The following is a 72,089-nucleotide window of genomic DNA, read 5'->3' as shown; positions in this document are numbered from 1 at the left end:
CGCCGACTGGCTGTCAAAACGAAGCTCGAACTGCGCCATCAGCGCCGGGGTGTCGCAAACCACGTGGTTCCAGCGGCGACACGTGAGTCGAACCCGCTCCAGCTGGACGGGGCTGAGGTAGGAGAAGATTTCCGCGATCAGTTCCGCCGGAAGCTGTTCCCACGGGGACGGTGAAGGTTGCTGCTGCATGATGGTGGAGATGTTGACACTTGGAGCGCTCACTTGAAACTGTTTGGCGGCATAATGCGATCGAACGTTAGGCTATCGCGTCAACAACTGGAAGTTTTGAGCGTAAACAAACGAGCGATAATCGCTGATTAGTCTGAGAGTGACTCACGAATGATCTTCGACAACAGAAGAAGTAGGACTGGAGATAATAGGTCTATTCCCGTACTTGCAGAATTGCAGAATTTCTGCAGCTTCTGCAGAATTCTGCTGCCAGCATAAGTCACTTTTTTGCAGCACGTTCCCGTACTTTTCAGCTCGCTCTCTTCATCTCTCACTGTTGCAGAAGTTCTGCAAGGAGAGAAGCGGCAAAACTTTTGCCTGGGTAGCGCGTTCCAGTACTTTTTCTGCAATATTGTACACAGTTGAGTGGATTTACTCAAATTGGGTATTAAAGTTTTTTAATTATTTCAAAATATTTAAAAAATGGTTGCCAAAAAAGTAATTGTAACAAGTTTGCCTCTAGAAAAGGAAAATTATTTCTTTATGCAGCACAACATTTTATTTAAAAAAAATCAAGGATGTATTATTTATTAAGTAACTAGAAATTAATTATGTTTAGGTAGAAATTATACATTAGAAACAACTCAAAACTTTTACATTAGGTAAACAATTTTACAAATGAGAGTGGCAGGTACGTTTAATAAATATAATTTAAAAAAAGACAAACAAAGGTTTAATATAGAATGGACCAAAAATACATGTTTTAATAGCAGAATGTTTGAAAGATTATTCAGGATAACATAAATAAATTATGACTGGATGTCACATGAGAGAACAACGGTGACGCAGCGAAATTGGCAAATTAAAAAAAAAAATTATCACAAACTCAATTTTAAAACACATAAAAAACATAAATTAAGAAATCTGGAAATTAAGAAATCCATAATCAACAATATAAAAAACTAATATTTTCAAATTGAGAAACTTTTAAAAACATAAATCAGATATTTAAGAATTTTAAAAATGCAAATAATTCAGAAAAATAAAAAATCACAAATTCAAAGTTTATAAATTCAAATAATTAAAACTAAATATTTCAAAATGATTAAAATTTCAAAAAATCCTAATTTTTAAAATTTTAAAAAGGTCGAAAAAAATCGAAGTAAAAAACAAAAGATTGAATATTTATGAGTGCAGAACATCAAAAATTCAAAAGCTATAGATAAATTAAAAAAAAAAGAAATTTAAGAAATTATAACTTCAAAAATAAGTAATATTAAAAAATTATGTCAATCAAAAATTTTAAAATAAAAATATAAATAAAATAGAAACAGTCAACATTTCCAATCTATAAATCGTCTAAATTTGTGTTTCTAACCTAAAATATGACTCCAAAAAATGTGTATTTTTTATGATTCAAGATGGCGAAGAAATTAAGAATTGAATAATTAAAGAATTTAGGAATTTAAGAATTTAAGAATTAAAAAAATTTAAAAAATGGAGAATTTTAGAGTTTCAGAGTGTCAGAATTTAAATTTCGACATTTTGGTTAATTTGGTTCATATACAAATTGGTAGCACCGTTAAAGGTATAATTTATGATTTGCCAATTAAATTTACCTATGTTTTTAACACACATATTGAGTATCTTCAAAATCAATTTATGATAAAAAAAATCCCAAATAAATAAAAGAAATGTGTCTTTAAAAAGTTTTTAAAAACTATTTGTTTCTAAAGTACATTTTTTGTTGGGGTACTAGCCGTGCTGTAACACTATGGCTTAAGTTTTATCAGGTAAAAATATTAACGCTATAAAAATCGCTTTATCATTTACATGAATGAACTAAGCCTGAAATCGTTAGCATAAAAAAAATCCAAAATCATTTATTCTTACAAAAAATAATAAAATGCTTGATTTCACCCATTTTGCAAATTTTACGTAAGCCATCACACCAAATTGCAGTAACTTTTCAACAAGAAAGAGAAGAGAGAGCTTGCAAAAAAGTACGGGAATGGTTTTGCTGCAACTTCTACCTTTCTCATTGCAGAAGTTCTGCCTGAGAGAAAAGTTACTTTTGTTGCAGAAAAGTACGGGAACGCTTTGCTGCCGTTTTTGTGCAGAATTGCAGAATTCTGCAGTACGGGAAAAGACCTAATGTTACGGCTACTTCTGCTTTCTGGTAGGTAGAACATTATCAAACTCTACGAACAATACTGATAATTTACTAGGGGGTGACACTGATTATAAAACAGCTCATTTACCTGAAAGAAAAAAGTCATGCTTGTGCTTGAACAGCCTCCTATTTTGTAGATGTAAACAAAGTGGGATCATTCAAAAATCAGGTTACGCATGCTCTCATTTAATTTTTTATGTGCGAATTCATAAATTACATTCAAAATGGTCATTTCCCAGCAAGCGTGTATGTTTGACATTTGATAAGTGCTGCCAGATTTTCACACTTTAAGGTAGGATTGTTGCCAGTACAATTTATTTAAATCCTAAGAAAATAAAAATAAAAAAATCAAATTCACTTCTACGAGTTTATCCTAAATTATTCCACCCAGCAATTAAATATTTATTAATCGCTTTCCAGCCCGATTAATCACCGTCCCCCGCCGGGGGACCGATTTCCATTGCCAATGAGCCATTAAACCAGCACGGCAAACAACCTTAAAAATTCACCACAATGTCCTCGTTGTAGAAATTAAAAGAAAAGAAAACCCCACTCAAAATCGCCCGAAAGTGTCGAATCAATATGCAAATAAACGACACCCTCTTGAGAAATTTTCTCGTTTTTTTGTTTCTTGTTTTATCGCTCTTTCCCTGACTCCTTAATTCTGATTTCTTATCGCGGTGCGGTTTTGGCTTCCTTTTTTCCGGGATTAATTGTAATTGAGTGTCACCGAGGGATTTTCCAGGGAAATGCACCAACAAAAAAAAAGTGTCATCCCCTTGAAATTTTGTCATTTCTCGAGGAGGACAATTGACAGTGTTTAATAATGAAAATATTCATAGGAATTTCACCCTCGCTGTGGAGAGCTGTACTTCATAAATCAAAGCAAACTGAATTCATCAGAGCAGGCCTTGCGATTTGCGGTTGAATTTTTCATTTTTTTTGCGGACAATGTCACCGAGGCTACTTGGATCCGTCCGTTATCTGGATCTGTCACTTTTGGGCAATGATTTATGAGCGAGGCTTTCAGAGGCTCCCTTCTTTGGTTGTGAAATTGAATTGTTGATACTGACCAAGGTGGTTGCGAGAAGGTGGGAAGATGTCAAACCTAATAGAAAGTCACTGAACAGGGCAATTTCTGACAAAAAGGTGGGAATCTGCTACACGATGACTTGAACACAGCCTTCTCTAACAGATGGAAATCTGTCAAACTACCACTCGGTTACTTAAACGAGAACATTTGTAACAAGAATATTGAGAAGGTGGGAATCTATCAAACTGCTAAAGAGAAGGTGGGAACGAAGGTGGGAATCTGTTTAATTTTCAATGAGAAGAAGGGAATCTGTCAAACTGAAATTCGGTGACTAAAACTCAGTAATTTCTAAAACAAAACATTTTTAGTAGTTTTGAACAGCTGAAATCTGATTCAACGTAGTATTCCTACCTGTTTTCTATCATCTTGACATTGGAAAATTGAATTCCACGCACCGTGGCCAATGCGGACACGCGTGTGTCCGGAAAATCAGGAAAAGTCACCTTCCCTTTACAGAAAAATGCGAAACACATAAAACCTAATGTGGACCCCGGCCATCACCAAACAAAAAGTTACACCCCGCAACACAAGAACCATTTATAAGCTCCGTCGGCCACTGATAAGATCTACCCTTCCTAGACCCCTCGGAAAGTAGGCAACCCTCGTTGGAATGTTTCCCTTTCTTGCAAGAAATAAATTCAACAAAACTGTGAACCAGCAATCACAAAACCGCGCACATGAAAAACGCTCAAAAGAAATCATATTTATTTGACTTTTTATCTGGTTTTTATTTATATTTATACTCTTGACAGTTTTTTGCTCACCGCAGGGGGGCGCCACCCCAAGTCGAAGCCGGTTGAAACTGTCACACATGTGGCAACACGGCCAACTTTGATCGCTCGTCTTATCTCGAAACTCTTTAGCCTGCTGAGGCGCGGGGATTTATTTATCTTTCATTAGGAAACTTTTTGTTTTCCGCCGCCCGACTTTGTGACGTGTGGGATGAAAAGTTTTTCCTTGAAGTTGGTCCTCTTCACCGAAAACCGCAAGTCCCTTCTTCGGTGTCCATTAAGGGGGCAGTCCATCATGTATTATTAAATTAAGACAATCGGCCCGAAAACTTGCAGCAGACTGTCAACAATCCTTTCTGCAAGAAGGATTGATCGCCGGGTGACAGCCGCTCCACTTGGCATCTTCAAAGTCTTATAAATATTGACTCGTCTGATGAAATCGGCTCAAATTTTAACTCGACGTTCGCCCCTCGTGAGCAAACAGGAAAACTGCAAAATTAAACCCGCAAACAAACCCCATCTCCGGATGCGTGCTTTTCCTCCAAGAAAAGCGCACCTTAAGAGCAAACCCGCACATGGTCAAGCCAATTATCCGCAACAAGACACTTGACCACGGTCTCCTTCATCACACAACAGAGCTGTCAGAAAAGTTGCCGAAAAGATTAACTCGCCACTTATCTTGCGTTCGGACCTAACCTCAAAGAAAACGATGCCGGTTGACAGGAAGATGCAAAGATGCCGGCTTCCGGGGGGCGTAAATTGACTCGGCAGCAAGGACATGTGAGGGAGGTTCGGCGGTGAATAAAGTGAGCGAAAGAGTTTATAAGAAGCTTAGACCTGTGTGGGCTGGTTGGGTTTTAAGGTTAGGGTTTTTGTTGTTGTGATGTGGTCAAAGACGGGACGGAATTTCAGGGGGGAGAATTTCCATATTCTAGCGCGTCATGGCCTGCTGGTTATGCAGAGAAGGCGTTTTGCGTACGAAAATTGACTGGTGATGAAGGGTGAGTTGAAAGTTGTTCTTTTGAGATTTTTGTTTACAGATTGGGATGGTTTGCTAGTTGCCTACATTTTTGACGTTTGACAACCGCCTTGTGAGTTCCTACTGAATTGAGATGACTTTTTGCAAGTGAAAAAAATATAATTTAACCCAATAATCATGAACTTCTCGTCACAGTGTCCTGATGCAAACAATGATCGAGCTCGAGCTGTCACAGCCCTGCGAAATATGTTGGCTGAAGATATCGAGCGGTCAGTAAAAAAACAGCTAAAAGTCGACTGACAAAAAAACTTTTGCTAGAAAGAGATAGGAAACCTGATGCAAACAAACGTCCAGCTGTAATGTAAACATACGTTGAATGTTTTGGTAAATTTCTGAGCATGAGCATGAGCATGAGCATGGTTGACTGCCAATGAGCTGCTACTCCGTTATTGACGGATCAGCTGAAGTTACACAATGAACCAACAGATGATTAGTGGGAGCTAATCATCCTCACTGTATAACCCCTGAAGATCTCTGCTTCAAGTCAATACCGGCGCCCCCCCAAGGAGATGCAGTTCAACAAAGGTAGGAATGTTAGTCCGATAGTTGAAGTTGCAGACTCATCAGACACAGAGTTTGTCGCTCTATACCTGTTGACACCGCATGAGACCGTTGAATCCACAGCATCTCCTTCAAGCATCACGGGAAGTGGGGGAATTGTGTTAGTAGGGGAAGGAAAGGGAAGGTCAGGATTCATCTTGGTAGATGATATGACCAGAAAGTGAAACATAATCGTTGCCTTCCGAGCTACGACGCTATAAGAAGGACTTTTCACATCTTACCGCCGGCGTGCCATCCGAGCAACGATGCTATGGGAAGGACTTTCAAAATTAAATGTTATTGTATTTATCGATTTATTCGGCGACGTACAATTTTAAATATATCAGGGAAACATAATCGTTGCCTTCTGAGCTACGACGCTATGAGAAGGACTTATCAATTCCTCAATCGCGATTTTTCACATCTACCGCCGTCGTGCCATCCGAGCAACGATGCTATGGGAAGGACTTTCAAAATTAAATGTTATTGTATTTATCGATTTATTCGGCGACGTGCAATTTTAAATAGATCAGGGAAACATAATCGTTGCCTTCCGAGCTACGACGCTATGAGAAGGACTTATCAATTCCTCAATCGCGATTTTTCACTTCTACCGCCGTCGTGCCATCCGAGCAACGATGCTATGGGAAGGGCTTCCAAAACTAAATGAAAGTGAATATACACACGACGACGTGAATCCCTTTTTCAATGAAATCCAGAAATCTCCACCACTTTCTCGCGGATTCTCGCGCGCGACGTCACACACCGATCCCCCCGACGAACACCACACGACTAATGGCCCAACTTCCAAGGCCTTGACCCGAACTTCTTTTCAATGATTCCAGAATCTTCCACCACTTTCTCGCGGATTCTCGCGCGCGACGTCACACACCGATCCCCCCGACGAACACCACACGACTGATGGCCCAACTTCCAAGGCCTCGACGCGAACTTCTTTTCAATGATTCCAGAATCTTCCACCACTTTCTCGCAGATTCTCGCGCGCGACGTCACACACCGATCCCCCCGACGAACACCACACGACTGATGGCCCAACTTCCAAGGCCACGACGCGAACTTCTTTTCAATGATTCCAGAATCTTCCACCACTTTCTCGCGGATTCTCGCGCGCGACGTCACACACCGATCCCCCCGACGAACACCACACGACTAATGGCCCAACTTCCAAGGCCTCGACGCGAACTACTTTTCAATGATTCCAGAATCTTCCACCACTTTCTCGCAGATTCTCGCGCGCGACGTCACACACCGATCCCCCCGACGAACACCACACGACTAATGGCCCAACTTCCAAGGCCTCGACGCGAACTTCTTTTCAATGGTTCCAGAATCTTCCACCACTTTCTCGCGGATTCTCGCGCGCGACGTCACACACCGATCCCCCCGACGAACACCACACGACTAATGGCCCAACTTCCAAGGCCTTGACGCGAACTTCTTTTCAATGGTTCCAGAATCTTCCACCACTTTCTCGCGGATTCTCGCGCGCGACGTCACACACCGATCCCCCCGACGAACACCACACGACTAATGGCCCAACTTCCAAGGCCTCGACGCGAACTTCTTTTCAATGGTTCCAGAATCTTCCACCACTTTCTCGCGGATTCTCGCGCGCGACGTCACACACCGATCCCCCCGACGAACACCACACGACTAATGGCCCAACTTCCAAGGCCTTGACGCGAACTTCTTTTCAATGGTTCCAGAATCTTCCACCACTTTCTCGCGGATTCTCGCGCGCGACGTCACACACCGATCCCCCCGACGAACACCACACGACTCATGAATGTTTTGGTAAATTTCTGACTAGAAAGTCTTACATTCGAAAAATCTGTCATTTTTCAAGGAATTGTCTGATCAATTTGGTGTCTGCGGCAAAGTTGTAGGCATTGATGAGGAATATTCAGAAAATAAAATTGCACGGTGAAAAGAAATTTCCGTTTTTTTAAATTCATTTTTTTTGGTAATAATTCAATTTGCCAAGAACCTGTTTTTTTAATTCTTCTAATTCTTCTTTTTTCACATCAGTTTTTAATGAAAATTCTAATTTGCAATCGAAAATAGATTAGGGCACGGTTTTTCAGATTACCCATTTTAAGCCTTATAAGCGGTCGTGTTTGAATGATGCTGGATAATCTGGAGTGTTGCTTGAAATTCACTAATACCAAGTACACCAACGAGTAGAGCAACTTTTTGTGAACATTTCTGTTTATTTTCACTTTTACTAAAAGTTATTCTATTCCTTTTACAAGCATTAAAAAAAAAATATTTCCCAAATGTATTCTAATCAGACGAGAATGCATTGGGCCACGCCCATTTTCCTATTTTCAGCTTAGTTCTTTTTTTCTTCCAGCGTTCTTTTGGGTCTGCTTAGTGCTGCCAAAATTGATGAAATTTTAAGCGAACACTCACGAAAAGTAGCATTTATAGAGAAAGAGTTTCCTGGCATCACTGGCTGCGCTGCTGGTGGTGTTGGTGGCCACCCTTTGTTCTTTATTTGCCTTCGCTTCTCGCTCGGTTTTCTTCAGCCTTCGATTGGAATGGGTCGTCAAAAGTCAAACGTCAAAAGACTTGGCGCGTTTGTTTTTTTGATGGCGCTTGCTAATTATTTACATGTTTCGGGATTATTTTTTAAGTGAGTGACTAACTAATGTTCAAAAGAACATGTTGCCGGTAGTTGGAAGCAATTTCATATCTTAAGCGCTTTGAAAACGTTAGCGCAAGTGAAAAGATATTGATGGCGACTTTCGTTAAGCAGTTAATCCGTCGGTTAATCTCTCATTCGCGTGTGGATGTGTGTACCAACATAATGATGAGAAATGGTCTTGCAAAATAGAAATTATGATCAAAAGTGCATTAAATTTGATCTTTATGGCCAGTAAATGGCATAAATTTGCGTGCTTACTTGAGGCAGTGCTGTTACTGGTAAGTTTGCTTAGAAAGGGTATATTTCCCCTGAGCAATTCTCTGAGTTTTCGGTCATACGATTTTTTTTGTATTTTTTAATCCGGCTGAAACTTTTTTGGTGCCTTCGGTATGCCCAAAGAAGCCAATTTGCATCATTAGTTTGTCCATATAATTTTCCATACAAATTTGGCAGCTGTCCATACAAAAATGATATGTGAAAATTCAAAAATCTGTATCTTTTGAAGGAATTTTTTGATCGAGTTGGTGTCTTCGACAAAGTTGTAGGTATGGATATGGACCACACTGAAAAAAAATGATACATGGTAAAAAAAAAATTTGGTGATTTTTTATTTAACTTTTTGTCACTAAAACTTGATTTGCAAAAAAAAACACAATTTTTATTTTTTTTTATTTTTTGATATGTTTTAGAGGACATAAAATGCCAACTTTTCAGAAATTTCCAGAATGGGCAAAATATCTTTGACCGAGTTATGATTTTTTGAATCAATACTGATTTTTTCAAAAAATCGAAATATCGGTCGCAAAAATTTTTCAACTTCATTTTTCGATGTAAAATCGAATTTGCAATCAAAAAGTACTTTAGTGAATTTTTGATAAAGTGCACCGTTTTCAAGTTATAGCCATTTTTAGGTAACTTTTTTGAAAATTGTCGCAGTTTTTCATTTTTTAAAATTAGTGCCCATGTTTGCCCACCTTTGAAAAAAATATTTTTGAAAAGCTGAGAAAATTCTCTATATTTTGCTTTATTGAACTTTGTTGATGCGACCCATAGTTGCTGAGATATTGCTATGCAAAGGCTAAAAAACAGGAAAATTGATGTTTTCTAAGTCTCACCCAAACAACCCACCATTTTCTAATGTCGATATCTCAGCAACTTTAGGTCCGATTAACAATGTTAAAACATAAAACATTCGTGAAATTTTCCGATCTTTTCGAAAAAAATATTTTCAAAAATTTAAAATCAAGACTAACATTTTAAACTGGCCAAACATTCAATATTACGCCCATTTGAAATGTTAGTCTTGATTTTAAATTCTTGAAAATATTTTTTTCGAAAAGATTGGAAAATTTCACGAATGTTTCATGTTTTAACATTGTAAATCGGACCTATAGTTGCTGAGATATCGACATTAGAAGATGGTGGGTTGTTTGGGTGAGACTTAAAAAACATAATTTTTCCTGTTTTTAAACCTTTGCATGGCAATATCTCAGCAACTAAGGGTCGTATCAACAAAGTTCAAAAAGCAAAATATAGAGAATTTTCTCAGCTTTTCAAAAATATTTTTTTCGAAAGTGGGCAAACATGTGCACTAATTTTAAAAAATGAAAAACTGCGACTATTTTCAAAAAAGTTACCTAAAAATGGCTATAACTTGAAAACGGTGCACTTTATCAAAATTTCACTAAAGTACTTTTTGATTGCAAATTCGAATTTACATCGAAAAATGAAGTTGAAAAATTTTTGCGACCGATATTTCGATTTTTTTAAAAATAATCAGTATTGATTCAAAAATTCATAACGCGGTCAAAGATTTTTTGCCCATTCTGGAAATTTCTGAAAAGTTGGCATTTTATGTCCTCTAAAACATATCAAAAAAAAAAAATAAAAATAGTGTTTTTTTGCAAATCAAGTTTTAGTGACAAAAAGTTAAATAAAAAATCACCAAAATTTTTTTTACCGTGTAGCATTTTTTTTTTTCAGTGTAGTCTATATCCATACCTACAACTTTGCCGAAGACACCAACTCGATCAAAAAATTCCTTCAAAAGATACAGATTTTTGAATTTTCACATATCATTTTTGTATGAACAGCTGCCAAATTTGTATGGAAAATTATATGGACAAACTAATGATGCAAATTGGCTTCTTTGGGCATAGCGAAGGCACCAAAAATGTTTCAGCCGGATTAAAAAATACAAAAATTAAAATTAAAGAAAAAAGACCGATTCCGTAGAGAACTGCTCCCCTATATCTAGTTAAATTTTAACTTGAAAATTCTAGTTTTTTTTTAAAGTATTGTCCATGAAAGTCCATTCCTAAAAATATTTTATGCGAAAAATTTAGAAAATTTACAATAAAATTACCTAAAAGACATTGTAGATTGGATTTCTGGTTGCTGAAATACAGCGAATAAAAGAAAAAATTAAACATTTGTGACATTTTATGATCTTTTCGAAAAAATATTTTGAAAAATTTGAAATCAAGACTATCATTTCTAATGGGCGTAATATTGAATGTTTGGCCCCACTCAAAATCACTCAGTTTTTGTCAAACCTACTCAGAAACGAGTAAATGGAACATCTGTCAGATTTGATTGAAATTCACTGAGAATTCAAAATTTCATTTAAAACAATCCAAATTTACAAAAATGATTTATTATGTGTGGCAACATTGCCCATTATCGGTTTCCCGCACGGGTGTAATGGAAATGGTTGCACATGGCTGAAGTTGGAAATTTTGCAACTTATCTTAATTTCTGCTAAACTTCATAATTTAAACAACAATCTAAAGCAAACCGGTTTAAAAACTAAAGATAAACTAAAGGCATGATGATTTGTTGCGTAATCTTGCTTAGAATCGCGATGAAAATGTTTTAAATTGAAAAAAAAATATATTTTTTTCTTTTCTAGAATTTAACTAAATTTTGTTTATTGTGTATTGCGCAATTCTCACTAACTTGGACTTCGCACTAATTTATTGCTATCGATCGCACTATTGCGAATTGTCAAGCTGGCTTGGAATATTTTGATTTCCTCAAAAAATTATCAAAGCGAGCCGATGTTACTCACCTGTCAGTCGCAATTTTAAAGTGCGAATGTCCAGTTTGGTGGAAACTGCGACTAAAAATGTAAATAAGCAACTGCTGGTTGCCTAGTTTTTGGAAATTTTGTTGTCAAAAGTGCGAGAGAAAAGTGCGGGCCAAATCCAAGTTACAGTGCAAGGATCAATATTATGACTTTAAAATTAGTACACAAAGATTAAAGGAAATAAAAAAAAGGATTTTTTGGTTCGTCCACAAACAATCTCATGTTGGTAAACAAACGACGCCATATTGCCAATGTTGTTTGCTAGCTTCGGGGGGATGGCAACCCTATTCCGACCAAAGCAAACCAGGGATGCCACATTTGAAGATTTTCGAGCACAGGCTCAATGCTCAAACGTATTGTTTTGCCATGTTATTCGATGATTTTTAATTAAATGAATTACTCACGAAAAAGATAACAAGTTTTTGCTTCTTTTGGCAAAAACAGATTTGTAAAATATTATTTTGCCATCAAGTTAAACTCATTTGCGTTTTTGTGATGTGCCCGAAAATCTTCAAAATCTGGCATGCCTGAAGCAAACTGACAACAGTCGACATTAGCACGGTTGTCAAATGAGAGCCCACAACAAAAGCACTAGCTGTCAAATGGTAGCCCATAACAAATCATTGTTTGGGTTTTTGATTTTAAAATTTCCCGCAATTCAAACGATAAATACCTGAAAAAACAGGTGAATTGTGTTGCTGATGCCAAATTCTATCATATCCTTGGAGATTCCATCCCAATATTGGCTGAAAATTCATATCGAAAAAAGTGATTTTTCTGTTTACTTTTTTTTGCTTTTTTCTTTTGGTCGATCAAAGTAGCGCCCGTACACTCTGAATCGGCATTACACATTTTTCAGTTTGGTTTTACACATTTGCATGGGACTTTTGAGTTTAACCAGGATAACACACTTCGTGTTACCAAAGTAATATGAATAATACTGATTTTGAGTGTTTGTTATCTGAACTTCCAAGATGGCGGCTTCTTCGCTACCCCCTGGCTAGCTTATATCAGGCCATCACCGGGGTCCTGATCAGCTGTCAATCATACACGTTTAATTGAAACTAGTAACATTTAGTTAATAAAATTTACCAAATTTGTTATAAACTTCTTTTCATACAAAATTTGTTATAGTACTCTCATCCAATTAAAAAGACAGAATCTAATTACAGGCAAATCACAACCTCTACAACAGAAAATCCCCGCCTTCTTCGTTCAACACACAAATCTCTTCCAAACTCAAACTCAAATGCGCACAAAAAAAAGTCACCAAATCCCGGAGACAACGTGCCTTTCATTTTTAAAACAATTTAAATATTTATCTTCTTCCGGGTTTTTACACTGCTTCCATCCGGGCCGAATCTTTCGCCCGAATTCCGGAGCAGGGGCGTATAAAAACTCACAACCAGCTCGACATCGTTGAGTTTAAAATTTATTTCGCTAATCTGCAGTTTTTCCCTTCGCACGACTAGTTTTGGAAAATGCGCTGGAGATGGCGCTGCTGCTGCCAGCGGCAGCAAAAAATGCCATTATTATCCTCTGCCCTTCGTGCAGTTTGAGATTTTATTGCTTTCGTCTTGTTATTTTAATTCGATACCCCCTTACCTTTTGCCGGAAAACGGGAAAGATTTTCGCGCATTTGTCGTTACGACAGTTGTAACAAGTCAATTAAACCAGTTCGACCTTTTTTCTGTGCGCCGGATGAGGATTTTCCCCCCTTTTCGAGAGAAAGAAAAAGCCGAGTCTATTATCGGTGCTCCTTAAAAGAGCGAACCTTGGTGGAGGGTGGGAACGCGCTTGTCATTTGGTTGCGTTTTGTCTTTTGGATGTTTTAATTTCTGGAACAAAGTCTCACGTAACTTTCTGCGCGATTTTAACGAATGAAAAAATCACGTGGAATGAGACGCGAAATCTGGCGACAATCCAAGGTGGCTTCGGGCGCGTTTGACAGCCAAGCAGCAAGGTCGGTAAACAAAGGGTGGGAAATGTAATTACTAATAAAAACCTTGGAAAAAGGGCAGGTGGTGTGGGACTCTTCGTTTGTCGTGGCCGGGATGTTATCTGGCAATCTGGTTAATTTTTATTTCGAGGATTGCTGGTGGGACAGGGGAGGGGACGCTCGAGGGTATTGTTTTAATGGTTTTGGGAGGATGACTGTTTGGGCGGGTGAGGTGGTTAAAACAAGATAACAAGCTAATTTTCGTACCCGTTTTGCATTCAAATCGGGTTGTTTTAAGTTTAATTGCCGCTTTTTTGTTCATGCAGAATGGAGAGAGTTTTAAAATGGTGTTTCAAAAGTTGTTAAATCGAGTACTTTTAGCTCGCAGTGTAACTGTCAAAACAATACACGTCTAGAGAGAACTTTTGACTTTTCTATAAAAATTAAATTCTTTTTTGCAATTCCACTTGAATTTCACGTGGTCAAGAGAACTTCAAACTGAGGTTCTCAATTTCCAGCTTTCCGCCCTTCCCATGGGAGCAATTTATTTGGCCCCGACAAGAATTCCCGGCACCGCAAAAGTTTCCACCGCTCACCAAAAAAAAGGTCAATCGTATGGGAAAAATTCCGACATTCTCCAGAGTGTAGGAGGTGGGCGTGCCTTTTTGCTCTGCTTATTTATGGCAGAAGTGAGAAAGGGGTAATTTATGTATTCAAAATTGTTCTCTAATCGGAGTTGAGTCGTAATTTAATCTGGGAAACAAACTTTCCATTAACCTCCCACGGGGGAGGAAATGTGGGTCGAACAGGTAGATTTCCCTCTATATTTAGTAATGGAAATATTTCAAAAGGAAAACTGAGGATTTACAATAATTGTTAGATTTCCCCTTATTTGAGTTGCTTTCACACGAAACATTTCAGCCAAACTTTTTCGTTGCGAATGAATGAATAAAGAAAGCTTTCAAAACAACTTGATAACTTGTATGCAACATTCTGTTCAACTTGAAATACTTGAACACAACTAATGAGGCAAATTGAGCATTTTTTGTAAATTTGGTAGTTTTTGTATTTTTTTGTAATTTTTTTATTTTTTGTAATTTAGTAATTTTTGTAATTCTTGTATTTTTTTTATTTTTTTACAATTTTGACAATTTTGACAATTTTTGTAATTTTTGTAATTTTTGTAACTTTTGTAATTTTTGTAATTTTTGTAATTTTTGTAATTTTTGTAATTTTTGTAATTTTTGTAATTTTTGTAATTTTTGTAATTTTTGTAATTTTTGTAATTTTTGTAATTTTTGTAATTTTTGTAATTTTTGTAATTTTTTGTATTTTTTTTAAATTTTTGTAATTTTTGTAATTTTTTTATAATTTTTTTAATTTTTATAATTTTTATAATTTTTATAATTTTTATAATTTTTATAATTTTTATAATTTTTATAATTTTTGTAATTTTTGTAATTTTTGTAATTTTTGTAATTTTTGTAATTTTTGTAATTTTTGTAATTTTTGTAATTTTTGTAATTTTTGTAATTTTTGTAATTTTTGTAATTTTTGTAATTTTTGTAATTTTTGTAATTTTTGTAATTTTTGTAATTTTTGTAATTTTTGTAATTTTTGTAATTTTTGTAATTTTTGTAATTTTTGTAATTTTTGTAATTTTTGTAATTTTTGTAATTTTTGTAATTTTTGTAATTTTTGTAATTTTTGTAATTTTTGTAATTTTTGTAATTTTTGTAATTTTTGTAATTTTTGTAATTTTTGTAATTTTTGTAATTTGTGCAATTTTTGTATTTTTTGTAAATTTTGTAATTTTTGTAATTTTTGTAATTTTTGTAATTTTTGTAATTTTTGTAATTTTTGTAATTTTTGTAATTTTTGTAATTTTTGTAATTTTTGTAATTTTTGTAATTTTTTGTAATTTTTGTAATTTTTGTAATTTTTGTATTTTTTGTAATTTTTGTAATTTTTGTAATTTTTTAAATTTTGTAATTTTTATAATTTTTGTAATTTTAATATTTTTTGCAGTTTTTATAATTTTTGTATTTTTTATAATTTTTGTAACTTTTGTTATTTTTGTATTTTTTGTAGTTTTTGTATTTTTTTAGAATTTTAGATTTTAAGATCAATAGAACATTATAGTGTAAGGATTTTAGAATTTAAATGTTATAGAATTTCAAATTTCAAGATTTAGAACTTTAGAGCTTTAATTTAGAATTTTGAAAATGTTAATCTGATGAAAACTAAGTTTGCTATTGATAAATTCATTAAAAAAAGCTTTTTTTCTTTTTATGCTTTCACAAAGTTTTTAACCAAGCAACAACACGTTTGATCTCTGTGAAATGGTTCTTTATAATGTTCCTGTAAATTTGACTTCATATTTTTTTTTCTATTGAAAAATTGATTATTTTTGTTTTTTTTATTTACAATTGGTTTTAAATTCTTCAAGTACCATCTATTTACAATTTTGTTGAGTTCCTCAAACTCAGCTAAATCTAACCATATTCTAGTCATTCACGCCGAGAACCGTCGGAAACCTTCTCTTCAGCACACTCAATCCACTCCTCGTGATCCGCATACAGTCCCGCACCACCAGCTGCTCCAGCTTCGCGCAGCTCTTCACGACGTGCTCCACCGAGGCATCCGTCAAACAAACGCACCGATCCATCGTAAGTCTCCTCAGCGCCCGCACCGATCCGCCCACAATCCGCACCATCTCATCGTCCACGCGGTCCGTCAGGTGCACCTCCTCCAGCTGGCCACACTGCCCCAGCAGTGCCGCCAGCATCCGGTGACTCATGTCCCCACCGGCCAGGTAGGACAGCTTCAGGCTCCTCAACCCGGCGAAGCATCCGGCCGTGGGACCTCCGATGTTGTTCTTCACCACGATTCCCACCAGCTCCAGGTGACGCAGGGTGGGAAGTTGCTCGAGCGGACCGAACACCTCGGACCAGTTGTCGAAGGTGCAGTACTCGAGGATGATGGCGCGGATCGTCGGGCATTTGCGCAGGTAGGGTTTCAGGCCGTTCTGGGCGAGGCGAACGTCGTGCAGGTGGAGTTGGGTGAGGTGCGGGCTTTGGAGCGTTCCGAAGGTCATGAAGAGTTTGGAGTTGCCGTTGATTTTGAGGTGTTTGAGTCGGGGCATCGTGTTGACGAAGGATGGTAGGACGGTTCCGTCGTCGGTGATGCGGACAGTGATGCGGGACAGCTTGGGCAGGCTGGTTCCGATGAGGCAGAGGGTCTAGAAGGTGAAAGAGGTTAATATCGGGGGTTTCAAGATTGAATAATTACGAACTTACGGCATTCGTCGTCCCAAAGCGTTCGATTCCCAGATCTTCAATAGACCATTGAGCTTGACAAAAGCTTACAAGTGGAAGCTCCTCCAACCTGGATATGCACCGGAAGCTGATCCGCTTCAACTGAAGCTGCTCAATCTCAGTGACGTATCTCAACAGGTCAGCCGTAAGATAGACGTCAACATCCTCCACCGTATGCTGAACCGCCTGCAGGAACTGGGCCACGTTCCGATCATCATCCCCTCGCTGCAAATTCGCCAGAATCCGGAACCGCTTCAACCGAGGACAAAGCGGACCAAACAGCGTTACGTTCTTCGCACTAAGCAGCGTAAGTTCCTCCAACTTGGTCAACTTAACGCCATCGGAAGCATCCCCCACCGCAGTCGCAAAGCAAAACTTCGTCCTCAGCTCCAAACTCTTCAAGTTCGGCGTAAACTTCAGCATCCCCAGCAGAATCGGCAGCGACAGCTTGCAATTGTTCAGACTCAGCGACGTCAGTCGCTCGCCCAACGACCTCCACCAGAACCCAACCCCGACAATCTCCACCTTCTCCAGCGCCACCCTCGCAGCACTCCCCATAACGTGACCCGGCTCGTAGTGCTCGTCCACGAGCGTATCCGGCGGAAGCTTCACCACAAACTTCCCCGCCAGCCGGGGACACCCGTCCACGACGTCCCGCCAGCGGCGACAGGTCGCGCGGACCCGTGCCAACTGGCGGCCGCCCAGGTGCTGGAAGATCTGCTCCCAAAGTTCCGTCGGCAGGTGCAGCTCGCGCTGCTGGGCGGTCATGGCAAGCAGCGGCACGAGCAGCGTGGACAGATTGCGCAGCGTTTCGTCGATGGAATCGATCCGCCGGGTCAGGGACTGGAGCGTTTTCTGCGTGAGGGACCCGAGGAAGCATTCGTCGCAGAGGGCGTGAAACGGCTTGCCGCAGGGGCCGCGGCAGATTAGCTGGACCGATTCCATGGTGTGGGTGTGCTGTGGGTTGTTTACTTTGTTATTCTTCGATAGCTCAGTTGGTAGAACGAGTGTTGTTCATTCGATAAGCATTTATCACACCTTTTTGGAGCACTTTTCACGAAACTGAACGGTCTGGTACTGCAGCGGCAATGTTTGTAAACAAAAACAAAGCAACCGCTGACATGCCGGTTCGCTCTCACTGCACTGCGTGGTGAGTGAAGTCGCTCACGCACTCACTCTCTGCGAGTGAGAGAGTGAGCGTGTAAACATGCTGTTTTCTACACGGTAAAGTGAAACTTGTGATTTTTGTTATAGTTTATCAAAAAATCGCTCATCAACCATTAGATAATTAAAGTGTCTCGCAGTTTACTGTCTACTCGGATGCAGGCAAGTTGGAATTTTTGTGTTCTCTGAAAGATCGTGAGTGTTAGTCATCATTTATCAGATGCGGAATAAATTTTGGTGGTTTTTACTACATTTTCATGAGGTTTTAGTTTGATTGAAAGTTTTAAATTATCATTCAGGCATAATAATGGAACAAACCATCAACGATTTACCTCCAGAGATTTTGGAAACAATCTTCGAGTATCTTCCAGCTGCTCAGTTGTTAAGAATTCGTCTAGTTTGTCGCCACTGGCGAGATGTTGTAATCAGTGACTCAAAACTCATGGGAAAACTCATTTTAAAATTTCCCCAAAACATCACCATCACTAAAAAGTACACGCCAAAACATCTACCAGCTGCAGCCACGAAAGTCTGCTTTGAGAGTGTAAAAATCGTTGGAATACCAACTTGGTGGTCATCATTCGCCTTAAATCTGACCCACCTAAAAATACAATTTTCTGAAACTTCACTACCAACGTTGCTGGAAATGCTGCGATCAACTCCAAACCTGAAACGACTCAAACTGTTCTGCGTGAAACTGACCAAACTCGCGGACGAGCCGCCAAACTTCACGCTGAATAAGCTGGAGAAACTGTACCTGAATTCCATCTGTGAAACAAAAATTTTGCGCCTATTTGGACCAATGTGTCCAAATTTGAAGGACTTTTACCTCTTCATGCGAGCGGAAAATCCCAACCATGACGCACGGTGTGTGATTCAGTTTGTGCAAACTGTTGAAAAAACGCTGGAAAGCCTCGAGCTGTACACCACGAAAAACTTTCTCGCGGAATTGTCTACCTTCAAGGAGCTGAAGTTAAAGCGGTTGGTCTACAACTGGGTTGAGGAACCGGAAGAGGAGCTGGTGCAATTTTGCCGTACTCAACCTTTGATCGAGAAGCTTGTGACGGCGCAAAGTTGCTTGTCTAATTCGGTAAGTTGACAGGTGCTTACCTTTAATTTGGCAACCTTGATTTCAAGGTAAACAATAACCAAGGTGAACACTTACAAATGTCATATTTTGCAGGCTCTCACTGAAATCGGGCGCTCTCTCCCCAACTTGAAGCATCTTTCATCAAGGTTCAAACCGGATTGTTCAAAACATGCCACATTTATCAACGCCATGCCCAACCTGGAGCATCTAAGCCTAATCAACAACTACTCTGAGGTCAATTTCGGCGGTTGCCAGAGTCCCAACCTCAAACATTTATACCTGGGCTACATGCGACCAACCCGGAACAGTCTTCAACAATACTTAAAAGCGTGTCCCAACCTGAACAGTTTGGAGATGGACAGATGCACCTTCACCAGTTGGGACGAAATTTTCATCCCCGCCGGAAGTCTAAAATTCCTTCAAACCTTAGAGCTAGGCACTCTGGACCTGGCAAACGTAACCGACGCCACCTTCGGAAAGATGACCAACCTGCGCCGGTTGCGCCTGATCGGGTTTAAAATGGCGAACCCCGTGATGGCAGCGCTGTTCCGGGCGTGTGACCAGCTCCGGCTGGAGGAACTGAACGGATGGAAGCTGGACGAAGAGGAGGCGCTGAAGTTTGCGATGCAGGAGGACCGGGAGTGGCGGACGATGACGCTGGGGGTTCCGAGAGTTTGTGGAGTCGAGGAGAGTGTGGGAGATTGTGGGACGGTCTCGCAGGAAGCTCGTGGGACAAGTCGAGAGGAAGGGGGATGGGGTGTTTTTGGTAGGGTGAGGGGATTTTTTGAAAAAATGTTTTATAATTAGGAAATAGTTGGTGTAATTTTAAATATACAAGGGTTTGAATTAAGAAATAGAAAATATCATAAAAGTATCTTATGCTTAATGTGTAAAAATTACTGATATTTTAGGGGTTTCTTCGATAGCTCAGTTGGTAGAGTGGTTTATGCATTTATGAGACATTTTTAGAACACTTTCACGTTCACGATTGTTTGGGAGTGAAATTGCAATGTTTGTAAACATAAGCAAGCATCTGATGACATTTCGATACACTCTCACTGCATTTCTAGGTAAGTGCTCACGTTGGTCACTCACGTGCTCACCAGCCTTGGGTGAGAGCCGGTGAAGATAAGAAAGGATAACATGCTGATACACGAAAAATTGAAATGGGGTGAAATCTAACAAAGTTATTGCCGGTGTTTTGGCGGGAGATTTGAACACATTTTACAATGTCGTGGCAAGGTTTTAACATAGTTATTACAGAGCGGATTCGTTAACTCGATTGGAAATTGGAACGCCTGACAGCTGTCAAAAGCACGAAAAAACATGATCAGAAATCGAACAAATGACCCCAAAGAACGAGCTGTGAAACAAGATACTTTCTGTAAAGGAAAGGTTATTAAATATTTGTCAAAATTGATTAAAAAATCAAATTTAAACCTTTTATGGTCGTTAAAACTATCATTGTGATAATAAAAATAAGCTGTAGAGTGAAATAAAATCGGACTCGATTTTAGAACCTAATTTTCAGCATAATTTTTCGCTCAATTTTTATTCTAAAATCTCTTGTTAAAAGGGACGGTCTAATTTTTAATACATTCATGCTATTACAATGATCTAACCTTTTGTACATCTTCTGAGACTATTTTCAATTATGGCTAATATTTATAAATATTTATTTAGTATTATTTTATTTTCTAACTTTAAAAATCAAACTCGAATTCTGCGATCTCATTTTAGTCAAATTTGAATTGTTGATTGTCTTGAAAATTACAAAATGCATTTTCTCAATTTTTCATTACCGTTATTTTGGCCGCCATCTTGGATTTAAAAATTATAAATCACTTCCCGAGCAGGTGGCAATAACTCAAAAGAAAATAAACTTAATTACCTTTATTTCAAACAGGCTTAGAAGTACCGTGAAATTGTCGAAAAATTCGATTTAAGCCGTGAAAATTATAAAGCTATTTTTGATTGATTTTTTATTAAAGATTTTTTTATACACCTATAAAATTAGTAGGGTAAGTGAATTTTCAAGATTTCACGGACTGCGTGAAATTCGTGAAATTTTAAGATTTCCATGAAATCCTATATCATTTATCAATTTTCTCAAATCAATTCTTTAAAATAACAGCAAAATAATTTTTTAAGTAAATTTTATTTGTTTTCAATTTAAAAGCGTGATATGAACCATTTGAAGAATTGTTAGCAAAACATACATTAACATGAAATTGATGCGACATTTACTGAGAAGTGAATGCTGCGAATATTTCAATGATGTTAACAAAAATCTGTTAAAAAATATATATATTTTCGAGTTTTTTTTTAAATTGTGTCTTTTTCAACCAAACTTGTTAAAATTGACTGATCAAGTATATTGTGATTTTTTTTTTGAAGATTGTCAGATTTGTTTTATTGTTTTGATTTATTTTAAGAAATCAATTTAAAGCAAACATTCATTTAAAAGCAACATTCAGTGAAAATAGTCGTCTTTTCCTTTTTCTTCGGTCAATGATATAACGGGAGAAGCAAAAAAAAAGATTGAAAAATCGAGTTCCATCAGAGCAAAGAAAAATATTGAGAAAATACTCTAAATAATAGTTAATCAATGTTTCTTAGGAAAGAAACTGAATTTAGCAATATTTTCATTCTCCGAAATAACAATTTATTTTTTATTTGATTTGAAATTTGAAAGATAATATTCTCATAAGAAATCAAAACATATAAAGCTTAGTTTATTCAAGACTGAATAAATAGTATATTTTATCATTAAAATCCCCTTTCAAGAACATTTCAGATGGTTTCCGTGAAAGTTAAAAAACATATTTTTTTCGTTTTCTGTTCTGATTTTCAATGTAATTTTGAAGATTTCGTTACAAATAAAATTATTTTTGCCTATCGATTTTAAGTTAAGTTTTCGGTAAGTGAGATAAAAATAGTTTTACTGGGCAAAATGTCGCAAAAAAAAGTTATTTCAATTGTTAGATTGTTTTGTTAAATATGACTAAGATATAAAATTCAATAAAATGTAAGAAGCTATAATAGTAGCAAATCAACGAAAACTATTTTGATATATTAGTCGAACATTTAAAAAAAGCAGCTCAGTAAATTTCAAAGTTTTATTTTTTGCTAAGATTGAATAGTTAATTGAAAAATGTTATATAAAAAGCATAAAAAGTAGTTTCTGTAAGTTAACATAAGATTTTCAGATTTTTTTCAATATTTTTCAAGTTTTGCGAAATGTCCGTGAAATTTGGTGTTTTGAAATTAGGGTCCCCGTGAAATTTGCAATTTTTGAGTGTGAAAAATCACTAAGCTTAAATATTAGTTACAAAATCGATTTGATATTCAACGTTTGGAAACTCTGGCATATTAATTTACCATCTTATAGCTTAAAGATGGCATTATTGCGTAGATTTAATTTAGATTTTTTTCTGATTTTTTCTCAATGCAGTCCAGACTCGATTGACCAAAGTTTCGATAATCCGAAGTTAGAATATCCAAAGGTTTGCATAAGTCTTCGGATAATCGAATCAGGAACAAAAAAAATGTTTTCGTTTCTTTTTCATTTTTTTTTGTTTTTGACATCAAATTCGACCCATGTTTGTTATGTTTGAATAATTGATTGCCTATTAAATAACAAAATTCATTTTCTACAATATTTTGTCCCCGCCATATTGGCCGCCATCTTGGATTAAAAAAATCGTAATCACTTTAGAATCGTTAAGGGGTCATACCGAAGCTCAACAATAAAAAAAGAAGACGAGTCTGAACTGTGTCTACAATTTGTCGAATCTACCGAATTGATCAGAAATCCCGTTAACAAGGATATCCTAGAGAAAGTACTCTCAAATTTTCAGCCGTGCACACCGGACCTGTTTGACGACTTTTCCCCACAATTATAAGCCAATTTACTGCTTGATAAAATATCACCAAAGATACCGTGATTTTGTGGAGAAATCCTAAGTATTCTCACAATTCAGAAGCGCATATTTAAATTCCGAGAACGACAGCTCGAGCATTGTTTTTGTTCATTTACTGCAATCCCAAAACCGCAAACCTTATTCTTTACAAAACGCAAATATTGACACTTCCACAACACAAAGTTCGGGTTTTTCCTGGAAGGTCCACCGCACCTGCCTTTTGCAACGCAACATCCAAAAATTGTCCCTCGTTTAAAATCCTACAGGAAGTTATCTTCCTCCTCTTCCTCATATGACATAAAATCTTGCAGCCTGCATCATCTTTAGGAAATCTCATCCTAGAAAAAATTACTCAAATTTCACCCGAATAACAATCGAGCCCTCGTGCCCAGGCCGCTATTTTCGGGTGCGTCCTCCTTTTTCCCCGTTGATCCTTCCTAAATTTCAAAAACACACATGTGGTGCGCAACGAATAGAAACAAGCAACACGTGCGCGTTGAAATGCATCCTCCTTGGCAGTTGGTTCCTGATCTTTCCAGAGGTTTCTTCCTTGCACTCGTCTTGCTTTTCTTCTAAACTCCCGATCCAGATGCTGCCCGCGAGCGAGAGTTGAGAAATGGTGCGCATCACAAACTGCAACTGATGCATTCGCTTTGGAGTTGAGAGGGGGAAAAAGGAAGATTTTCACATATTGGCACTGTGAAAATTAAAATTATTGTTAAAATAAAAAAAAATCATAATGTTACCTCTTCGTTGATTCTTCTTGAACCAAGGCAATTCAATGTCAACAATCATAAAGGTAGCGTAACTGTCAAATGCAAACGAAGCTACACTCTGACAAGAAACTACCCTATTTGAGCTTAAATCGATTGAACTCAATTTTTCACTGTGCTTTTAAAAACAACCCGTCGCACGTGTGCGTGCAGATTTAATCTCCTCCTTTTTTCTCCAACTCCCAAAATAGAGCTGCTCGTGTTTGCCTTTTTCTGACGCGTTTTTCAACCCGTGCACGAGTTTTAGGAGCAGCAATCCATCATACTCTTCGTCAACAGTAACGTCATGATTCGAAATCCGGACACTTAGTACCATATTATTTTTGTTATAGCTGGCAAAAAATCATGTAATGAGTTGGAAATGTAGAAATATCATCAGGATTTAGTATAAACAGTCAGTTTTAAGAGAATGCATGCAAAATATGTCTTTTCTAACAATTTTTCATCAGAATTTGAAAATTAAAATTACTTGTTGTGCTTCGAATCCCGGACACTGTTAAAAGCTGATTCGAAATCCGGACACTTTTGCTTCGAATTCCGGACACTAGATTTTATTTATGAATCTCACAAATTTGGACTGAAATGTTAGTGAATGGCATTCTTTAGGTCACAAATAAGCTATTAACATCAAAACAATCGATAGTTTATATAAAAATTTGCTAGAATTTAAGGAAATCAAAAACATAAATTTCTGCTTTGCCTTCCCGGTGCTTCGGACGCCTATGAAATATTTCCGTTGAAATGTTTCGCATTTTTGGTAAACTTATAATTTTATTTTATTTTATTGTTTTGGCATTAACTACAGCGTTTAAACAAACTTTAAATGAAAGTTGATGTTAGAATTCATCAAATAACACAGTTTTGACATTCATAATGCGAACTTATATCCAAATAATTGATAAAACAAGTTGAAGTGTCCGGGTTTCGAAGCGTCCGGGAATTCGAATCATGACGTTACATAAAAGTATAGTATAGATACAGTTTAGGCAGTATCGCTACTAGCGCGTAGGCCAAATTAGTACAAATTTAACCCGAGATGGACGGTTGCCTCAAGAGAGCTAGTAAAAACGTTGCATCTGCCGTTTGTTTACGTGGCAGCTGCGCGTAATGGGTTGAGATGTAGTAGGCCGTGAACTTTTCGGGAGGTGTCATCAACTTGTGGTTTGATATTTTTTGAGAAGTTTTCATGCACTTTTTTATTTTATTTTAATTTTTTTAATGAATAATATCCTTTATTTTGTCTTGACATAACCTTAAAATTTAAAAAAAAAACAATTTTTATAAACAGTGTTGCACAGACAATTGAGCGCTCCAATAAAACTGTCAATATGACATAAATAATGATAAAAACATTCACTGAGTAAGCAATTCGTAACAGCTTTTAGATGTTTCTTGATGATAATCAAACACCTTCTCAAATTTCTGGGCTAATAAAAAAAATGGAGATATTATAATTCAAAAGAATTTCACTCCCGTTTGAGACGTGATCGTGAGAAGTCAAGTTTGCTGTAAATACGATCGTAATAAAAGTTTTTGTAGTAAAGTGAATTTCCAAGTGTTTTAATCACACCCCGACGAAAGACGGTAAGAACAATCCATACAGTCCACCTGCAGAATCGAAGTCGGGGAATTTGGCCTCAACAGTAACAGTTTTTGGAAACCTTCAAATTTTGAAAATACTGTCGATTTCTGTAAAATATTGTTTCTAGGTGCTGAATAAATACACTACAATTTTGATTGAATTGGGTACTCACCCAAAGCTAAAGAACGAGGGGATAGTCCTCACGAAAAGAAACGTGAGGAAAGTGATATATTTCGAGAGTATAGTCCTCTCGCGTGTTCATTCGTTCATTGGAACAGTTCATCCTATGAGTGGCTTATATGGACAAACGACCGCCACTTAGTCACCGAACCATGGTGGCCCATACGGCAAAGGCACGGTTCAATATGTCGAAGGTCTTGGGTTCGAGTCTCGGTATCGGTACTTTTTTTTTTGATAGATGAACTTTTTTGGAAAATGAACCATGAGTAAAGTACTCTCGGTAATTTCGGTATTTATCCTCTCCGTCCGCACACAGTACCATTTTACTACCGAATCGTGCTCTTTATCCTCTCGTATGCCGATGCCCAGTTCTGGGTGTAAAGCTCTATGTCAATTTTTTTGTACAACGAAAAAAAAACACGATTAAAAGCCATTCCTGATCAATTTTTTTTTTCATTTTAATGCAAAAAAAATTAACAGGACAACATTTCTTCGATGGATTAACTATGGTCTCCTTGGAAAGAGCTGTCTAGTAGAAGGGCCTTGGAGTTAATTTTTAAAAATTGAATTAAAAATCTATTTTAAATCCTTTGTGGCGTTCAAAGAGTCATTGTACTCAGAAAAATAAGGTTTATCGTTGTGAACAATAATAACATAAATTTAAGCTTAATTTTAGGTCTCAATTAACAGCCTGGACCCGATGCCTGATTTTTCTGTTACATTCTTATTGGAATTCCATATAAACTGTAACGGGAATCGCAGGCACCGGGTCCTGACTATTAAGTTATTCTGTCATCAAATTCGACTTAGAAAACAGGATTCCATTTCATTTTCCATTTTCAGATCGGGATAAAACCTTTTGCGGGGCTTTCCTATGACCAAAGACGACATTTTGCGTCATTGGTTCGTCCATGCAATTTTGTCAGCTGTCCGTAAAAAAAAGTATAACTATGCAAATATTAGATTTTTTTCTCGGGAATCGATTTTCTGATCGATTTAGTGTCTTCAGCAAAGTTGTAAAGAACAATTTAAAAAAAAATAGGTAAATCTAAAATAATTTTTTTTAACAAAAAGTTAAATTTCCAAAACCGTTTTTTTATTTGATCAAGGTATTTTCGGGGTGTTTTAGGGTATAACCGGTACAACCGAAAATTTGTTCAGAAAAACTAAGAAAATTGCATTTGAGTTATATGCAATTCTTTGCAATGCTATATCTCGGCCTTTATTGGTCCGATATTCAAAGTCCAAACATTAAAACTATAGAGAATTTTCTCAGCTATTTAAGAAACTTTTGAAAAAATAAATAAAACACTTTTTATAAAAAAAATTACACCAAAATGACAGTTCATTGATGAGATATCAAGATTCATTTTAAATTGTATCATAAATCTGTTAAAGAAAAAACATAAATTAATTTTATTAAAATTATAACACGAATCTGGTTTTGGTTTTGGGACTTTTACCAATACTTGCATTTTTTAACAGCTGTCAAAATAAAAAGAACTGTTGAAAGTTTAAGATTTATCAAAATATATAAAACTATTACTTTATGAAATTAGCCGATTTCCATCTTGACATATAAAAAAAAGAAATTAAAAAAAATAAGTTTATAAGATAAGAGATATTGCCATTTGATAAATAAAGAAAAATAGGCTGACAATTAGATTTTTTTTATTTTTGTCAAAATATTTTTATTATTAAGGACTTTTTTAGTGTCCAAGTATAAAAAAAACTAATTTTTAATAATTTTTGGCATAACTAAAAAACAACGCTTTAATTAAAAAAAGTTTTTTCTTATTTTTCTTTCTTGCGTGCTTTTAACTCCTCATGTAATGATGAAATATTCACCGTTTTTGGCAGGTGATCAATTCTCGGAGCTTTCGGTTATTCGATTTTTTTTTATATTTTTTAATCCGGCTGAAACTATTTTGGTGCCTTCGGTATGCCCAAAGAAGCCATTTTGCATCATTATATTGTCCATATAATTTTCCATACAAATTTGGCAGCTGTCCATACAAAAATGATATATGAAAATTCAAAAATCTGTATCTTTTGAAGGATTTTTTTTATCGATTTGGTGTCTTCGGCAAAGTTGTAGGTATGAATAAGGACTACATTAAAAAAAATGATTAACGGTAAAATTTTGTTTGGTGATTTTTAATTTTACTTTTTGTCACTAAAACTTGATTTGCCAAAAAAAACCTTTTTTTTTATTTTCTGATATGACATAAAATGCCAACTTTTCAGATAGTGGACCCCTTTGCTATAGTGGACCCTCTGAAGGGTTTTTGATGAAAAATTCAATAAAATCACAATTTCAAGCGTCTAATTGTCTACAAATCTTTTATTTGGCATGTTCAGCATCATTAAAACCAATGTTGACTGATATTCAACTGTCCTTTTCACCAAAATAAGTGTTTTGAGTTCGACATCTGAAATCAGCCATGGCCACTAGCATTTTCACAACAAAACTGCATTTATATTTTATGATTGAATTATCTATCCAATCATTTTTTGACTGATTAACTTCAGCAAGTCGAAATAATGTAAGTTTAAGAAACTTTACTAAAATAAAGCGAAGAACTGCTCATTTTCGAGCAAAAATTAGGGGGGTCCAATATAGGACAACGAAATCCAAACTTTTCCAAAAGTGGACCCCTGTTAATTAAACCTTCAAAAATGAAGAAAACTGTGTATTCAAGCAAAAGTTTCTCTTAAACATACAATAAATGCTTGTTGTTATCAACCTAAACGCATATATTTTTCAATTATGATGATAAATATAGCTGTTTCATGTTAAAAGTACCAAAAATGCCGAAGCCGTAAAAAATTATAATTAATCAAAACTATAGTCAATTATACTTAACTTAAGCATCATAGTTGCAGTTTGAAATGATATTTTATAATAATAAATCAAGAACAAAACATTTTTTTTAAATAAACTTGCGTGGTTTTATCAGCAACTGTAAACAAATCTATTGTTTAGTTTTGGTCAACCATTTATGTAATTAATATGAAAAAATGTGCATCAAAATTACTTTTTTCAAATTATTTTATGTTTACAGTGGGGTTTGAAACGTTTTCTCTGATCTTTTTCGGAAATAAATGTGTTTAAATGTCTGTTTGGTTTTGTTGTTGTTTGAAGCCAAATTTGTTAACAAAACATATTTGTTTATGATAAAAAGTGAGCAGAATCCATCTTTTATTCATTATATCTATCATTAGACCTTTAGATTATTGATTAGATATTGGTTTAAAAATAACAGTTTGCCTATAGTGGACCCGGGTCCATAATCGGATTATGGACCCGGGTCCACTATAGGAAAAGGGGGTCCATAAAAGGAAAAGCACTTTTTTCCAATGGCTATTTTTCTGCTCAAAAACAAATAAACTGATGAAACAAATAGTCAAAATTGTTCAAAAGACTTCAGTTTTCAATGTTTTGTACAAAGGGTTATGAAAAAGTGCTTAAAATATTGAAAATTTGTGAAAAATGTGCTTCGGCTCTACTAGGGGGTCCACTAATGGTTAAAATACCCTATTTTTTTGGATCGATTCGGTGTCTTGGGCAAAGTTGCCCACTGAGAATTTTGGCTCGAGCCTCGAGTCGATCTGGCTCGAGATCGAGCCTGAATCGAGTCGAGGCTCGAGCCAAAATTCTCAGTGGGTGTAGGTATGAATAAGGACTACACTGGAAAAAAATATAAATGGCAAAATTTTTATGGTGATTTTTTATTTCACTTTTTGTCACTAAAACTTGATTTGCAAAAAACACTTTTTTTATTTATTTTTTTCTATTTTCTGATATGTTTTAGCGAAGTTCACTTTATAGCTGTCGGCCACCATTGCTAGTACCAACCACTAGTGTCTTCCTTTTATCTACAAGGACTTCGCCGCCCTGGACTCCTAAGTGTATGAAAGTATGGCACGAAGCGACGGCGCCGAATACCCATATTTACACAAAGAATTTTAGATGTTTTAGGGGACATAAAATGCCAACTTTTAAAAAAATTCCAGAATGTGCATAAAATCTTTGACTGAGTTATAATTTTTTGAATCTGTACTGATTTTTTCAATGAGTTTAAATATTGATTCAACTTCATTTTTCGATGTAATATTGAATTTTCAGTCAAAACGTAGAAGAAAAAATAACTTTTATTCACTTCAGATTACAAGACAAAAAAGCGTAACGTTTTATGTAAACAATCAGTTTATCCCACTTGCTCTGGTGACAGTTCTGGAGCATCATTTGAAAAGAACGCATATGCATTTTGACAGGTGAAAATAACTTACTTGTCCCATTACATTTATGCAAAAATGGGCAGTGCACCCAATTAGAACAGCGCAATGTTGACAGATTTAAACACTTCGTTTGAACTGTCAATTTGACGTTTATAATCGAATATTTTGATTTGTAAAGTACAGAGCGGATTCGTTAATGGAACTGCATTCGAATTAGCGAATCCAAAAATTGGAACGACTAACAGCTGTCAAAACCCCGAAACCACGTGTTCGAAAATCGGCGAACAAAAGGATCGAAATGGAAACATTATTTTGACAACTCAGTATTGACGTTTGAGTGCTTTTTGATTCGAATACGTTCGAATTAGCGACAAAATAAAACGAAATTGTCGCTTTCATGGCAGCCAGCTGGGATGACGCTTAACAAAAATTCGCAACCCGTGTTGCCAACTTGAATCGCCTGCCATAAAACCAAAATCAATCGTCAAACTTTAATTACTCGCCGGTGCACGTCCAATTGAAGTGCTAATTTCGCAGCTTCTTACCTGTCCGAGTGGTGATGACGGGAAGTTCCGCGTGGGGGCACGTTTTCGCGATTTCTCCACAAAAGGCAAACGCAATTTAGTTTTGTTGAATTTGCAACAGGTGAGCTCGACACTTTGATTGTTGCAATAAAAATCCTATTTGGCGCAGCAGATTTGCGAGCGGGGTGTCACCGTACATTACGCAACGCGCTTTTTGAAGCTGGAAATTCGAAACAGCTGCAACGCTCAAACACATCTGAGGTTTGGTTAATGGCACTGGAAAAGGGGGAAAAATAATAACACAAATCTTTCAGTGAAGCGGGCGCGCGCACACACATGTTCTGGAACAAGTTAAGCCGGTCGAACATCAGGGCAGCTTAATCTGCCGCGAAATGTTTACATCTCTGCGAGACATCAGAAAGTCAGTTGGGATTTTTTATCCTTCTTTTTTTACTTACCCGCCTTTTTTTATCGTTCGGTGAGCTATAATTTGAAGAAAAAAAGTGTTCAAAACTTGATCAAAGCAACCGTTTGTTTACCTTCTAGTTGGTTGCCGTGAAAATCGGAACGATTTTTCTTCCACGAAAATCGAAGCAAGCCGTGAGAAAATTATAGCGTCGGAGGAGCTGTCAAACGGTCGCCATTATGGCGACCAATCGCGCTGACGTCAGCGCAAAAGGGTTTTCGGTGAAGTTGAAAAAAAAGAAGTAAACAACAGTTATACAAAGCGGCGCAGAAAGCTGGCTTGAGGTTGAAGTTTTATTTTTCGTTTTGCAAGCGATGCGTTTTGGACGCGTGCCCTTTACCGTCCACAATCGAAACAGTGTTGTTCGAATTCCTACACGATTTGTAATTGACTCACGCTGGAATTTGGCGCTGCAGGTTTACTTTCTAATTTTAGGAAATTTTCCGGTGATTTATTTTTATTTTTTTAGATGATCGCTACGTAAGTTTTGGACGTTCCACTACGTTGACATTTGACAAGCTCTTCTTTTCAAGAAGAGTCTCAAACTTTCTCCCTGCCTACTAGATTAACTTCAAGGTTATATTTACACTTAAGGCTTGAAAAGTTAGTGCGGTTCTACTCTTCTAAAGGGTAAAATATATTCATTTCTTTCTGTCATGGTTTATTCGTGAGTAGTTACTAAGCAAGGCACTTCCTAGAAGGCTGCTACATCTTGAATAAGTCTACAAACTGGTGCTTAAAATGTGATTCGACTGACTTCGACAGGTAGTTGATGCAATACTTTTGTTCAGTTTGCTAAAAACTAGATAAAAAACAGAATATATCGAAATTTCCCTCCCAGGAAGCATGATTTGTACAGTTGAAAAAGACCCCTCTTCTTAAAACCCTACAATTTCTACGCACTGAATTGACAACAGAGAGCGAAGGCGATTTGACACGTCAAATAACCTCAAAAAAGTAAGCTGACTCTTCCTCATTGCGTTTAGTACATTCGGCCGGCCGTCGTCAGCGTGGTTGCACTTCCGGCCGACGGGCCATTGTTCCCGGGCGGGGCTGCTCCTCCCCCCTGGTGCTCCTCGATGTACAGGTTGCCGGGGCCCTGCTGTTTGGTGCAGCCTTTGCCATCTGAAAATGAGAAAAGAAGGCGAAAAACGAAGCGATTAATATTTATTGCGCGCGACCAATCAAGTCCGAAGGTGTTTGGAACGCCATAATTACAGCAACACAAAAATGTGATTGTTTCAATTGGAGGACACATTTTGTGTCGTTATTTATGGTGCAGCAGCTGTCAATAAGTAGGCGTTGACACTGCCTGCCTGGGGGATCTTTGTCGTCTACGCGCGATTAATCACTCTTGGACGATTGCTCAAGTTCGGAGAGTGACAGTTGCTCGATGTAGGCCAAGTAGGCCATGGTTGCCATGCAACAACGCATGGCTTTGTTTGACATTTGAAATTTAACTGAATTTTGATCACGACGCTTGCCAAAATTCGTGACTTCCATTTCATTAGGGCACATAACTTTTGTAAACAAGAGTGTATCCCTCTCACACCTGTCATTTTAGTGAAAGGGATAGAGTGTATACACTCTTGCTTACAAAAGTAATGTTCCCTTTTGAAATGTAAAGCTCAAATTCAGTTTCAACATGTTTCATTTTAAATTATTATTTCTTAGTAATTTTTCGAGTTTTCAATTTATAAAATTTAGAAATATTTGAATTTTGATACAGTCATCCCACATATTCGGAACACCCACAAATTCGGAACACTTTTGTGGTAATTTGTCAATAGGATGCCAAATGCAACTTTTCTGTCGACCCTGCTATTTTTAGGACCTTTATTTGTACATTATCTTGCTATTCCACTAGTAAAAGTAGTACTTTTTCAACAAAAACCCGCATTTCTAGATTATTCTATCCAGAGCAGCAAATACTGCCTCCAAATTGCCTGTTCCATGATTGTGGGATGTTATTGTGCTTCCCACAATTGTGGAACACCTGAATTTAACTAACATTTTCACAACAAAAATTCAGACCATTCTTAAAACATTACTAAGCATGAGTTTTATTGGTTTCAGAGTTTGAAATCATTATTTTGTAAACAATATGTACTCCTGGAGAGAAAAAAAAAATTGTTTACATCGTAAGAAAAAAGTGTTCCGAATTTGTGGATTTCAAGGGTCAATGTTTTTCTTTAAAAACTTAATATAAAACGTAAAAATGTACAGCCGGTCTATACATTGGCGAACGACTGGACATGGCGTACCATAGGTACTTCGAGTACCGCAGGAATAAAATAGACCCACCAAGTGGTCCATTAGCCTCTTGTCCAGTAACTCCGATACCCTGGCCTCCCCGCGGCGCTAGCCGGGATACTAGTAACCATTGCACAGTGGGCGGAAACCCACCTCTAATCCCATTAAATTGAAGCCGCTGTTTTTTTCTTCTGAAAAATAGTTTTTCTTATGTAAAAAAATCTCAGAAATCGATTGCCGCATAGCAAACCCACCGGAAATGACGGGAAAGGGTCCATTTTGCCCCATTTGTCCTAAAAATTGGAATTTTCTTGATTTTCAATCTACAAGTTAACCATATTAACATTTATAGGATATCTATATACATATTTTGACGTAAAATTAGCAGGAGAATCGAATGGTGACATTGTCAAACCATTTGGAGTGACCCATTTTGCCCTATGGGCCCTTTTTGGCGAATTTAGGTAGTTTTACTCCTTTTTATAGCATTTAGCGTAGGAATTTCGTAAAATTATTTCTACTATGTGTGCAAAATCGGCAGAAGAACCAAATAATTCTTATTTAGGATCTTTCATAATAACCCGTTTTACCCCATGGGCCATTTTTTCCAATTTTCCCTAATTAAATTTATTTATAAGTGTTTTGCGTATAATTTTCATAAACTAATCACTGTTATTTGTACAAAATGACCATGAGAACTGAAAGACACTGTTTTGGAATTATTTGAAACTTCCTATTTTACCCCATGCCCCCTTTTCAAAATATCTCATATAATTTGAATTGTTTTTCGAACAATTTTCAAAGTATGGTGATAGATTAATTACTTTGTAATTAATACCAAGTGAATTAAATATTTATATTTTGGAATTGTTTGAAATAGCCCATTTTACCCTAATAGTCCTTATCATACTTAGGCAATTTAGTTCTCTTTAGAAGCTATTTGCGTACAATACTTATTGAATAATGACAATTATCTGTGTTTTATGGACAGAAGAATTGAACAAAGGAATTTTGAGATTACTTTGAACTGTAAATGATCAGTGCATCCTGCTCGTTCCCAATGTAAACATCAACAGCCTGACCAGAATGAACAGTTTGTAACTTTTTGATCTTGCTGAAAAATTAATAAGGCCTTCGCATTTTTTTTTTTAATTGTATGTCCCTCGACATTTGAATGAAAAAAGTGTTTAAAATGCATTTTATACCTGAGCAACTCTCTACGAAATCAGCCGATTTCGACCATTTTTATTTTTTGTATTTTTTGATTTGACTCAAACTTTGTGGGGGCCTTCCCTATGACCAAATATGCTATTTTGTGTCATTGGTTCACCCATACAAGTCTCCATACAATTTTGGCAGCTGTCCATACAAAAATGGTATGTAAATATTCAAACAGCTGTAACTTTTGAGTGAATTTTCTGATCAATTTGGTGTCTTCGGCAAAGTTGTAGGTATTGTTGAGGACTTTCGAGAAAAAAATAGGTACACGGAAAAAAAAATTTGAGGATTTTTTTATCAACTTTTTTTTCACTAAAACTCAATTTCCCAAAATACGTATTTTTTGATTTTCGAGATTTTTTTATATGTTTTAGGGGACAAAAATCCGCAACTTTTGAGCCATAGAGAAACATGGTCAAAAAATCTGCCGCCGAGTTATGAATTTTTGAAAAAATAGTGATTTTTGGAAAAAATCGAAGTTTCATGCAAAAACAAGTTTGACATTATTTTTTAATGCAAAATTGAATTTACAATCGAAAAGTACTTTACATATTTTTTGATAAAGGGCTCCGTTTTCTAGATATAGCCACCGAAAGTTTGATTTTAGCGAAATATTTGCAGTTTTTTAATTTTTAAAAATAGTGACCATGAGTGACCATTTCTAAAAATATATTTTTTGAAAAGTTCAGAAAATTTGCTATAAAATTGTCTAAGAAACATTGAAGATTGGACCTTTGGTTGCTGACATACAGCGGCTTAAAGAAAATGAAACACGAAAATTGAAGTTTTCTAAGTCTCACCCAAACAGCCTACCATTTTCTAATGACGATATCTCAACAACCAATGGTCCGATTTTCAATGTTAATATATGAAACATTCGTGAAATTTTCCGATCTTTTCGAAAAAAATATTATGAAAAATTTTAAATCAAGACTAGCATTTTAAATGGGCGTAATATTTAATGTTTGGCCCTTTTAAAATGTTAGTCTTGATTTTAAAATTTTCAAAATATTTTTTTCGAAGAGATCGGAAAATTTCACGATTGTTTCATGTATTAACATTGAAAATCGGACCATTAATTGCTGAGATATCGTCATTAGAAAATGGTGGGCTGTTTGGGTGAGACTTAGAAAACTTCAATTTTCGTGTTTCTTTTTCTTAAAGCGGCTGTATCTCAGCAACCAGAGGTCCAATCTTCAATGTATCTTAGACAATTTTATAGCAAATTTTCTGAACTTTTCAAAAAATATATTTTTAGAAATGGTCACTCATGGTCACTATTTTTAAAAATTAAAAAACTGCAAATATTTCGCTAAAATCAAACTTTCGGTGGCTATATCTAGAAAACGGAGCCCTTTATCAAAAAATATGTAAAGTACTTTTCGATTGTAAATTCAATTTTGCATTAAAAAATAATGTCAAACTTGTTTTTGCATGAAACTTCGATTTTTTCCAAAAATCACTATTTTTTCAAAAATTCATAACTCGGCGGCAGATTTTTTGACCATGTTTCTCTATGGCTCAAAAGTTGCGGATTTTTGTCCCCTAAAACATATAAAAAAATCTCGAAAATCAAAAAATACGTATTTTGGGAAATTGAGTTTTAGTGAAAAAAAAGTTGATAAAAAAATCCTCAAATTTTTTTTTCCGTGTACCTATTTTGTTCTCAAAAGTCCTCAACAATACCTACAACTTTGCCGAAGACACCAAATTGATCAAAAAATTCACTCAAAAGTTACAGCTGTTTGAATATTTACGTACCATTTTTGTATGGACAGCTGCCAAAATTGTATGGAGACTTGTATGGGTGAACCAATGACACAAAATAGCATATTTGGGTATAGGGAAGGCCCCCACAAAGTTTGAGCCAAATCAAAAAATACAAATAAAATCCATTTCCGGGTTTGGTAGAGAATTGCTCACCTGCCCTGTTGTTTTGCAATCATAGTTTTCAAAATATCTATGTATTGAAGATTTTTGTTGGTCCGAGAAAAAAATTGCGATACTGGTCTTCTAAATGTAAAAAAGAAATCTAAAAAAATTTTAATCGATATCAAACATGCTGAATATGATGCAAACTGCAGGAAAGTTGAATAGACTTCTACTTTCAGTAAAATTTTAAAGTTTTTCGAAATAAATAATTGATGGATTTTATTATGATAACGATAATGTCAATGTTAAATATAAAATATGTTTAGAAATCAAAATATTTTTTAAATTTTCTTTCATCTCCATATAAGTCATTACCACCACCTGAATCAAATCAGGACTACAGTCTGATTAGGGAGAATAGATTTTACAGCATATAATTTGAAATTAGAGAACTTGTTTTGATGTTTGCTTTGTCATGTTTGACCTCTCCTCACTTTCGCAAATTAGAAAAGTCCACCAGCAAAAATTATTCCATATCGGGTATAAATTTTCAGCCCAAAATTTCCTAACTTAAATAATTTTAAATATATTATTATTATTTTTTTAATTGGTTTCTCAAGCAGTCAAATCCGTATACCGGATTATAAAAGGCATTATTTTCTTGTGCTTCAAAAAAAAAAATTATGAATATTTCCTTCTAAGACAACTGAAATAATTAAATGCAAAATAATAAGAAACAATTACTGACAAGTTTCTGGAAATCAGTATTTGATTAATTCTTGTTTTCCTACATTATTATTTAAAAGCAGATGAGCAGATAATATGTTTATCAACATATTATTTATTCACTTAATATTAAACGAAATTATTTTCAAATATAATTAAACAATTTCCGGCTTGTTGTTACATTCTAACTTTTCCAACGATTCTCGTTCATCTCAGAGAGCCATTTTGCATCATAAATTTGTCCATATAAATCTTCATAGCTGTTTGAAGTAATATTTACAAAAAATGTTTCTTGATACTTCGGCAAAGTTGCAGGTAAAGATGAGAAGACATTAGGAAACAATAGTTTTGTTATGACTAAATAATAGTAACCAACCGTGGCAACACTTTCAAATGAATATGTATGGAAATGAACTAATGAATAAAGATTAACGTATAAAAATGATAGAACCCTGAAAAATATTACAACAAAATTATGTATTGAATTTTTGTGAACAAGAAGAAAGAATGGAAATGATAATCAGAAAAGAAAGCAATAACAATTGTTTTAAATACAGTGGGCTCTCTCTTTGTCGATATCGAATGGACCGTCGAGAGCGGGAGTTATCAAATTATATAACGAAAAATCCAAGGGTTTTCAGAAGCGTTCATTACTTGCCAGTCTGCCAATTAATTACTCGAATTACTGGTCCAAAATGATTAATTACACAAATTACTTAATTACTTTTCACTACGATAAAAAACATTTAATTTATATTTAAGTATTCATTTGTACGGTTCTAAACTAAATTATTTATAAATAGATCATTTGATAACTCTTTCAAAAATTATTCTGTTTACTTTGTTTTTTCACGTATAATTTTTATTGAAAATAGATATAGGCGATTAAACGTCAAAAATGCCCCCAACTAGAGGGCGCTGAAACTTTGAGTGATGTTTACATGATATCCTACAGCGAGTTACTTGGTTTGAAATTTTGATTTTTGTATTTTAAAATTGACATTCGTATTTAATTATAAAAAAAATCGGTAAAAAATAAGTAGCTCAATTGATATCTAGAGTTTTTTAATAGGTCTTATAAACATATGAAACACAATAGCTTATAGGATCTTCAGAAAAAAAATATCTGGATATGAACAATAATAATTGTTTCACGGCCAATTTAACCTGTTCATTATCTGATTCGAAATTTCATTATGTTTCACGTTTCAATCAACCGAACCCTTATCAATCAATTGCAAATGAATATTATTTAAGTTGACTTACGTTTTTTGAAGTCATGTTTGTCATAAAAGCAAAAAAAATTGTACTGTTTTACTTCAATACATGAATTTAATATTTTTTTCAGCTTCCAAAGTCGAATGCCATTGATATATAGAATTTGTTGTAAAAAAATCCCCCTGATTATTTGAGCTTAACAAAAACTTTGGCAAATATTTCAGCGGCTCTTCTTGAGAATTATGAAATTCATCAAAATAACGTTAAGTTTTAAAACGTTTTTCAAACATTGGTTTGACATTACTTTGCATTTTTTTCTCAAGCAAATTTAAAAAATCTGTTACTGAAAATACAGATAATGTGGAACGTGACATTAACATTGGATTCAATTGCATCTGAATATTAGTCGATTTTAATTTCACTAAGTTTGATTTTTACCATTGAAACATTTGTGTCAGAATTATTTGCAAATTTTTCGGGAAAATACCTAATCTCTTAATAGAGAGATATTACAGGACTGTCAATTTCTGCAGATGATGAAAAATATAAAAAAAAATATATTTTTATTGTTATTGATTTTTAAATGGCCATCACTTGAAAACATTGTTTATTTCAATGGTAATTAAGTACATTTTGGTTTTAAATATTTAATCCACAAAAACTTCAAATGATTTTGACTGCCTATTAGAAGGAAAAGCATAAAAAAATAATCGATTCTTATGTAGTTCTTGCAAAAAAAAATACTTATTTTTATAATAACTTAATAAAAATGAATAGATTTCGGATTCACAAAACATTTTTCACTGGGTAATATATCATGGCCTTTCGTTGTTAATCAGTTCGATAAACAACATGATAAAAATAAATTTTAGGAGAGAACTATGGTGAATAAGGCCTTCTACATACAGAATCAGTTTTTGTGTTTCATTCTTATTTGAAATCAATTAGATTCTGTTATAATAGATTATATAAAAAAAGTAAATAGTTTCGTTTAAAAAGTACAATTTAAAAAAATCAATTACTGTAATTACTCAAAAATTACTTTAATTACCAATTCATTACTTTAATTACCAATTCATTACTTTGAATTACCCTAATTACCATGAATTACTAAGTAATTAAAGAATTACCTAATTACCAGCTGAAAATCATAGTAATTATTAATTCATGCCAGTCTGAGGCCTTGCTGGAAATCCTTGGAAAAATCAAAGCAAGCTTCTTGAAGGGACTGACAAATTTATTGACAACAGGAGCAATATTGATATCGAGAATATTGTCAGCCAGAGAGTCGACTGTGCAAAAAATCTTATTGGCTGTTTAAAAAAAAAAGAATATGCTTTTAAGTAATTTACTCCAAATGTGTTATTCTTTAAGCGTTTAATGTAAAAATTTCTTTATAAATTTATTTTTTATTTATTTTTAAAAATTTAAGTGAAAAAAAAGCGAAGGTACCATAGTAGAAATGTTAAACATAATATAATTCTTCCAAAATATAAAAAAGAAGAACAAATCATATTGAAAATTTAATTTTGCAAAAAAATTTGAATATATATATATAAATATATATATATATTCAAAAACACGAGGAAAAATATAACTAAAATTTAAAAGAAATTTAAATTTAAAAATAAACATAAAATATTTTATTTTGAAAAAATATTGTGAAATCTCTTGCGAACAATTTTGAGTATATTTCATCAATTCAAATAGATATTTCACTATAACATTTAAATTAACTTTAATTTAAATTAAAGTCAAAAATGTAATTATTTCTTTATTTCGATTGATTGTTTTGTAAATTCAAACAGCTTGATTATTTGATTCTTAAACCTCATACATATTTTCCTTCGATATTGACACATAGAGTATACCTGTACAAGGATTTGCAAATTCTTGGAAAATCCATCAATTAGTAACATGATTTCTGTTGAAAAGAAAGTCCTATAATTTATCAATCATTTCTTCGAAAAAAATAGTTGAATCAAATAAAACCATTAAAAATAACATTGCATAATCTATTTATATGGTAAAATTATGTTTTTCTCAGTTTGAAATAATTAAATTTCACTGAAAATCTTTTGTATTTACACCTTAGTTTTTCGATGAAATTAAGGTTCTATTAATTCAAACAAAACCAAATATATTTTTTATTCACTTAAAATTTTATCGATTGAATTGCTATGATCGCTATAATACATATATTTTTAAAGATTGATAAATAGATCGCTTGAGTTGATCCACTAAGGTTATGAAGATCAATTAATCAAGTTTTCATTCCATCACATCTTAATTTTATGTTTAAAAGAAGTTAATGAATTCAGATTTTTGTATTTATTAATTTTTCAACAAGATCAATCAGTTACAAACTGTTTATTCTGGTCAGGCTGTAGATGTTTACATTGGGAACGAGCAGGATGCACAGTTCATTTACAGTTCAAAGTAATCTCAAAATTCCTTTGTTCAATTCTTCTGTCCATAAAACACAGATAATTGTCATTATTCAATAAGTATTGTACGCAAATAGCTTCTAAAGAGAACTAAATTGCCTTAGAATGATGAGAGGACTATTAGGGTAAAATGGGCTATTTCAAACAATTCCAAAATATAAATATTTAATTCACTTGGTACGCATTACAAAGTAATTAATCTATCACCATATTTTGCAAATTGTTCGAAAAACAATTCAAATTATATGAGATATTTTGAAAAGGGGGCATGGGGTACAATAGGAAGTTTCAAATGATTCCAAAACAGTGTCTTTCAGTTCTCATGGTCATTTTGTACAAATAACAGTGATTAGTTTATGAAAATTATACGCAAAACACTTATAAATAAATTTAATTAGGGAAAATTGGAAAAAATGGCCCATGGGGTAAAACCAGAGACGCATCGAGCTCTACAGGCTCAATAAAAACTCCTTACCTGCTCTGTATGGTAGAACAGAGCTAAGCTCTGTATGCAGCGAACAGAGCCAGCTCTGTATGGGGAAAAATAATATTGATTTGCATATATCTCAAAAACGATAAGTTTTAGAAAGTTGACATGTTCTAGAAAGTTGCTAGTACCAAAAGGTTCTATATTATTGTCTCAGACGTCATTACAATTTGGTTGATTTTAGTTGTGCAAAACAAGAAAAAACTATTTATTTTCTAAGATACAAGGTATAGAATATTTTTGTTTTTGACAAAGTTGCTCAACTACCAAAAATGAACAACTCTCTCGAAGATACCAAAGCTCTATCTTCAATAGATACCGAAATAAAAAATAAAAACTATTTTTATAATAAATACTGCTTGCGACAAACACAAAGCGACCGCGTCGTAGGCACAGGTAATATGAGGCATGTTTGGTAGAGATCGTCTGAAGTGAAAACTAGTATAGCAGAGTGTTCATAGAGAGTTTTTATGTTAAATGCTCTCGTCTGGATGGTTGAAACAAATTTCAGATAAAATTATACAAATTTATAAAATTATATTCTTTTTATTGTACTGGTAAGTAATTAAGATTAGAAACAACAAAATTATTGCACAGCTATTTTTATGTTTGTCTTGACAAAACAAATGTTTAACAAAATTACAAGTTTTGTACAACAAATTAAGATAAAAAACAATTTCAAATACGCTAGTTAAAAAAATAAAAACTAAATCTTCTAACAATTATTTTAATTTTATAAAAAGAAAATCAGTTAACATAAGTTTAACCTTATAAAGATTTCAGGAAACTTTTCTATTTTATTTAATTCAACAGAAAAAACTATATTTTTCGAGCAAGAAAACCATAAGAAAGTTTTAAGCTCTAAATAATCTATATGATATTTTTTTACATTTTGTCACCTTTTTAAATAAAATAAGAAAGTGAAATTAAATAGCAAAAACCATTTTTTCTTTATTTCTCAAGCAAGGAAAGCAGTGAAGAGTTTTTAGCTCTAAATGCTCTCTATGGAAATTTGCCATTTTATTACCTGTATTCTAAATATTTTTTTTATTTTTCAAATAAAGGAAAGCAGTGAAGAGTTTTTAGCTCTAAATGCTCTCTATGGAAATTTGCCATTTTATTACCTGTATTCTAAATATTTTTTTAAATTTTCAAACAAAGGAAAGCAGTGAAGAGTTTTTAGCTCTAAATGCTCTCTATGTAACTTTGCCATTTTATTACCTGTATTCTAAATATTTTTTTTTATTTTTCAAATAAAGGAAGCAATGAAGAGTTTTTAGCTCTAAATGCTCTCTATGGAAATTTGCCATTTTATAATCTGTATTCTAAATATTTTTTTTATTTTTCAAATAAAGGAAAGCAGTGAAGAGTTTTTAGCTCTAAATGCTCTCTATGAAAATTTGCCATTTTATTACCTGTATTCTAAATATTTTTTTTATTTTTCAAATAAAGGAAAGCAGTGAAGAGATTTTAGCTCTAAATGCTCTCTATGGAAATTTGCCATTTTATTACCTGTATTCTAAATATTTTTTTTATTTTTCAAATAAAGGAAAGCAGTGAAGAGTTTTTAGCTCTAAATGCTCTCTATGGAAATTTAGTAAAAACATAATCGACAATAAAATATATTATCGATTTATTTTGTCCAACATAAATTTAATTACATTATTCAACTCAATTGATGTTAAAATCTTGTAGTGAGAAAAAAATAGCAAAATTTCCATAAAGAGCATTTAGAACAAAAAACTCTTCACTGATTTCCTGAAAAAAATAGAATACATGTAATAAAATAGAAAATTTCCATAGAGAGCATTAAGAGCTAAAAACTCTTCACTGCTTCCTTTATTTGAAAAATAAAAAAAATATTTAGAATACAGGTAATAATATGGCAAATTTCCATAGAGAGCATTTAGAGCTAAAAACTCTTCACTGCTTTCCTTTATTTGAAAAATAAAAAAAATATTTAGAATACAGGTAATAAAATGGCAAATTTCCATAGAGAGCATTTAGAGCTAAAAACTCTTCACTGCTTTCCTTTATTTGAAAAATAAAAAAAATATTTAGAATACAGGTAATAAAATGGCAAATTTTCATAGAGAGCATTTAGAGCTAAAAACTCTTCACTGCTTTCCTTTATTTGAAAAATAAAAAAAATATTTAGAATACAGGTAATAAAATGGCAAATTTCCATAGAGAGCATTTAGAGCTAAAAACTCTTCACTGCTTTCCTTTATTTGAAAAATAAAAAAAATATTTAGAATACAGGTAATAAAATGGCAAATTTTCATAGAGAGCATTTAGAGCTAAAAACTCTTCACTGCTTTCCTTTATTTGAAAAATAAAAAAAATATTTAGAATACAGGTAATAAAATGGCAAATTTTCATAGAGAGCATTTAGAGCTAAAAACTCTTCACTGCTTTCCTTTATTTGAAAAATAAAAAAAATATTTAGAATACAGATAATAAAATGGCAAATTTCCATAGAGAGCATTTAGAGCTAAAAACTCTTCACTGCTTTCCTTTATTTGAAAAATAAAAAAAATATTTAGAATACAGGTAATAAAATGGCAAATTTCCATAGAGAGCATTTAGAGCTAAAAACTCTTCACTGCTTTCCTTTATTTGAAAAATAAAAAAAATATTTAGAATACAGGTAATAAAATGGCAAATTTTCATAGAGAGCATTTAGAGCTAAAAACTCTTCACTGCTTTCCTTTATTTGAAAAATAAAAAAAATATTTAGAATACAGGTAATAATATGGCAAATTTCCATAGAGAGCATTTAGAGCTAAAAACTCTTCACTGCTTTCCTTTATTTGAAAAATAAAAAAAATATTTAGAATACAGGTAATAAAATGGCAAATTTTCATAGAGAGCATTTAGAGCTAAAAACTCTTCACTGCTTTCCTTTATTTGAAAAATAAAAAAAATATTTAGAATACAGGTAATAAAATGGCAAATTTTCATAGAGAGCATTTAGAGCTAAAAACTCTTCACTGCTTTCCTTTATTTGAAAAATAAAAAAAATATTTAGAATACAGATAATAAAATGGCAAATTTCCATAGAGAGCATTTAGAGCTAAAAACTCTTCACTGCTTTCCTTTATTTGAAAAATAAAAAAAATATTTAGAATACAGGTAATAAAATGGCAAATTTCCATAGAGAGCATTTAGAGCTAAAAACTCTTCACTGCTTTCCTTTATTTGAAAAATAAAAAAAATATTTAGAATACAGGTAATAAAATGGCAAATTTTCATAGAGAGCATTTAGAGCTAAAAACTCTTCACTGCTTTCCTTTATTTGAAAAATAAAAAAAATATTTAGAATACAGGTAATAATATGGCAAATTTCCATAGAGAGCATTTAGAGCTAAAAACTCTTCACTGCTTTCCTTTATTTGAAAAATAAAAAAAATATTTAGAATACAGGTAATAAAATGGCAAATTTTCATAGAGAGCATTTAGAGCTAAAAACTCTTCACTGCTTTCCTTTATTTGAAAAATAAAAAAAATATTTAGAATACAGGTAATAATATGGCAAATTTCCATAGAGAGCATTTATAGCTAAAAACTCTTCACTGCTTTCCTTTATTTGAAAAATAAAAAAAAATATTTAGAATACAGATAATAAAATGGCAAATTTCCATAGAGAGCATTTAGAGCTAAAAACTCTTCACTGCTTTCCTTTATTTGAAAAATAAAAAAAATATTTAGAATACAGGTAATAAAATGGCAAATTTCCATAGAGAGCATTTAGAGCTAAAAACTCTTCACTGCTTTCCTTTATTTGAAAAATAAAAAAAATATTTAGAATACAGGTAATAAAATGGCAAATTTTCATAGAGAGCATTTAGAGCTAAAAACTCTTCACTGCTTTCCTTTATTTGAAAAATAAAAAAAATATTTAGAATACAGGTAATAATATGGCAAATTTCCATAGAGAGCATTTAGAGCTAAAAACTCTTCACTGCTTTCCTTTATTTGAAAAATAAAAAAAATATTTAGAATACAGGTAATAAAATGGCAAATTTTCATAGAGAGCATTTAGAGCTAAAAACTCTTCACTGCTTTCCTTTATTTGAAAAATAAAAAAAATATTTAGAATACAGGTAATAATATGGCAAATTTCCATAGAGAGCATTTATAGCTAAAAACTCTTCACTGCTTTCCTTTATTTGAAAAATAAAAAAAATATTTAGAATACAGGTAATAAAATGGCAAATTTCCATAGAGAGCATTTAGAGCTAAAAACTCTTCACTGCTTTCCTTTATTTGAAAAATAAAAAAAATATTTAGAATACAGGTAATAAAATGGCAAATTTTCATAGAGAGCATTTAGAGCTAAAAACTCTTCACTGCTTTCCTTTATTTGAAAAATAAAAAAAATATTTAGAATACAGGTAATAATATGGCAAATTTCCATAGAGAGCATTTAGAGCTAAAAACTCTTCACTGCTTTCCTTTATTTGAAAAATAAAAAAAATATTTAGAATACTGGTAATAAAATGGCAAATTTCCATAGAGAGCATTTAGAGCATGAAACTCTTCACTGATTTCCTTGCTTGAGAAATAAAGAAAAAATGGTTTTTGCTATTTAATTTCACTTTCTTATTTTATTTAAAAAGGTGACAAAATGTAAAAAAATATCATATAGATTATTTAGAGCTTAAAACTTTCTTATGGTTTTCTTGCTCGAAAAATATAGTTTTTTCTGTTGAATTAAATAAAATAGAAAAGTTTCCTGAAATCTTTATAAGGTTAAACTTATGTTAACTGATTTTCTTTTTATAAAATTAAAATAATTGTTAGAAGATTTAGTTTTTATTTTTTAACTAGCGTATTTGAAATTGTTTTTTATCTTAATTTGTTGTACAAAACTTGTAATTTTGTTAAACATTTGTTTTGTCAAGACAAACATAAAAATAGCTGTGCAATAATTTTGTTGTTTCTAATCTTAATTACTTACCAGTACAATAAAAAGAATATAATTTTATAAATTTGTATAATTTTATCTGAAATTTGTTTCAACCATCCAGACGAGAGCATTTAACATAAAAACTCTCTATGAACACTCTGCTATACTAGTTTTCACTTCAGACGATCTCTACCAAACATGCCTCATATTACCTGTGCCTACGACGCGGTCGCTTTGTGTTTGTCGCAAGCAGTATTTATTATAAAAATAGTTTTTATTTTTTATTTCGGTATCTATTGAAGATAGAGCTTTGGTATCTTCGAGAGAGTTGTTCATTTTTGGTAGTTGAGCAACTTTGTCAAAAACAAAAATATTCTATACCTTGTATCTTAGAAAATAAATAGTTTTTTCTTGTTTTGCACAACTAAAATCAACCAAATTGTAATGACGTCTGAGACAATAATATAGAACCTTTTGGTACTAGCAACTTTCTAGAACATGTCAACTTTCTAAAACTTATCGTTTTTGAGATATATGCAAATCAATATTATTTTTCCCCATACAGAGCTGGCTCTGTTCGCTGCATACAGAGCTTAGCTCTGTTCTACCATACAGAGCAGGTAAGGAGTTTTTATTGAGCCTGTAGAGCTCGATGCGTCTCTGGGTAAAACGGGTTATTATGAATGATCCTAAATAAGAATTATTTGATTCTTCTGCCGTGGCGGGGTCTCGTGGCGCAGGGGTAGCGGCTTCGGCTGCCGATCCCGATGATGCTATGAGACGCGGGTTCGATTCCCGCCTTATCCACTGAGCTTCTATCGGATGGTGAAGTTAAACGTCGGTCCCGGTTTCTCCTGTCTCGTCAGAGGCGCTGGAGCAGAAATCCCATGTTAGAGGAAGGCCATGCCCCGGGGGGCGTAGTGCCAATAGTTTCGTTTTTTTTTTTCTGCCGATTTTGCACACATAGTAGAAATAATTTTACGAAATTCCTACGCTAAATGCTATAAAAAGGAGTAAAACTACCTAAATTCGCCAAAAAGGGCCCATAGGGCAAAATGGGTCACTCCAAATGGTTTGACAATGTCACCATTCGATTCTCCTGCTAATTTTACGTCAAAATATGTATATAGATATCCTATAAATGTTAATATGGTTAACTTGTAGATTGAAAATCAAGAAAATTCCAATTTTTAGGACAAATGGGGCAAAATGGACCCTTTCCCGTCATTTCCGGTGGGTTTGCTATGCGGCAATCGATTTCTGAGATTTTTTTACATAAGAAAAACTATTTTTCAGAAGAAAAAAACAGCGGCTTCAATTTAATGGGATTAGAGGTGGGTTTCCGCCCACTGTGCATTGGAGAGATCGGGTAACCAACCCCGGTGGGAACTATGGTAGTATGCTGACAGGGAAGGGGGGCTCCATCCTCTTCGGAGGGTGTAGCTATACCGTTAGGCCTCGTGAGAAAGGCCCCCGTTACGGTGTCGAGAGAAAACCGGAGCTGGGTCTCGGTAGCTTCAAGGTGGCAGCCCCACCCCGAGACTAGGTATCGCAGCCCCAATCCGGCTGCATACCGAAACCAAAAACATTACGAACAATCAAGAAGGAATAAGGATCCGGAACAAACGGCATAGACCTAGGCACGAAAAGGACACCGATTGGAAACTCGGAACATGGAACTGCAGATCGCTACGTTTCGATGGGTATGAGTACGCTCTGTTGAACGAGCTCAAACCCCGCAACTTCGATGTTGTAGCACTGCAGGAGATGTGCTGGAAGGGAGCGAAGATGTGGGAGGATGATGCTTTGGAGCTCACCATGTACCAGAGCGGCGGAGCCGAAAACAAGCTGGGAACCGGCTTCATAGTGTTGGGCAAGATGCGGAGTCGTGTGATAGATTGGGAGCCGATCGACGACCGGATGTGTAGATTGAGGATTAAAGGCCGTTTCTTCAACTATCACATCTTCAACGTACATTGCCCACACGAGGAATCATCCGATGCCGAGAAGGAAGCGTTCTACGCGAAGCTGGAGCAGAAGTTCGACAGCTGCCCGCAGAGGGACGTCAAGATCGTCATCGGAGATATGAACGCCCGCATAGGAAGGGAGGAGATGTACAAGCCGGTGATCGGGCCGAACAGCCTGCACACCGTCACGAACGACAACGGCCAGCGGTGCATCAACTTCGCAGCCTCCCGCGGTATGGTGGTACGGAGCACATTCTTCCCCCGGAAAGACATCCACAAAGTCACCTGGACATCGCCTAACCAACGAACAAAAACACAAATCGACCACGTCCTCATCGACGGCCGATTCTTCTCGGACATACGGAACATCCGCACGTACCGCGGTGCGGACATCCACTCGGACCACTACCTGGTGGGTGCAAGCATGCACTCAAAACTGTCGACGACGTATCACCGACGACGGAGCCGGCTCCCACCGCCGTTCAACACCGAGCGGCTGCAGGACACGGCTGCGGCTCAGCACTACGTGCAGCAGCTGGAAGCGAGCCTGCCAACGGAGGAGGAACTCGGCGCTGCCTCGCTCAACGATGGATGGAGCAGAATATGCTCGGCCATCGGCAGTGCCGCTGAAGCCGCGCTAGGTAGTACGGTCCGAGTTGGAAAGCAACGCTGGTTCGACGAGGAGTGCCAGCGGCTACTTGACGAGAAGAAAGCAGCTTATGCGGTGAAGCTGAGAGCTGCAACTGATGAGAACGTGGCCAGATACAAACAAGCGCTGAAACAGCAGAGAACGGTCTTCAAGCTCAAGAAGCGCCAGCTGGAAGATCGCGATCGCGCCGAAATGGAGCAGCTGTTCCGGCAGAACGAGACGCGTAAGTTCTACGAGAAAGTTAACCGGTCCCGCAAAGGCTATGCGCCGCAAGCCAACACTTGTCGGGACGCCGAGGGAAACCTTCTTATGGACAAAGGCGAGGTGTTGAACAGGTGGCAGCAGTTCTTCAACGAGCACCTCAACGGCGATGTAGCGCATGGAGACGGCTTTGAAGCCCAACTTGGACCGCCCGCTGCCGACGAACAGTTCCCGGCACCTGATCTGGAGACGGTGAAGAAGGAGATCAGGCAGCTGAAGAACAACAGGGCCGCCGGTAAAGATCGGTTACCCGGTGAGCTCTTCAAATATGGAGGAGAGCAGTTGGCGAGGGCGATCCACTTGGTGATTTCTATGATCTGGAGGGAGGAGAAACTACCAGCAGAATGGATGGATGGTGTCGTGTGCCCCATCTACAAAAAGGGCGATAAGCTGGACTGCGGCAACTACCGCGGTATCACGCTTATCAACGCGGCCTATAAAATCCTCTCCCAGATCCTCTGCCGTCTGCTGACACCGTACGCACGGAGGTTCGTGGGCCCCTATCAAGCGGGGTTTACTGGCGCTCGGGCCACCACGGACCAAATTTTCTCGCTCCGGCAGATCCTCGAGAAATGCCGTGAGTACAACGTGCCCACACATCACATCTTCATCGATTTCAAGGCAGCGTACGATACAGTCGACCGCGAACAGCTATGGCAGATCATGCACGAGAACGGATTTCCGGACAAACTGACTCGGCTGATCAAGGCTACCTTGGATCGTGTGATGTGTCACGTGCGAGTGGCAGGGGAGCTAGCGGACCCCTTCCAATCGCATCAAGGGTTACGACAAGGTGACGGCTTATCCAATGCGCTGTTCAACATCGGACTTGAGGGAGTTGTGCGAAGAGCGGGTATAGACACGAGAGGCACGATTTGCAACAGGACAGTCCAACTTCTTGCTTATGCGGACGACATTGATATTATAGCGAGAGACCTAGAGACGGTGAAAAGGGTTTACACCGCCTTAAAGACGCAAGCAGGACGAATTGGATTGGCCATGAATACGACGAAAACAAAGTACATGAAAGGGAGGGGCTCAAAGGACGTTGACCCCCCAAGACTCACCCCTCTAGCTGTGGATGGCGATGTGCTGGAGGAGGTGAGCGAATTCGTGTACTTGGGATCGCTGGTAACGGCCGACAACGACACCAGCTTAGAGATCCGGACTCGTATCCACTCCGCGAATCGCGCCTACTTTGGATTACGGAAAACCTTGACATCTGATCGAGTGCAACGTGCCACGAAGCTGACCCTGTACAAGACACTGATTAGACCGGTTGCCCTCTATGGCCACGAGACCTGGACGCTGCGGCAAGAGGACGAACGAGCCCTTGGAGTTTTCGAACGGAAGGTGCTGCGAACGATCTACGGTGGAGTACGTACAGCTCAGAACGAGTGGCGAAGGCGCATGAACCACGAACTGCACGCGCTGCTGGGAGAACCGACCATCGTCACCCTGGCGAGAATCGGGAGGCTCAGGTGGGCCGGCCATGTCGCGAGGATGGATGAAGACCATCCTGTCAGGATGCTCTTTGACCGCGCGCGACCGGATGGCGGCACTGGCCGAAGAGCAGGAGCGCAGCGTGCACGATGGGGTAATCAGATCGAGGCGGACCTAAGAAAGATCTGCAACCTAGGAGACTGGCGAGCTGCAGCCCAGAACCGAGCAACATGGAACAACCTTCTTGATACAGCACGGGCACCGCGTATGGTGTTCTAAGCTGTTTGGTATGGTATGTCTATACATCAATCGAAAGATCGCAAGAAAAGCTTTCACATGGAGGTAAAAGCAAATCATTATATTCAATTAACGATTTTCTATGATTTGTTGAACATTTGCCGATCTGTAAACCGTTCCGAATATGTGGGATGACTGTATTCAGAAGTTTTTAAACTTAAAAAATTTTGATTTTTTTGTCGATTTTTACAATTCTGCAATTTTGACAATTTTAACAATTTTGACAATTTTGATAATTTTCACAATTTTGCCATTTTGACAATTTTGTCAATTTTGACAATTTTGATAATTTTGTCAATTTTAACAATTTTGATATTTTTTACAATTTTTAGATATATTAGAATTTTGAGAATTTTTAGAGTTTTTAAAATTTTTAGAATTTTTAAAATTTTTAGAATTTTTAGAATCTTTAGAATTTTTAGAATTTTTAGAATTTTTAGAATTTTTTGAATTTTTAGAATTTTTAGAATTTTTAGAATTTTTTGAATTTTTAGAATTTTTAGAATTTTTAGAATTTTTAGAATTTTTAGAATTTTTAGATTTTTTAGAATTTTTAGAATTTTTAGAATTTTTAGAATTTTAGAATTTTTAGAATTTTAGAATTTTAGAATTTTTAGAATTTTTAGAATTTTTAGAATTTTTAGAATTTTTAGAATTTTTAGAATTTTTAGAATTTTTTGAATTTTTAGAATTTTTAGAATTTTTAGAATTTTTAGAATTTTTAGAATTTTTAGAATTTTTAGATTTTTTAGAATTTTTAGAATTTTTAGAATTTTTAGAATTTTAGAATTTTTAGAATTTTAGAATTTTAGAATTTTTAGAATTTTTAGAATTTTTAGAATTTTTAGAATTTTTAGAATTTTTAGAATTTTTAGAATTTTTAGAATTTTTAGAATTTTTAGAATTTTTAGAATTTTTAGAATTTTTAGAATTTTTAGAATTTTTAGAATTTTTAGAATTTTTAGAATTTTCAGAATTTTTAGAATTTTTAGAATTTTTCAAATTTTTAGATTTTTTAAAAAAAAATTAGAAATTTTAGAATTTTTAGAATTTTTAGAATTTTTAAATTTTTAAATTTTTAGAATTTTTAGAATTTTTAGAATTTTTCAAATTTTAAAAATTTTTAAAAAATTTAGAAATTTTAAAATTTTTAGAATTTTTAGAATTTTTAGAATTTTTAGAATTTTTAGAATTTTTAGAATTTTCAGAATTTTTAGAATTTTTAGAATTTTTAGAATTTTTAGAATTTTTAGAATTTTTAGAATTTTGAGAATTTTTAGAATTTTTAGAATTTTTAGAATTTTTAGAATTTTTAGAATTTTTAGAATTTTTAGAATTTTTAGAATTTTTAGAATTTTTAGAATTTTTAGAATTTTTAGAATTTTTAGAATTTTTAGAATTTTTAGAATTTTTAAAATTTTTAGAATTTTTAGAATTTTTAGAATTTTTAGAATTTTTAGAATTTTTAGAATTTTTAGAATTTTTAGAATTTTTAGAATTTTTAGAATTTTTAGAATTTTTAAAATTTTTAGAATTTTTAGAATTTTTAGAATTTTTAGAATTTTTAGAATTTTTAGAATTTTTAGAATTTTTAGAATTTTTAGAATTTTTAGAATTTTTAGAATTTTTAGAATTTTTAGAATTTTTAGAATTTTTAGAATTTTTAGAATTTTTAGAATTTTTAGAATTTTTAGAATTTTTAGAATTTTTAGAATTTTTAGAATTTTTAGAATTTTTAGAATTTTTAGAATTTTTAGAATTTTTAGAATTTTTAGAATTTTTAGAATTTTTAGAATTTTTAGATTTTTTAGAATTTTTAGAATTTTTAGAATTTTTAGAATTTTTAGAATTTTTAGAATTTTTAGAATTTTTAGAATTTTTAGAATTTTTAGAATTTTTAGAATTTTTAGAATTTTTAGAATTTTTAGAATTTTTAGAATTTTTAGAATTTTTAGAATTTTTAGAATTTTTAGATTTTTTAGATTTTTAGAATTTTTAGAATTTTTAGAATTTTTAGAATTTTTAGAATTTTTAGAATTTTTAGAATTTTTAGAATTTTTAGAATTTTTAGAATTTTTAGAATTTTTAGAATTTTTAGAATTTTTAGAATTTTTAGAATTTTTAGAATTTTTAGAATTTTTAAGAATTTTTAGAATTTTTAGAATTTTTAGAATTTTTAGAATTTTTAGAATTTTTAGAATTTTTAGAATTATAAGATTTTTTAGAATTTTAAAAACTTAGAGATTTTTTTAGATTTCTGAGTATTTTAGAATTTTAGATTTTGTATCGAAAAAAAGTGTAATTTTACATCTAGAAGTAGTAAAATTTACATCAGTTTCTGTTGAATTTCACATTTTTAAACATTATTTTGGCAAATCACCCAAAAAAGAGGTAATATTTAACCAACCAAATTTTCAACCTTGAAACATTCAACTTGTGTTGCTGTGTAAATTTGGTTCTAACGAAATCTAAGTACTAAGTTGATGAGCAAGTTTCCAAAGGGTTTAAAATTTGACAGCTACACGATAAATTGAAACCTACTAAGTGATTAGTGCTAACCCAATGGATACAATTGAGAATCTGGAAAATCATTGTTGGCTTTGATCAAGAAACAAAAAAAAATCTTTAATCGTTCAGAGATCAACTTGCTTGTTTACCTTCCCAGCATAAACAAGAAGGATTGCAGAAAAAACGGTTCTGCAAACCAGAACCTTCAGAGCAGAATCATGGTAAAAATCCATTAGAAATGATGGACAAACAACCGGTGCCGCCGCTGGCGGCCCACTAATTAACCTCAAAAGACCGATTCCTGTGTTGCGTCTGGCGCCGCTTGATGGAAGCTTCGCTACGGGCGTAATGGTTTGTTTTGACAGCGCCGGTGGAAATAGGTTTTCTCACGCAGCGCGATTCCGTGATTCTTTTTTCCTGGTCCGCAGGCTGCAAAATTTTCCACCGCGTGACATTCCGAAGTTGCGGCTTTGACGGATGGACGAAAAAGGGTGTTAGTTCGTCGCAAAGTTGACAGATTTAAAATTCCACTCACGTCTTTGCGAGCTCGCGCGCGCTTTTGTGCTAAAACAGTTTTCGACGCACTTGTTTGCCTCGTTTTGATGAATGGAACAAGACAATAAAACCATCGAGTCGCGTAAGATTTCCTAAAAAGTGATAAGTCGAGTTGTTTGAAGGGTGGTTTTGGCGCGCCATTTTTAAACATACACACACTTACACGGATCTTACGCCACGGGTGATTTATTCGGTTGTTTTAGCAGTTTTCCTGCGTGCTCACTCGGGACGAACAACAGGTTAAAATTTCAAGCCGATCCGTGCCACCGTACGTGACGAGAAGGCAGCCAAAAATGCGAGGTGGACACAAGGTGACAATGTCAAATTCGGCAGAAATGCAACCGAAAAAAACATTTGGTATGCAGACGATGCAGCGGCCGAAAATGGCATTATTTGCGTCGCTTGCGACGCGAATGCAAAGTGATAATTGTTAAAAATAAAATTAAGGAACCACCCTAACTCCTCCCATTACAATTCCCAGTAGCTCAACCACAGACATCAAACAGACATAAATCGATCGCCAGTTGTTGTGTTTGCTTGTGCATTCCGGACTCGAGAGAGCCCCATCGTCTTTGATGGTTGTCCTCAATGAGGTTATGTGCTCGGCATGTCAAACCATATGGGCACCGGCCAAAACCGCGCCGCGGCCAAATAGAATAGATTTTCGCGCACTCAGATTAGCGCTGACATGGCGAGCACCTGGCCAAGACCTCGTTTATTCTCGGGACAGACATCGCGGCCTCGGATCATAGAGCGATGATCTAGATTGAACTAGGTGGTTGAGTTGACGCTTGATTTTAGATAGGTTTGCGACACTGTTTCGAAAAAATGTCTTTATTTTGGTAAATCATGGTATGCAGATGAGAAGCAATGTTACGAAAAACTGGGCTCTATTTGTAAACAAATCAAACAAATACATGAGCGAAACCCCAAAAAAAATCGTTGATTTGACATTTCTGAACACAAAAGCAGTGTTTCTAGTTTTCCGATTCTTTTTGTTGAGTGAATTGTGACGTTGTTTTCGAAAAAAATATATCCTAAATTTTACTCTAAACTTTAAACAAATTTGAGTAAAATCGCAAAAAAAAAGATTTTAACATTTAAATAACAAGAAGAGTGCTAGGCGTCATCTAACCTAAGGCACTCTCCAGGATTCCTTCGAAAGATTGGCTACGCTAGGGTCTGATTAGATTAGATTAGATTAGATTAGAAAAAAAAAGAATTTAACATTTCTCATCAAGACAGTTGCCACTCGTTTCACTTTTCTCTAATTGGCATCACTGCTTCGTTCAAATTAATAAGAGCAAAAACATTATTTTTGAAATTTAAATAACAGTCTGAACGTCTGACAATTTTAGAGCCCTGACCCAGCATGGGCAAAACATATTCTACAGTATTGGCAATTTAAAAAAATATATAATTTTAGGAAAACTTGTTTTATTTTCTGCTATTTAAAATCGGATCAAAAGTTGCTGAGATAACGGCATTTGAAAATTGAGTGCTTTTTGGGTGATAACCGAAAATCCAGTTTTTCTATTTCTTTTTCTTTTTGTGACTGTAATTCAGCAACTTTAAAATGTGTTGAATATTTTTTCAGGGAAACATTTAAACGTGTCGAAAAAATATATTTTCAGACTTGAAACATTCAAAATTCCTCATTACATTTGATTTGAAATCCGATTTTGCATCTAAAAATTAATTAATTTTTTTGGACAGTTTTTCTTAATGAAAAAAAATATTTCTTACAAAAAATGGCAACACTGCAAAATATGTTTGGTTCGGGCTGGATCATATCTCAAAATGTGTGTCTTTTTTAAATCCATTAAACATATAAAAAAAAAATAAAAAATGGTCGAAGGTACTGTTGTTGCTCCAAGTTAAGTCCAAATTTTATACAAACTTTATTAAAATCCCATAAACGTGCAATGTTTTGACATTTCCCGAATCGAAGGCAGTGTTGCAAGTTTTTCGATTGATTTCACTTTTTGCAAATTTTTAACAAACTAAGGTGCATTGTTTTGATAGTTCTTAAATCCAAGTGGTTTTTCGATTTGTTAAATTTTTGAGCTAGCTGCCGAAATTTATTTCAGTCTCGTTAAACCAAGGGTGACCAAAGTATGGCCCGCGGACCCATTTTGAATAATCATGTTAAATGGCCCGTTTATCGAATGATTTAATACTTCTTCAAATAAAGGTTTATTTTCAAACTGTTTTATTTTCTTTTTTTTATTCGGTGTTAATATAAAACTGATGATTTATCCATATTTTGATTCCCATTTTACAACATGAATATATTTTTCAAAAATCTTTCTAATTTAAACAATTTCAATTAAATAAGTAAATATCAAAATTATTTTTATCAAATATTTATGGAAATGTTTATGAAACTTTCAAATTTAACTTAGTTAGAAAACTGTAATAAATCCAAAAATTTAAACATTACATATTAATTTAAAAGTCATAATAACCCTTTTCATGAACTGTGTTCAAACTTACTTTGCACTTAGAAATCTTCCACCTCAGGATTCGAACTCATGACAGTTGGATAACGAATCTGATTGACTACCATCTCATTCAGACAGACAAAATTTAGCTGAAATCAATTTGAAATGCATTTCTCTGCGTTTAGAATCATGTTGAGCATGTTCGGGTTTATTCAAAAATAATTTGGATTTTAGTGAATTTTCGATGAACAGTTCCACAGATTTCATGTCGCCATTTTCAAATTTGAAAAAAAAACTTTAAAATTTCAATGAGAACACATGTACATTCAATTAAAATCCTTTTTTCAAATAGCTTCAAAAATTAAATCAACAAATCTGATGGAAAACTTCCATTTCCTATTTTTTTAAATATATTTTTTAATAACGAAAATGTTCAAAAAATAACAAATATTTTTAAAAACTTCAAGTAATATATAGATATATTTTTTAGTCTTTTAAATGAAAATAACGCAATTTAATTTTTCATTGTTTTTTTTTAATTTGGCCCGCAAGCTCATTTGAGTTTGAAATTTGGCCCGGCATCCAAAAACTTTGAGCACCCCTGTTAAACCCAATTTTATAAGGAAGTTTTGATGCCAATTAACACATTTAGTATAATTTAACTCTGCAAGAACTGATTGAAATTCACCCAAATTTTGACGCACGCTGTGTGATTTAAATGAGGGTGTACTTAATTTAAGTTCATTTTTTACACAATCTACACTCTCTCAAACCTATTTACAATTAAGAAAAAATGGGGCATCTGTCAGATTAGATTGAATTTCACTCAGATCTTGGAGAATTTCTCTCAATATTGTTGAATTGTGTGTTAAATTTACTCAAACCTGACAGATTAACTCATTTCTCAGTAGGTTCGATTTTGAAGAAAACTGAGGGATTTTGAATGTGTGTGCAGGTTTCAGAGATTTGAATCTACACACAGGTTTAAAATCACTCAGTTTTCGTCAAAGCCGCACCAGGCATTTGTCAGATTGCAGTTTTAACACAAAATTCTAGCAAAACAATGTAATTGAGCCAATGTCAAAGTGTAAACAAAGAGTCTATCCTGTTCGTTTCTAATGTAAACATCAACTGACGTGAGCAGGATAAACTCTTTATTTACACTTCGATATTGGCCCATTTACATTGTTTTGATTGAATTCAACAAAATTGAGTAAAATTCACTCAAATCTGCCCAGTTTTCTAATTTCTGAGTAGATTTGGGTTTGTTGATAACTGAGCAATTTTTTTACATTTCATGCTTGCCATTTCATTAGGGCACATAATTTTTTTAGACAAGAGTGTGTCCCTTTCACACCTTATGTAAACTATCATTCGAGTGAAAGGGATACACTATTGTTTACAAAAGTTATGTGCCCTTTTGAAATTTTAGGCTCCATTTATCAACTCAAAATCAATGTTGCTAGTTTTCAAATTTGTTAGGTTTTACAGACACTGTTTTGTGAGAGAAAAACCCGATTTAATCCCACCAGGGGTGAGATAGAGCCTTTCTTACTAAAGAATATAACTTCTCTCAATTCACAACATCGACTTGATACAAAAAATCTTATGATGAAAGCAAGGTATTATTAATGATGTGTTTTCTAAAAGAAATTGAAAACGCAATTTTCACCTATCGAATATTTTTAATCGTACAAATTCTTAGCTTCCAATGCGCAAGTGACGACACACACCGCGGTTTTGGTTTTCTAGTTTTGATACGAGCCCAAAAACCGAACAAAGCAGGCGCAAAGCAAAACCGAGTTAACAGCACAGTGGGAAGCTTGCCATTCAGCGTCTACGAAAGTGAGAGAGTCAGAGATAGATATTTTTACAACCGCACCACTACACACTCAATCGCAATACCTTAGGTAGATAGCCATTGGCGTCGCGAGCATTGAAAACTTTGAAAACGATATAAAGCTTAGAAGCTTCGAAAGCTCCTATTGGAATCCAATGAACTCTGTTTAATAAAACGACACGACAAATGAAGCCTACTTAAAGGCGATTTTAGGAGCACACGGGAAACAAATTGATTGTACCCAGATGAATGTCCTATGTCAAAAAAGTTTCTGCATAAACATTGGACAGTTATGCAAAAACGGACAAAGCAAAAGAAACCGAAAAGCTACGATATCTTACATGTTGAAGGAAACATCGGTAGACAAGCTACTACGAACGAGTATAAGTCGAGCCGAAACATATGCGCCAGCATTCTCGCGCCAGTATTCGAAGCTCAACTTGACAACTTGTCGACTTGGCGACGAAGCGTCGAAAATCGATGCAGTGTGATTTTTTAGCGATTTTTCGGTTTAAAATTCATGCTGAATCGACATATTTACGAAGCTGGAAATGACGTCTTGGCTTAAAGTAAAACCTATACCTTTCTTTAGTAAGAAAGGCAAAAAGTAAATCGTTCTAAAAATTGATCGGGATTGCCGATCGATGTCGAATTTGTTTCAGATGCTCACTCATGGTCTGTACTATGAATGTAGCAAGAAATTTCGAATAAAATCAGAAATGAAAAATGTTGGCGAAGGTCACCAGGTGGGCTTTTACCTTTTTTTAGGGATTTTATTTCTTATGGTAGGTCAATCAAACGGCTCTAACTCCAGAACCATATTATGAATCTGGATGAAAATTTGGGAGGTTGTAGGGCTCAAAAAATGCAATTTTTGAGATAAATAAAAGGTATGAAAATGAAATATTTTGACCGTGTTTTCATTTGAAAACTGTGTATTTTCTGGAAAAGTCTGGCCGCATCCGAAAACAGATGGATAATTCGAAATTTGCGCGGCAACTCGCCCAGGTTCAGCACACTAGCTTTCATCTGCATTTAGGAGAATCGAAATCGGATTTATGGGAGCTGAGAACGGCGCGACACAAAATTTTGCAAAATTTTACCACATACGAACATCACTCGACCTCCACGGAATTTATTTTCTCAAAATTCGAGGGTTCGAGATAGACGAGTTCTGTCAAGGTGAATCGATAGAGCGTCGAAAATCGATGCAGTGTGATTTTTTAGCGATTTTTCGGTTTAAAATTCATGCTGAATCGACATATTTACGAAGCTGTAAATGACGTCTTGGCTTAAAGTAAAACCTATACCTTTCTTTAGTAAGAAAGGCAAAAACATACAATTTTACACAAAGCAAAGTAAAAATTCAAAACGTGTAATGTTTTGAAACTTCTTTTCTCCAAAAATGTGTTGCTAGTTTTTCGTTAAATTAAATGTTCGTTAAAATAATTGTAATTAAATGTTAAATTTCCGCCATTATTAAATAAAAAAATACCAAAACAAACAAAATCCCAAAAACCGCCACATTTTGACAGTCCAAAAACAGTGCTGCCAGCTTTCCACTTCACAACCCATTTGACACTTTCCCAAAATCAAAAATCCCCCAAACTCACCTAACAGCTGATCCAAGTAGACGCAGCGCACCTCGATCGGGTGGTGGTGGTGATGGTGGTGAACGCCACTGTTGCCAAGCAGGCCACTGGTGCTGCTGGTGGACCCACCACCGCCGGAACGAAACCGCTCCGGCCCGATCACATCGTCCAGAAAGATGGACCCGTTCTCGAGCTGCTGCATGCTGGACAGATGGTTCATCAGCTGCGCCGACAGCGCTTCCATGTCTGGAAAGAAAACGAAGAAACTGTCAAAGTATCTGGAAATGTCACGCGCTCATCAAAGAAGGCGCGTGCCCAAGGGGCACGCACTTTTATTGTGCGTTCTGAAAAAAAGCGAAGTTCTTGCGGCGGAAGTTGAACTTCCGCCGAATTGCTTTTCGGAGCGGGCGGAAACCCGAAAAAGACGGCGTGCCGACAAACGTCAATCGCCGATTGGGGGTGTGTAATAAAGTCGTGTAAGTGATCACATTACAGATCGGAACCTACGAGAAGCGGAAGTAATTTGAGGGGAACAGAAAATAAACTATTTTTTGAGAGTTGTGGATGTTATTATTTCGCCGTGAGCTGCGGTAATTTATGGTTCCGCTGAAGAGTGGTTGCTTATTTTTGGAAGCATTAGCTCACGAGTTTTGTTTATCAGCCGGTTGCGCAGAAAGTTCCGGTCAAATCTTGGAAGAAATCCAAAATTTAGCTTGAAATTTAGTTGAATTTTTTTGAAATAAGAGTCTCTTTACTTTTAAACGTCAAATTTGACAGCTTCCAGCTAGCAGTGATGCCAGGTTGTCAAAAAGCGCTATCGAAAACACACTTGTTTTTGGTTTGCTTGTTTCACCACGCTCACTAGATCCGTCTAGCGCGGCGAGTGTGTGATTTACCGTCGGCTAGTCTACTACGATGACGGCAGCGATTTCTAACGAACCGGAATCTCGTGCCGGACTGTTTACTTTGGCCGCTGGGCAAGAATATTAATGATCGTGTTCTCCTGGATGGAGAACACTTAAATGGGGGTAAACATGTTAAATCAAAAACAAAATTTAGATTTTTTTGTGTATAACCCAATTTTTCGTAACTCTTAAGTGGCGTGTATTTTGACAGCTTGATTGAAGAAGCAGTATTCCCAAAATGCTTAATTAATTTTTTTGTGTTTGTTTTAAACCAAACTTTGATCAACTCTTAGGTTGCGTTTTGACAGTTTGCTCGAAGCGGCAGTGTTGCCAAAATTTCTGTTTTAAATTTGACAAAATTTCCAAAATCCAAATGTTTGACCATTTAAGAGCCACATTAACAGACCAAAACTAAGAGCCGCAATCCATCCATCTGTCTTTCCGTCCATCGATCCATCCCAACAACTGGCAATTTACACTATTTATGTCGACAGCGGCAGCGGAAAGTTTTTGACACCGACCGACCGACCGAGGCCAAAATGTCTGCCAAATTGGGATCCGTTCCGGCTGCCGTCGCGTCGCAACACGTGGAAGTGGCCATTTTTTCGCGGACCGTCGCACTAAAGTGGCTGCTAAAAAGTTGGAAAAAGTCATCCGAGCAGGCCGGGCCGGGAAAAGTTGGGCCAATTTCGGTCGGATGTCGATAAATTGACGAAAATTGACAGGTTTATGACCAAAGCAACCAAGATTGATGATAATTTAACAAATTAATTAGTTGAAACTTCCTGTTTTCATCCATTTCTTGCAATTCCTTCCTCGATTAAGAGCTTTTCATACAAAACTTTGACAGCTGATCGGCAGTGCTGCCAACTTACCGGCGTCAAAGTGCTTCTCGATGCGTTTCCACTGGCGCGTTTGGTTGAGCGCGATGATGGCCGCCGCGAAGAAGAACAACAGACAGCCGATGATGGCCAGCAGCAGGGACGCCGCCTGCCAGTCCCACATGATGTCGGCGGTGTTCTCCGGCCTGGACGGGCCCTGGGAGTGCTGCTGTTGGTGCCGCTGGTCGCGGCCATTGTGGAAGCGATGATGGGCGGCGTCTTTCCGGCGTTCCTGAAGGGGAAGAAGGAAGAAATTGTTGATATTTTTAAATTATTCTTCTGTATTTTTTGTAATTTGTGTAATTTGTTTTGTAATTTTTATAATTTTTTGCAATTTTTGTAATTTTTTAATTTTTGTAATTTTTGTAATTTTTGTAATTTTTGTAATTTTTGAAATTTTTGTAATTTTTGTAATTTTTGTAATTTTTGTAATTTTTGTAATTTTTGTATTTTTTGTATTTTTTGTAATTTTTGTAATTTTTGTAATTTTTGCAATTTTTTTAATTTTTGTAATTTTTGTAATTTTTGTAATTTTTGTAGTTTTTGTAATTTTTGTAATTTTTGTAATTTTTGTAATTTTTGTAATTTTTTGTAATTTTTGTAATTTTTGTAATTTTTGTAATTTTTGTAATTTTTGTAATTTTTGTAATTTTTGTAATTTTTGTAATTTTTGTAATTTTTGTAATTTTTGTAATTTTTGTAATTTTTGTAATTTTTGTAATTTTTGTAATTTTTGTAATTTTTGTAATTTTTGTAATTTTTGTAATTTTTGTAATTTTTGTAATTTTTGTAATTTTTGTAATTTTTGTAATTTTTGTAATTTTTGTAATTTTTGTAATTTTTGTAATTTTTGTAATTTTTGTAATTTTTGTAATTTTTGTAATTTTTGTAATTTTTGTAATTTTTGTAATTTTTGTAATTTTTATATTTTTTGTATTTTTTGTAATTTTTGTAATTTTTGTAATTTTTGTAATTTTTGTAATTTTTGTAATTTTTGTAATTTTTGTAATTTTTGTAATTTTTGTAATTTTTGTAATTTTTGTAATTTTTGTAATTTTTGTAATTTTTGTAATTTTTGTAATTTTTGTAATTTTTGTAATTTTTGTAATTTTTGTATTTTTTGTATTTTTTGTAATTTTTGTAATTTTTGTAATTTTTGTAATTTTTGTAATTTTTGTAATTTTTGTAATTTTTGTAATTTTTGTAATTTTTGTAATTTTTGTAATTTTTGTAATTTTTGTAATTTTTGCAATAAGGCTTTCTAGTCAGAAATTTACCAACACATTCAAAGTATGTTTACATCACAGCTGGACGTTTGTTTGCATCAGGTTTCCTATCTCTTTCTAGCAAAAGTTTTTTGTCAGGCGACTTCTAGCTGGGTTTTTTGACTCACCGCCCGATATGTCAGCCAACATATTTCGCAGAGCTGTGACAGCTCGAGCCCGGTCTTTGTTTGCATCAGGACACTGTGACGAAGAGTTCGTCATTTTTGGGTTAAACTATATTTTTTTCACTGGGGCTAGAAAGCCTTATTTTTGTAATTTTTGTAATTTTGGTAATTTTGGTAATTTTTGGTAATTTTTGTAATTTTTGTAATTTTTGTAATTTTTTTAATTTTTGTAATTTTTGTAATTTTTGTATTTTTTGTAATTTTTGAATTTGTTTGCAAAACTGGCAGCACTGTAAGTAAGCAGTCAAAATACACGCTTAACTTGTTTTAATCACATTTGATTCTGGTTTAGATTTGATTGAGTTTAAAGGAGCGTGTTTGCAACTGTCAAAATTGACTGGCAGTGCTGCCAGTTTGTTTGTTTTTTTCTGAATTGTTTTTATCTTCATATGATTTGTGACCTACCTCCTTCCAGTGCCGCTGCTGGTCCGCTCCGCTCTCCTCTGGTCGCGCCAACTGCGCCAGGTCCATGTCCAGGTCCTTCATGGTGCCGCACACGGTGTCCATGTACTCCTGGCAGGGTCGCATCACCAGCTGCTGCTCGTCGCACACCCGGCAGGGCACGCACTCGGACCGCTCCGGGTTCCACCAGCGGTCCGGCTCGCAAACGGCGTCCACCCGGGACAATACTGTGCACAGGGTCACCGCGGCCACTACCCATCGCAGCCGGCGGCTCGCTAATCCTAGTAGGCTTACGGAACTAGTGCTATTGCTATGACTACTGTACATGACCGCCGGTCGACTAGTGTTGGTTCGCGCATCCAAGATGGCGGCGTCGTCATCGTTGACAGCTGCCATTGTTGGGGTTCTGGAAATTCGAAAAAAGAAAAGTAGGCCGGTTAGCTTTTAGGAAGAACTCGCGGCGGCCCGGAAGTGCCATCTTTGTACGGCACGCACACACCAGTTTATGAATATTAATTCGTCTGGTTCTGCCGCTTAATTACTCGACGAAGACACGATTGATAAAGGGGAAGAGAAAGAAGCTTATTTCCATTACATAAAAAGAGGAACGCTTCCTCAAGTGGTAAAGACAGAAAGAGAGAGAGAAGAAACATTTCAAGTGTGCCGTTGACAAACGCGACGATCGAAGCAAGCCATTAAACGTTACTTCCTGCGTTCTGGTGCTCGCCTACTGCGCAAGTGACTCTAAAATTTTATTAATTTTCAATATTTTACGACTCATTAGCGGCGAGAAGTTCAGCAGGTCGTAAACCTCTGGTCACGCGGGGTCCTCTTCCTGTGGCAGCAGTGCTGCCAGCCCGATCCCGCAAGCTGATAACCTCTTTGCGAATTTCACCGACTTCCCCACAGCTAGACAGCCGGGCACGTCCCACGCAATAAAGATGGCGCACGGTTGATTGTTTTTAATTGTCAATTATTCTCCGCGGGCTGTCAACCAAAACAGGATGTTTTATGCAACTTCGGCTTCGACTTCCTGTTTTCGCGCAAAGAAATTGCAATTCCACCCAGTGCGCGATTGTTTACAAATAAAGAGGTAACTGACAGCGCGCGAGGGGCTAGCCAATTCCACGCAAATGATGCCAATTTGGCGTAGCCCTCGAGACAATCGCAGAGCGCCATTAGCGTAAACGTCAAACGTCAGCGCTGAGTGCATTTTGGACCAATCTGCCGCTAGACGCGGTACGGAACATCAACAAAAGCAGGTTCATTAAATCTAGCCTGAGCTTCCCGATTCGCCAAAACACCGCGGCCAACTCTGATGGAGAGGGGTGTTTCGCTCGCGTAAATCCATCACTGTCAATTCGCGAGCTCGCTTACTACGATCGTCAAGTACGGAGAAGAAATTAAACCGGACCGCGCTCCGCGGCCATCATTAGAGCTATTTATGCTGAAATGAAATTTTCTCGAGAACTCTGCCAGATTAGCTCGAATTGATTGCATTTACTTGCGCGCGGACGAGTGTTGTTCTCTGCACACGCCGTCGCCGTGCATTTAAGATCAGGCCATCTGGCCTTTCTGTGCGGATCGGAGTAGGCCAGACGTCAGACTCGCGGGACGATCTTATCTAGTGGAAAATTCCAGCGAGCAGGTCTGGCGAAGCGATTAGCATTTCTTTGTGGACAAAGAATATAATTTGACGACACTGCCTCTTTGACAGTTGACGCGAAATGTCAAACCAAGCAATGACGCTAAGCTAGGGGGTCCACACTCTTGAAGTTTTCGGAGTTTTGCAAATCCAAAGCTAACAAAGTGTCATCCCCCTCGTATTTCTCCTGTGCAAAACAGTGTTTCCAGATGTTACAAAAGGCATTATTTGCTTCATTTTTATTCGACATTTATCTTGCACCGACACGGGAAAAACATTTCGGGAGGAAAATTTAGCATCTGCCAAACCAAACAAACCGCAAATGTGGCGTTGCGAAGAAAACGTGAGGTGATAAAGATTCGCTTTTCCACAACAACAACAACAATCCAGTGTTGGCCCGGCAACGAGTCCATAAGTCTTGGCGGCCAACTGCGATCAACAACCAAATCGTTTGTTCTACACACTCGATGTTAGCTACTGACTACACGCAAGAATCGAGAGCTCGCGACTACCGATTTTGAAAGAAAGTAAACTTTTAAAAAAAGGGGGTGCATTGACAGTTGCTGGCAACAATGACGAGGCTGTCACTTTTGGAATCGCTGGAGCAAAGATGGCGCTTGTCACAAGCAAAAAATAAACTAAATGACCCTCAATTGCCACTTTACCCCGCTTGGAACCGAATGGACCAACTCTAAAACAGATCGAGAGCGCACGGAGGGAAACGGGCCAAAAATAAATGGGAATGTTTGTATACAGTAAATCGGAGGGGGAGAGCGATGAAATAATAATTAACTCTTCTGGTAGTCGGTTCTGGTTCTTGTCCTGCTGGGTTTTATTTGTGTTTTGTTAATCGAATTTGGCGAGATTTAAGATGCGTGAGTTGGTAAACAATGAAGGAAGATTTGACTTTTTTTCTTTTTCAAGTTTTCAATAGAATATTTTTTATTTAATATATATTCTGATTCCACTTGTTGAAAATATTTTTATGCATACACCATCATTTGAATTACTCAGATTTCAAACAATATATTGCAATATATCAAAACGACATGTTGGATATACGTGAACTGGAAGTTAGTCGTATTAAAACAATATTTTTGTACTTTATATCCCTTGACTCGAACCAAAAGTGGGGGAGGGGGAGGGGATGGAATAGAAAAATAAAAAAAGGAAAGTGATGAAATTCCAGCTCAAATCAGAAATTTTTCTGGTACTTTTGTACCCGACCCTCTCCGATTTCAATGAAACTTTTTAGACATGTTTTCCTATGCCCATATAAGCCATTTTTGTGTATATGGAGCCAATTGTACTCGGAAATGACATTTGAGAAGGGTGTAAGTAATTTAAATATTTTTGTATTTTGTAATTTTGAAAACTACTGCAACTCAAAGCCGTTGCATCGTATCAAAAAGTGGTCAAAGACAAACTTGTAGGGAATTGGACTGGCTTTCTGAAAAATATACACTGAAAGAGAAATGCATGCCACTTCCATAAGATTTTTCAATTTTTAAGTTTAAAAGTTTAAAAGTTAAATTTGAAGGTGATGTAACGATTTTTTTTTGAGGAAATAGCCTAAAATGTTACAAAAAGACTCACGAAGAATGCAGGACGGTGTGTCTCTCGTAAAAAAAAAACAAAAATCATTTAATAAAACTGTTTTTTTTTTTAAATTGGCCTAAACGTCAAATTTTCAAAAACCGATAGTGGGAATCGAAATATAGGAAATTTGACGAAACTTTCCGTTAAAAATACTTTCGAGACTGAAAAATTAAGTCTGTCATTTAGAAATTGCCAAAAATCATCAAAAAACCTATTTTTTCAACATTTTTATTTTTAAAACCGCTGTATCTTCACTAGAATTGGACATAGGACAATGGTCAATATGGAGACTTTTATGTAAATTTGTCTCGGGAATCGATTCCCACTATCGGTTTTTGAAAATTTTGACGTTTAGACCACTTAAAAAACAGTTTTAGTAAATGATTTGTGTATTTTTTAAGGTTAGACATACATACACATCCTGCATTTTTCGTGAGTCTTTTTATAACATTTTAGGTTATTTTCTCAAAAATTTTGAACGAAAAAAATCGTGTCATCACCTTAAAATATAACTTTTAAACTTTAGAATTGAAAAATCTTACGGAAGTGGCATGCATTTCTCTTTCAATGTATATTTTTCAGAAAGCTCGTCCAATTTCCTACAAGTTTGTCTTTGACCACTTTTTGATACGATGCAACGGCTTTGAGTTACAGTAATTTTTAGATTACAGAATACAGAAATATTTAAATTACTTACGCCCTTCTCAAATTTCATTTTCGAGTACAATTCCCAAGTAACATTTTTTCCAGGAGTTCTACAAGAGCTCTTCAAGATAGCTACAGCATAGCAGTTTGGACCGCGGTAAGATAAAATTCTCTTCAAAACTTCTTCAGGAGTTTGGAAGAGTACTTGAAGAGAGTTTTATCCTACCGCGGTCCAAACTGCTATACTGTAGCTATCTTGAAGAGCTCTTGTAGAACTCCAGGAAAAAAATGTTACTTGGGATTGGCTCCATATAGACAAAAATGGCTTATATGGGCCAAGGATAACATGTCTAAAAAGTTTCATTGAAATCGGAGAGGGTCGGGTACCAGAAAAATTTCTGATTTGAGCTGGAATTGCTCTTAAATAAAAAAAAATGTGTTGTTAACGATGCACATCAACCAAAACATATTATTAATATAGTGTTTTTTCATCTCCTAAAACACTGTCTCCAAAATAATTTACCACCAAGTTTGATTTAAATTGATTTGAGAACAGAAGTTCAAAAAACTAAAATTGTAAAAATTTCTAAAAAAATAAAACAGTAAAATTAGTTCAGCATGCCTAAAATAATTATCAACAATGTGGCAGTGTTGCAATAATTCAAAAAATGATAATTTTCGGAAACTTTGAACATTTTAAATTCTGTGAATATTAAAAAATCTGTATTTTTAGAAAAAAAATCATTTTATTTTATAATTTATTTACTCCAAAAATGCACTCATCTAGCATATTATGAGTTTAGGTAAATATTGCAAATTTAAATGCATTTTAAAGTTTTTTTTTCAAATTTTGAAAAGTGGGGCCATAGGTCGGAAAAAGACGTAAAACCTGGGGAAAAAAAATCTTTTTTACATTTGTATGGCACTTTTGCTGCACTGCCGCCAAAGTTTATAAATTTTTGTATTGATGCAAAAAGACATTTTTGGTTAAAAAGAAAATACTCACATAAAAAAAATAATTCACAAAAACTGATAATTGTTCTTCTTGAATTCACAAAACCTTTACGAGCATTTACATAAATGTTGTTAACAATGTATTTTTGCAAATCTTTTCTACAAAATTCATAAATCTTAAATGCCATTTCCATCTTTCTAGAAATAATTTATGTTATTCTAAAAAATAAAAACGATTTATTTTTTTTTATTTTGGGTTTGTAAAATCTGTAGAGCATGATGATGAAAATCCCAATCATTAGTGACTTAGTTAGTTTGCAGAAGCTTTGGAAACATCGTGATTGTCAGCCCCCTAGTTTAGCGTTATTATTTTGCTTGACATTTTGCATCAACTGTCTAAGTCGGTGATGCCAAATTTCGTTTTTCGTCCACAGAGAAATACTAACATCTTTTGATAAGATGTATTCAGAAAAAAAAGTTAAACGGATAAAGTCACATTCTTAACACAAATAAAGATAATTTTTCATTCAACTGTATTGATTTAAAGAATCAAAGAATTAACTTCTGCATTAGTGTTTAGGATGGTGCGAAATCTAATACTAGAAAAAATGAGTTTTAGAAAATATTGAACATTTGATCGTACAAAATAAACAAAAATCAGATATAAGATTGAATTTGGACTCGAAAATAATGTATTTTAGCAATAGTGAACTTTTTTCAAGTTTGATACACAAATCCTATTTTAAATGTTTTATGAAGAAAAGCCAGGGGTAATGAAGGAAAAGCTGAGAAAATGTTTCTACTATGTTCACTTTGTTTAACGGTCTGCTGATGGCTGAGAAGCAACAGCAAAAGAGACAATTCACACTACAAAAATGTAGTAGAACATTACACACAAGGTTACCCGGTGTGAACCGGAAAAAAATCTGGCAAAGCTGCTCACAGTAATAAACAAAATTGTGTACAAAAAATTAGTATTCTACATTATAGCTTCACAAAAGAAACAGTACAGATTAAATCAACTCAGTCTGGAAACATCTTTTTTTAATTGTTTCTCAAAAAATCTGGCATTGCGATTGCATGTTGAGTTTTCACACCGAAAAAAGTGGCACCCGACGGGATTCGAACCCAACACTCACCTCTGTGAGCGCCTTAGCCAGCACGGCTATCAAACCGCTAAAGATAAAAGATTTTATGAGCTTGACAGTTCGGTAAGGTGGGCTACATAATTTTGCGTGTAATATTACATAAAATTTCATCAAATAATGCAAATTTTATTTAACACACAGCTGAGATACTGATTTTTGCTGTGCATAAACTTTTTTTGCAAATTTAAAACAACCTGATAAAGTAGTGCCAAATACTTGTAAACGTCAAATGGTGAGTGATTTTTAAAAACTACCTGAGTTTTTTTTTTTTTTTTTAATTAAATATACTTTATTGAATCTTTCTTATAATAATTACATTTGGTTTACATAATAAGTGGTCAGCTGTGGCTCTTCAGCTTTAGTTTGCTTTTCGTGATTTAAACACTGTTCTTTTTCTTAACTTTAAAAGTATATGATTTATCATTTTTGTAACACTAGGTACAATGAGGAAAAAAAATTTAAGAAAACATAACCTAACCTAAAACTAACATTATCTTACCATAAACTAAACCAATCCTTGAATCAAAGGGTATTCAGATATAGCACATTTTTCCCTGAATTTCAAACATTTTTCTTGAATCTTCTGATCCAACATTTTTACTTCTGCTAATTCATGAACCTCACTTGATCTTGTCCAGCCAGGAACATTCAAAACCATTTTGAGTACCTTGTTTTGGACACGCTGGAGCTTCAATTTATGAGTTCTAGCGCAACACTCCCAAACAGGTACTGCATACTCAATAACGGGGTAAATTATTTGTTTGTAAACTGCTAGCTTATTTTTCAAAGATAGCTTTGATTTTCTGTTAATTAAAGGATACAAACACCTGATGAGAATGCTGCACTTGTTCAATATTTTATCTACATGCTGCCGAAACAATAGTTTCGAGTCAAGTATGAGACCTAAATAGACAACTTCCTTTAACCAGGGTATCGAAACATTATTCATTTTTATCAAAACATCATCCTTTGGGGCAAATCTGGCCGATTTGGAAAGTGGAAAAATGATGGTTTGAGTTTTGGCTGCATTAATGCGAATTTTCCAGTCGCCAAAGTATTCGGAAAGAACGTCAAGACCCTTCTGAAGACGGCCAACTAAATATCTGGTTATTTTACCCTTATAAATAACGGCAGTGTCATCAGCAAAAAGTGACAACACACCGTTACCAGGAAGAGTAGGCAAATCAGATGTAAAAATATTGTACAGAAGTGGGCCAAGAATACTTCCTTGGGGAACCCCAGCATCAATGTTGAATAATCCAGAAGCAATCCCATTCAGAAAAACCCTGAACGATCTCTCCGAAAGATAGTGCTGGATAATTTTGATAAGATACATTGGAAAACCGTATAAATACAGTTTATGTATCAAACCATCATGCCAAACATTGTCAAAAGCCTTCTCAACATCCAACAAAGCCATAGCAGTTGATTTAGACTCAAGCTTGTTCTGCTTGATGATTTTGGTTACTCTCGTAAGCTGATGAGCAGTATTACGTCCCTTTCGGAAGCCAAACTGCTCATTCAAAATTATATTATTATCGTTGGTAAAATCCAAAAGCCTTGAATAGATGACCTTCTCAAAGAGTTTGGACAGACTACTCAAAAGACTAATGGGACGATAACTTGTTGGCGATGTTGGATCTTTTTGAGGCTTCAATATTGGTATGACTTTGCCCAGTTTCCAATTGGTGGGGAAGTAACCAAGTTGCAAACATTTATTGAAAATATTGGCTAGATGTTGAAAGAACTGATCACTCTGTTTTTTCAACACTAGATTAAAAATGTTATCAAAGCCAGGAGCTTTCATATTTTTCATTTGTTTTACTGCAACTTTGACCTCCTCACCAGAAACATGGGAATCTGCAGGAAATTCAAAGGTAGAGTCATTGATTGTTGAAATACTATTGGCAACTGATGTTTCTTTACGGCTGGTCATGGAAGCGCCAAGATTATGAGAACTAACAAAATGAAGCCCAAGTACATTTGCCTTTTCCTCGGATGTAATCAAAGGAGAATCCTCAACAATAAGAGGAGGAATAGGCTTTGGTTTGTTTTTAAGAACTTTTGAAAGTTTCCAAAATGGTTTTGAATAATTCCCAAGCTGGCTTACATGTTTTGAAAATTCTTGATTTCTGATATTGTCAAGTCGGTCTTGTATGATTTTGTTCAAATTGTTCACTGAAATCTTTTTGTCATAGTCCCCAGTCCGTTGATATTGTCTCCTATAAACATTCCTAAGTCTAATCAAGTGTTTAGTATCTACGTCAATATCAGTTACCTTAAAATTAACAGGAACCTCCCGAACGTTGGCAGCCTCTGCTTGGTTGATAGCCTGCTGGATCACCTCCAGCGAACGATCAATATCGGCAGAAGTTTCCGGGTGTTGATCATAGTCGATGTTGCTGTCGACCACTTGCTGAAACTGCTGCCAGTCAACGTTGTGGTAATCTTTCCGGGTTGGTTGCCGCTGCGGAGTAACGGAAGCTCCAACCTCCACAACCACCGGATAGTGATCAGAACTCAACTCTTCAAACACCTCAGGATGAGCCACGTTCTCAGCCATATTGGTAATGAAGAAGTCGATGATTGAGTGATTCCCAGATCGAGCCACCCTCGTTGGACGATCCGGACTCACAACGTTGTAGTATCCGTTTTGCAGATCGTTGTGCAGAATCACTCCGTTTCGATTCCTCCTGCTGTTGCCCCAAACTTCATGCTTCGCGTTGAGGTCACCAGCGATGATGTACTTTGCGCTCCGCCGTGTCAGCTTCTGGATATCGCTCTTCAGTTTTGCTGCTGAACCATCTCTGGAATTCACCTGACGTGGGCAGTATGCAGCAATGAAGAGTACTGGGCCAACCGAAGTGGGAATTTCCACTCCAACGGCCTCGATGATGTCCAGCTTAAAGTGTGGCAGCCGGCGTGGCTTGAGATCACGATGAACAGCGACAAGCACACCTCCTCCTCCAGACGTGGTCCTGTCGAGCTGCGTCGCGATCTTGTAGTTTTGCAGATAAACTTTTTCACCGGGCTTCAGATGAGTTTCCGTGATGGCAGCTACGTCGATCTCC

The 72,089-nt window shown here is 35.2% G+C and overlaps 3 protein-coding genes across 3 annotated transcripts; 1 reads left to right on the top strand and 2 right to left on the bottom strand.

Annotated features, from left to right (window-relative positions):
- Window positions 1-15,773: 15,773 nt before the first annotated feature.
- LOC120420251 (uncharacterized) lies at window positions 15,774-17,905 on the bottom strand. Its single transcript, XM_039583243.2, has 3 exons — window positions 17,795-17,905; window positions 16,739-17,713; window positions 15,774-16,680 (listed from the first exon to the last, which is right to left on the bottom strand). The coding sequence occupies exons 2-3, from the start codon at window positions 17,699-17,701 to the stop codon at window positions 15,946-15,948; spliced, it is 1,698 nt and encodes a 565-aa protein (XP_039439177.1). The 5' UTR covers window positions 17,702-17,713; window positions 17,795-17,905; the 3' UTR covers window positions 15,774-15,945.
- A 121-nt stretch (window positions 17,906-18,026) lies between these two features.
- Window positions 18,027-19,825, top strand: LOC120420244 (uncharacterized). The gene is made up of 3 exons (XM_039583232.2): window positions 18,027-18,157; window positions 18,220-19,010; window positions 19,104-19,825. Exons 2-3 carry the CDS (start codon window positions 18,228-18,230, stop codon window positions 19,815-19,817), a joined length of 1,497 nt encoding a protein of 498 aa, XP_039439166.2. The 5' UTR covers window positions 18,027-18,157; window positions 18,220-18,227; the 3' UTR covers window positions 19,818-19,825.
- Window positions 19,826-30,952: 11,127 nt separating this feature from the next.
- Window positions 30,953-63,988, bottom strand: LOC120420220 (tumor necrosis factor receptor superfamily member wengen). Its single transcript, XM_039583208.2, has 5 exons — window positions 63,802-63,988; window positions 63,031-63,433; window positions 61,170-61,407; window positions 59,411-59,635; window positions 30,953-31,825 (listed from the first exon to the last, which is right to left on the bottom strand). The coding sequence occupies exons 2-5, from the start codon at window positions 63,421-63,423 to the stop codon at window positions 31,683-31,685; spliced, it is 999 nt and encodes a 332-aa protein (XP_039439142.1). The 5' UTR covers window positions 63,424-63,433; window positions 63,802-63,988; the 3' UTR covers window positions 30,953-31,682.
- Between the last annotated feature and the right edge of the window lie 8,101 nt (window positions 63,989-72,089).

This window comes from Culex pipiens, chromosome 1, assembly GCF_016801865.2.
Source record: "Culex pipiens pallens isolate TS chromosome 1, TS_CPP_V2, whole genome shotgun sequence".
Taxonomy (NCBI): Eukaryota; Metazoa; Arthropoda; class Insecta; order Diptera; family Culicidae; genus Culex; species Culex pipiens.
The sequence above is the reverse complement of the archived record's forward strand: the minus strand, read 5'-3'. Positions and strand labels throughout refer to the sequence as shown.

Bases quoted from the DNA above. Each gene is read 5' to 3' on its own strand.
- LOC120420251 (XM_039583243.2), bottom strand. From the start codon at position 17,701: ATGGAATCGGTCCAGCTAATCTGCCGCGGCCCCTGCGGCAAGCCGTTT. The intron at 16,681-16,738 runs GTAAGTTCGTAA...TTCACCTTCTAG, and splicing joins GCTTTGGGACGACGAATGCC to ACCCTCTGCCTCATCGGAAC.
- LOC120420244 (XM_039583232.2), top strand. From the start codon at position 18,228: ATGGAACAAACCATCAACGATTTACCTCCAGAGATTTTGGAAACAATC. The intron at 19,011-19,103 runs GTAAGTTGACAG...CATATTTTGCAG, and splicing joins AAAGTTGCTTGTCTAATTCG to GCTCTCACTGAAATCGGGCG.
- LOC120420220 (XM_039583208.2), bottom strand. From the start codon at position 63,423: ATGGCAGCTGTCAACGATGACGACGCCGCCATCTTGGATGCGCGAACC. The intron at 61,408-63,030 runs GTAGGTCACAAA...CTTCCCCTTCAG, and splicing joins AGCAGCGGCACTGGAAGGAG to GAACGCCGGAAAGACGCCGC. The intron at 59,636-61,169 runs GTAAGTTGGCAG...TTTTCTTTCCAG, and splicing joins CGAGAAGCACTTTGACGCCG to ACATGGAAGCGCTGTCGGCG.